This window comes from Mustela nigripes, chromosome 7 (genome assembly GCF_022355385.1).
Source record: "Mustela nigripes isolate SB6536 chromosome 7, MUSNIG.SB6536, whole genome shotgun sequence".
In the NCBI taxonomy this organism is placed as follows: domain Eukaryota; kingdom Metazoa; phylum Chordata; class Mammalia; order Carnivora; family Mustelidae; genus Mustela; species Mustela nigripes.
This window is the reverse complement of record NC_081563.1, coordinates 64615866-64687954: the sequence shown is the minus strand read 5'-3', so window position 1 is coordinate 64687954 and position 72089 is coordinate 64615866. Positions and strand designations below refer to the sequence as shown.

Here is a 72089-nt window from a genome sequence, read left to right as displayed (position 1 = left end):
GCATACTGTTGGGGTAATCAATATTTCCTATTACAATTTGTTTATCCATTCTCCAATTGATGGCCACTGTTTCCAGGGGGAACTTTTTTTTTCCCCTTTAAAGCTTCTGTGAATTTTCTAACACATTTTTTTGGACATGCTTCAGTTTATCTTAGAATTGGGTCATGGGGTAGGTATATATTTAACACTATAAAAAATAGCCAAAAAGTTTGGCTAAGTAGTTGGACTAATTTATATTCCTACCAGCAAAGATGGAGTTCTAATTAATCCACGTCCTTGCCAACATTTTGTGTCACAAGTTTTTACATTTTAACTTTTCTACTTGATGTGAAATTATTTCTCATTTTAAAATTTAATTTGTATGTCTATGAAGACTAGACATGCTAAGCACCTTTTTGCATGCTTTGGGACCACAAGTCTTACATTAGTTATATTTGAGTTGTTTGTGTTTCATTATTTATTAAACAAGGAGAAATAGATATATGCATACTTAGTCAAATATAAATATTGCAAATATTTCTCTAGTCTCTAACTTGCTTTTTCATATCCTTAACAAAAAGTCTTCAGATAGAAGGGGTTTTTGCCCTAAATATATATATGTATATATGTAAATATATATATGTAATATATATTATATATAATGTATATATGTAATATATATGTGCATATATGGCATGTACATATATACATATACATGGCATATACATATACACTATATATATTATATGTAATATATATACATATATATATTACATATATACTTTAAGAAGTACTTTTTGCATTCTAAAAAACCTTGGTCACAAAGATAATCTCCTACGCGTTCTTCCAGGAGTTTTAGATTTAATTTGTGTTTATATCTATAATACATCTACAATTAAATTTTATAATGTGATGATGGATCAAGGTTCATTTTTCTTTCCCCTTACATTTATCTAATTTTTCCATCCACATCTGTTAAAAAGAGAATCCTTTCTCTTTCAATTAGTTTGGCACCTAAGTAGAAAAAAATCAACAGGACATGTGTCGATCCTTTTCTGGGGCCTCTATTCTGTTCCATTCATCATTTTGTCTATCCTTATACCAACAGCACATTGAATAAATTTACCTTTATCGTGTAAGCTCTCCAACATTAAGTTTTCAACTTCTCTTAAAAAATTTTCTGATTTCTCTTTCCTTTTTTCTCTTTTCTCTTTCATATAAATTCCAGAAACAATTTATCAATTTCTATTTTTAAAAAGCCTGTTTGGATTTTTATTAAGATTGTGTTGAATCTATAGATCAGCCTATGGAGACTACCTTCTGTGATTCACAAACATGGCATATCTCTATTTACTTAGGGTGTCTTTAATTTCTCCAGTAATAATTTGTGCAGTTTTCTATGGAGAAATTCTTCTAATACATCACCTTTGCTGAGGAATTCTTCTTTGCCTGGAAAGACAAGTTTGCATCACAACTTGAGATCTCCTCTTGCCAGATATTGGCTCTCCTGTTTTCATTTTCTAGTTATATAAATATACCTTTTGTTCTTCTTCTCCTTCTTCTTTTTTTTTTTTTTTTTTTTTTTAACCTCTTGTTCTTCTAACTCCATCTCAGTGTCGGCATCTTGGAAAGTTAACAGATTGTTAAAATCTGTTGTTAAAAATCTCCCAGTATATCTATGTCTGTTTTTTCTAAATGCATTTTGAATCTCAGTAAGGTCATACACATATGTGGTTATTGTTTCCTAAAGAACTGAAAATGTGTCCCTTTTTATCTCTTGAAGGCACATTTGGAAGCACGTGTTCTTTTTATTAACATAGACATAGCAGTTGTCTTTTATGTGAAGTGCATGTGGTGTATCTTTTTCTATTGCTTTATTATTCAATCCATCTTTGTTTTTTTTGTTTTGTTTTGTTTTGTTTTAAAGATTTTATTTATTTACTTGACAGAGACAGAGAGATCACCAGTAGTCAGAGAGGCAGGCAGAGAGGAGGAAGCAGGCTCCCTGCTGAGCAGAGAGCCCAATGCGGGGCTCGATCCCAGGACCCTGAGATTATGACCTGAGCCAAAGGCAAAGGCTTTAACCCACCGAGCCACCCAGGTGCCCCTCTATCTTTGGTTTTATATTAAAGTATGTGCTTTTCAGAGGTGGAGTTGGGTGTCTCTTATCTAGTCCAATAATCCCTACTTTTTAATTGGAATGTTTGGCATATTTATACTACTTATTTACTTACTGATATATGAGTCTGTTGGCCTATCATTTAGCTATTTATTTCTGTCTGTCTCTCTGATTTTTGTTCTTATCTTCCTCTTTCCTTGACTTCTTTCTGGAGGATTGAATATTAACATTCATTTAGTATTTCATGTTATTTCATGAATTTATCTTTTAGCTACACTCATTCATTGCTGTTTTTCTTAGTGGTTGGTCGAGACATTACAATATTAATCCTTAACCCATCATAGCCTTTTTATAGTTTAATATTTTAATATTAACTTTTAATATTTTACCATAGTATATAAAATCTAAAAGTCTTAAATCATTATAACTCCGCTTATTCCTCATTTTTGGTTCTGTTTTGGTACATACTTTGCAGTGGAAAGCTAGTTGTCTTTTAAACATTTTTAGAGGATACTGAAAATTTTTGAATATCATTTCTTATGTGCAGATCTGGTAGTAGTAGTTTTTACCTTTCATTTATCTGAAAGTGTCTTTATTTGGGCTTTCAATTTTGTAAGGGTATGTTCACTGGGTAAAAATTCTTCTTTGACAGGTTTTTATCCCTTTCATCCCTTTTAAAGATGTCATTCCATTGTCTTCCAGCTCCTATTGCTACTAATGAGAAGCCAGCCATCATTTTTACCCTGTTGAGTGAAGTGTTTTTTTATGGTGGTAGGTTTCAATTTCTCTCTCTTTCTCTTTCTCGCTCCCAGCTTTCAGCAATTTTCCTGTGATATGTTGAAGTGTTATGTTTTTATTTATACTGATAAGGATTTCTGGGGTACCTTGGATTCTTATGTTTATATTTTTTACCAAATTTGAGAAAGTGTTAGGCATTCTTTTATTTCTTAAAATATTTCTTTGGACTCGATTTTTTCTCTACCTTTTTTTAATGGATTCCAAGTATAAGTATGTTTCCTAATTGACATCATCCCAGGAGTCACAGAAGCTCTGTTTATTTTTTCCTTCTTTTTTTTTGCACATTGCACAATTTTTTCATCTGCTTTAAGCTCACTGACCCTTTCTTTTGTCCATTTTATTAATTTTATTTAATGTACTAGCCTTTCAATTCTGTCATCTCTATGGTGATCTCTTTTACAATGTTCCTTTCTCTCTCCTTTGACAGTTTATGCACCTTTTCCTGGTGAGGTCCTTCTCTCTTCTTTAACTCCAGGAAAGCTTATTTTGCATTTCTCAAAATATTTTTCCCATGAATTTTTAAAATTATTTTCACTTGCTGGGAAATTTTTAATCTTTTCACTTGGATTTTACAATATTCTTTTACTTCCTTGTTTTCTTCTGGAACAATTCTTCAATCTAGTCTTATTATTATAAATAAAAGTGTATGCATCCTTCTATTCCTGAATCTACTTTATTATCACTCCCACATTCCAATATTTCCACCTGATCACATTTTTGTTTCATATTGTCAATGTTTTTCTATCTCCTGTAATATAACTATTTGCCTGTTTATTATACTTATTTTTAATTCTTGATCTATATATTCTGATGTTTCTGCTTCCAACATATCCCCTTTCTTCAAAGTGTTAGAGAGATTCAGGATCTGAGAAAAGAAAAGTTCTTAGATTGAACTTTACCAACCCTCACTGTTGGGGCAGAGTGAGGGACGCTCAGTCCTAAGTGTTTACCCAAACTCTGTACTACAGCAAAATTTTTCCAACAATGTTGGCTACTGAGCAAATTTCTGCAATGAAGTGGAAGAGGAAGAATGTCTCATGGCATATTGGAGAAGAATGACAACTGAACATAAGCAGCTTTCCCGCAGTTTAGTTCTCCTTATCTTCTGATCAACCTCTACACGTGACTGGATCATTCAACCTCTAGTCTGAAAGAGATTTCTCTCCCTGGGAAAGCTTCTGTTGGTGGTGATGCTATTTTCTGAGTTCTGTTACCTTTTAAAATTTCTCTAGGGTTAATTTTGGGGGGAAAATAGCCACTTATTCTGATTTTTATTCCTGGTCAAGTATCAGATCACCATCTTCCCATATCTTTACCTTAAAACTAGCATGTTTCCTGGAATATAATAGATATGTAAGTGCTTTTGAGTGAGTAAATCAAGTCATATCCCCTTTTCATCGTGCTTCTCAGGGGATTTGGCTTCTTGGAGGTTTTCTTTTTTCTGACTGTTCTACTCTCCCTAAGTCAATCCAAGCTGCCCTCAAGTTTAAAACACAGTTTCTAAGCTAGGTTCCATAAATTTTACACATATTTTATCTGCCTCACCGATTTTATAACACAAGATTTACTATGGTTACTCCCTTGGGCTTATACAGGAGAACAGACCATTTTAGCTAGAGAAAATATGATTTTGATCAATTAGGTCAGTTGATTGCTTATGTTGAGACCCACAACAGAGTAAAATTTATATGTATTGTTGATTGTTAAAAATTGCATTTAGTACCAGGGACTAAACGCAGGTTTGGTGTGCTTGTGCGTGTGTGTATGTGGAAGAGGCAGTGAGGAAGATAAGGCTCACGTGTCTGTTGTTACTCACAACTAATCTGTGAAAAGAACGTTGCCCTTAATGTATTCAGCATAGATGATCAGGAACTATTTTAATTTCTTCACATGAAATATCCACAAAAAGACCATAAACACTATACAAATAATTTTAAGAACACCCACCGATTCCTTTACAAGTGAAAACATAGAAAATCATATTCTTTATATGCTCCCTATATTCTTCCAGATCTCCTCCCCTTACCTACCCACTCTGTGTTAAGCAGTATCCTCACCTCAGTGTCAGTTATTTCCTTACTTTATTTTACAGTTTTCCACCTGTATATGCACCCTAATCAATATTTTGCTTAATTTGTAATGCCTTTAAAATTTAAATTAATGAAATCATACTGTAAATATTCTTGTATGAGTAACATCTTTAGCTCAACATTTTTTAAAGTAATCTCTACACCCAATGTGGGGCTTGAATAACATATTTTTCTAATTCATATTAATACAATAGTTGTAGTTTTTTTTTTCATTTTTATTGAAATGGGTTATTTTCTTACATGAATATATTATTTACTTATCTACTCTGCTGTTTATGGACATTTAGTTACTAAACTTATGCTAATGCAAACATACTATTAAAATCATTCCTCTATGTGTTTTCTAAACAAACACAAGAGTTTTTCTAGGGTGAACTCCTAGGTTGTAAGTTATCTGCATGCTCCAATTTACTAAAAAGTGCCAACACTGAAACAATGATTTCATGATTTTCTGTCTCACCTCCTAATCTCCCAAGCCAGCTCCTCTGTCTTTATTCTTAGTCTAGAGGGCATAAATAAATCACTAAAACAGAACTCATTCCTTATCACTCTTTATCACTTATGCTATTCCCAAATCAAAATTCTATTAGGGAGAAGTACTGCATAATTAGACATGATTCTAAAAATCAATGCATGGTTAATTTGATCATTATGGCATTCTTTTACAACTATGCTTCACTGACCAAGTTATCCAGTTATAGCAATTGATTCTGATAACATAGACAGCTAAATTAGATTTCCAAGTATGTCTCGATGCTTCAATCACATTTATTTTCCATGGACATGTAGACATCTGGTCTCTATAAAGCAGAACAGAATGAATTTTTTATATTTCTAAAAGACCATAATTTTGTTTATGGATTTTCACACTGAAGGAAGATCCCCACCAGCAAAGAGGTTTTTCACATTGACATCTGTCATTTGCAGGGAGAGATTATGGAAGAGCAGAACTTTTCCTCACAGATTCTTTCAGAGATCTATGAATTTGGTTTTTTGTCTCTTCTTATATTACATGCTCAAATTATGTTTCTCTGAATATTACTTGTATATATCAACAGTATGGTTACTTCATCACAAAACTCTTAATTTGAAAGTTCACTGTCAGATTAATAATATCTTCAAGAGGGAGTGCAAAAAATGATGTACACACGTATTTGCTACCTCGAAATTTCATTTTTTATCCACAAACTTACATATTACTCTTTTCTTCAGTAATGCCATTAAAGCTCCAGTGTAGGCCTTGTTCACATTCAGAGCCTAAAGATTCCACTGGTCTCTGTTTGGCCATTAGCGGATATCTCATTTGTCAAAATATATGTAGACATATGAATTCTTTTTGCAGAGCTCAGCAAATACTGCCTGTGGACAGTTTGTTTTTGTAAATAAAGTTTTATAGGCACACAGCCACACCCATTCATTAACGTTATCTATGGCTGATATTGCATTTTAATGCAGAGTTGAGAGCTAAGAAAGAAGCCATAAGGCACTCAAAGCCTAAAATATTTACTATCTGGTCCTATGCAGAAAAAGTTTGATGATGCCTACACTAGTCTATCAAGATTGAGTATAATTTAAAACAATATAGGAAGAAAAAAAATGGTTTCTGAATTTCCTCCTTAATCTTGTTTCCTTTCCTTGTTCCTTTCACTTTTTTCTTAATTCAGTTATGTGTTTCTTTTTTTTTTTTTTTTTAAGATTTTATTTTTATTTTATTTGACAGAGAGAGAGAGATCACAAGTAGGCAGAGAGGCAGGCAGAGACAGAGGGGGAAGCAGGCTCCCTGCTGAGCAGAGAGCCTGATGCGGGGATCCCAGGACACTGAGATCATGACCTGAGCCGAAGGCAGCGGCTTAATCCACTGAGCCACCCAGGCACCCCAGTTATGTGTTTCTTGATGTTAAATTGCCCTTTTTAAAACTTTTTGACTGATGCTTAAAATCTGACTAAGAATTAGTTTCACCATTGTAGTAGTCATTTGAGCTATTCACCAAATATTCTGATTCTTTGCCTTTTGGGCACATGGTAAGATTCTACTTTGTCACTGACTTGAAATAAAGTAGAGTAATGTAACTTGGGTTGTCCAAGTCAAGATGAACAGAAATAAGACTTTTTTTTTTTCTGGACAAAAGCACAGAATTTCCAACTTAATTTTTTCCCACTTTGGGGGGCACCCCACAGGACCAGAAGGATCAGAGTCCCTTTTGCTGATATGTAAAGATAACAAGTGAAAAATAAACTGTTATTTTAAGCTCCTGCGATTTGGCAACTAACTACTCATTCATTACCAGAAATTTAACTGAACCTATCTTGATTGATATGCAACGGGTTCAAGAGGTGGGGTGTTGCCATTACAACCAGCAAAACAACAGTTTCTTTTGGAGTGGAAGGACAGTCATTACTGATAGGCAGTTACAAAAGACTTGATAAAACTCTCACCTATAATAACTTGAGAGGCAGATAACGTTCCAATGAGCTTATAGCTTTAGGTACTCCTGGAAAACAGCATGCTAATATTATAAATTAATGCTTATAGGATTCTTTTGACAAGATGATTACAGATATGAGTAAATTCAGATAACAAATGGTCAGTATTCAAACAGTATTGAAAGAGAATATAAAAATATCCAAGATTTTGACCAGTGTCAAAATTATAAAATGATTATTAGAAATTATGTAAATTTTAAACATTTAAACAATGTTTGCAGTGTGAATAGTCCCACTCTATATTTTTAAAAACTTTTAAAAAAATATTTTATTTATTCAAGAGACAGAGAGCACAAGCAGGGGAGCAGCAGAGGAAGAGGGAGAAGCAGGCTCCCCACTGAGCGGGGAGCCAGTCATGGGGCTTGTTCCTAGGACCCTTGATCCCAGGATTCTGAGAGCATAACCAACTGAGCCATCCAGGTGCCTCTACTTTTTAGGACGTTTTGACAGTATATCTGTTTCAACGTTAAAGTCTTCACACTCACATTTGTTTTCTCTTTCCCTGAAATTTCATTTAGAGGATAATAAAGGGGGGCACCTGGGAGGCTCAGTCAGTGGAACATCCAACTCTTGATGGCTCAGGTCCCGAAACTGAGCCCCACCAAGGTTTTCTGAGTGTGGAGCCTGGTTAAAGATTGTCTCTCCTTCTCCCTCTGTCTCTCCCTGCTCGTGCTCTCTCTCTCTAAATAGATAAATACATACATACATACATACATAGGATAAAAATAAAACATAAACCTACAAAAATAGAGGCAATCTGAAGATAGCTTTTGGTGGACACTTCAATACATTTTGTAAAAAGTAAGTTGAAGAAAGGAAACTGAAATATCTCCAGGGTGAGAGGAAGGGTTGCCAGGTAAAACACAAGATGCCTAGTTAAATTTAATTGCAGATAAAAAACAAGTTTTATTAGGATAAATATGTCCCATGCAATACAGGGTATTCTATATTTTTAAAAAAATTTCTTCATTTATTATTGTATTTTTTTAATCAATCTGACAATCTTAGCCACAAGAAAGCTGCTATTCTTAGAGATATTTGTTAAGACAGACAATTCATAAATCCCAAAAAGATGGCACTGAAAAAGTAAATAAACCATCACAGAATAAGAAAGTCATCTTGAAAATGTAATTGAAATTGGAAATAAAAAGTTGAATAAAAGGCAAATGAATATGAAAAAAAAAATTCTTCCAGAACAGGACAACGAATTGTAAATATGAGGAAGAAAATAAGCGTTTAGTGCAGGGGCTGGCACACTACGGTACATGGGTCAAATCTGGTTTGCTATTATTTCCTGTTTGCCTGTGAACACTGCTCAAGAATGTCAGCACTGTAAGTCCCAGAAACCAAGTTGGAGCATCTCCCTCTGTCCCATTCCTGCTTCACTCCTAGCTCCTGCCTGCCTCCTTCACTGCCGAAACAGCAGTGCTCAAGCTTTGGACTGGTCACCCCCTGCATGTGGGCATCTCTGTAGTTAGCAATTACCAGACATACAAGGTGGAATACCACACAGCTTTCAGAGACTGAGAAAATTTCATCATTTCCAGCTAGGTGTCCAAACTGAAACCACTGGCCTCTCATGAGGGAGAGAGTGGCACAACTTGATCAGGTATCACCAAGGCAGTGAATGAAACTGATGAAGGTGCCATCCTGTCCCACCCCTCACCTAACTCATCCTCAACATTCCTCTGCTGGGTGGTAGTTCTTTGTCTTTCATCCCCAGAGTGTCTCTAGCAGAAAGCAACTGGGTGCAAAGCATGCCTGTTATTTCATGGGGTCCATCACAGGAAAATGGGTGTAGAGCAGGATTTTTTTCTCTTATTCGGTAAGCACCACTCAATATCTTTGATTCTGCCACTTCCCTAATAAAATCGAAAATATGCGCAATCTGGTACTTTACCTGATTTAGTGATCCAGCAAGAGAGTAAAAAATGTGACTGAAAATAGTTTCATGAAGAATGGGAAAGCAGAGAAAGATGGAATAATTAAAGAAATAATAGAAGAAAATCTCACAACCGAAAAAGAGAATATATCTTCAGTTTGAAAGGATTCTTCAACTGTATTGAGAAATGAGCAGGGGGAGAAAATCCACATTATAAGGAGAAAAGCCTACATGTTTCCTACGTAAGGGAAAATGGAAAGAGAAAAACAAGAATCAACTGCCTCAGAATTTTTATTAACAACATCCGATGTTGAAAGCTATAAGCTTGAATGCCTCCCAGTTGCTGAATTAAATTATTGTCATCCTAAAGTTTCAACTCATCTTCATATTCTTTAAAAATCACAACCAGTACAATGATAAAATGGTAATATTTTCAGACATGCAAAGGCACCTCTTTTATATTAATAAATTACTTAAGGATGCAAATCAAAGAAAGAATAATAGAAAAGAAGCAGAGTTTACATCTTTGAAGAACAGTGTGGTGGGAGTTATCCAGGGATCATAACTCTACCACAGGTTTAGGTTACATGAGCTGAGATTTGACAGAGGGTTGATGATTCAAAAAGAGAGATCTCTGCATAGGAAAAATAATATTCCACAGAAAAATTAGTGCAGTTGAGAGGTTGAGAAAAAAATGAGAATATGGTAGAATATAATAAGGTAATATAAAAGAAGAATTTATTTCCACTTGATGCTTAGTTCATTTTACACTGAATCAGAGTATTTAAAATGTAGATAAATCAATGTAATTCCAGCACACTGCTTGCATGGCAAGGAAAAATACAGTATCAATATACTTGACATTGTTTATTTCTTTGGTAACTTTCATAATCATGCATTAATAAATCATAGAAGAATGAATTATAGCTATAAAACAAATAAATAAGAATACTTTACATTATAAACCTCTCTGTGGAGAGATTAATGAAATGAGTTAAATATAGACCAGATGACTAGAAACCAAAAAAAAAAACAAAACAAAACAGAATTAGGAAGACATAGGAGTTTTACTCAAATTTCTCAAAGAAAGAAAAGGTTGTTTCATTTCTCACATCTGAGTGGGTCAGAGAAGAGATATTAGGAAATGTATTTAAGGCTACTTTATCAGTATGCATAAACTTTGTCAAAACTTTAGAGACAATAACCTGTTTTCAAGTACAGCAACTTGGAAAGAAGAATCTTCTCATTAAAGCTACTCAAAATGAACTTTAGAAGGACATACTAACATGATAACAGTAACAAGAGCTTTTTTTTTTTTTAAAGATTTTATTTATTTGTCACAGAGAGAGAGGGGGGGAGAGAGGGAGCACAGGCAGACAGTATGGCAGGCAGAGGCAGAGGGAGAAGCAGGCTCCCTGCTGAGCAAGGAGCCCGATGTGGGACTCGATCCCAGGACGCTGGGATCATGACCTGAGCCGAAGGCAGCTGCTTAACCAACTGAGCCACCCAGGCGTCCCAAGAGCTTTTTTTTTTTTGAGATCATAAGCTATTTTATATATTGGAGAGATAAAATAGTACATTAACAAAATCTTCTTTGATAGAAAAATAACACCAGAACTCTTACGAATGTGATTATCAGCTAAACCACCAGAGATACTGGTCCAGCTGAGTTCTTCCATAACTATGTAACTCAAAGGCTAAGAGATTGACTGAAGTCAAGATATGAATCACTGGACATTTTTTTCTGGAAAGACAGAATGAATCATAAGGCGCTTTAATAAGGAAGTTTCAAGAAACCTTATCGTTTGGAGAAAGAGTACCCTGTCGTTCCTGTAGTCAAGCCCCAGGCCCAACCAAAAGGAAGCAGGTTGTGACAATGATCCAATGAGACTCAACCCAGAGCTCCCTTCTTGTCTTTTGCTTGGCTTTGGAGTGTGAACTGACTGGGCATGATTTTAGAGGCTGGAGCCTTTTTTAACAACAAGAACCAGAACTTTTACCGGTGGAATGACTGTTATGTTCAAAGCATACAAGTGATTTATTTTTAAATTTCATTTTGCCCTCACAATGCCTGATAAAGTAAGTATTCTGGTTTTAATGACTGCCAGCTTCCCTACTCTCCCCATTCCCATCTGTGTCCAAATCTGACCAACCACAGAAAGCCAATATGCTCCCAAGCCAATCACATAGGCTATCCCACTTTCACTTAGTCCACCTTCAGCTTCCCTTTGACAACAGCCTCCAATCAGAGTATTCCTGAAGCATTTCCTTTTTTACTATAAAGCTTCCCCACTTCCCTGCCTGACTTTGAGTCTCTGCCAAATACAAGTGATGGTAGCTGAATCCTTTGCTATAGCAAGAGATGAATAAGTATCCTCTCTTCTCATTTGGGTGAGTTTTATTTCCATGTACCAGATGTAATTTCAACCACTATCCAGTAAGGCTTAGAATTCCAATGAAGTAATTAATTGCTACTTTTCTTAAAACCAGCTTTTGGAAAGCAAAGTTTTCTAGACAAAAAGAAGAAAGAAAAACATTTAGAAGTGTTCCATCACCTCAGATAACTTGGGGTGGCAAATAATGGTAAAATAAAACTGCAAATCATTGCTCTAATCCTTAAATTGATTTGTGTTCTGGATTCATAGTTGAAGGAAAAGATCCAGAGCCAAATGACCTTTTATATTGTATTTCTTGGTTCCATTCTACAGCTGGTATTATTACAGATTAAAAGAACCAGCAGTGCCCAGATTTAACTGCAGATGTATGTTAAAGCAAAGTGTTTTCCAGCTCTCTAATGGCTCTCCCTCTGTTAATGGAATGAGACACAGAGGAAATTAAAAGCAAGCACCTAAATATTTCTAGTAAAAACAAGGTGCATAGGCAAATACATAAATTTAGAAAAAGTGTTTAAAAAGTATCAGTGCATTGAGGTCTGATTCTGACAGAGTGGGAGTCGTTTTCCAGCCTTTCCCAGTACTTTGACTTCATATTAGGCTACTGTGGGCCACTCAGCATCTGATCTATTTCCAGAAGCTAGTGTTTATTTCTCAACTGATGTTTCTGGGGAAATCAGTTTCTCCAGCGTTTATGAGGTGTCCTCCAAAAAATAGAGGGTAGCCTCTTTTCAAATGAAATGTGAGCAACTGGGTTTTGCACAACATTGTACAAGCTTTTAATATACAGGAAGATGTGACCTGAAAATGTTTCTGAACATTTTCACAGTCCATTTCATAGGATTAGAGCTCAAAGAAACATAATTGAGCTGATATGTTTTTTTTCTTGGCAGCCATCTTAAAGCCTTAATGTATTTCCAAGTTCCACTGCAGTGAAGATACAGATACAGAATGCCAACTCTGAGAAAGCTCTACGGCGTTATACTTTTGAATTTTTGAGCTCAGATAGGTGAACTGAGGTTGGTTCTTGCATAACAGTGTAAAACAGTGATTAAAGGCTGTAGACATGGGATCAGCCTACTAGGTTCGAAATGCTGGATTTGCTGCTCTGTGGCTTGAGGCAAATTTTTACTCACTCCATTCCTTAGTTTGCTCTTCTACTGAGTTATTGAGAGGTTTAAGTGAGTTAGTATACGTAAAGTGCTAAGAATGTTACCTAGCTCATAATTTTCATTATCTTCAGAATAGTTATTAATTACTATTTTCTGGGAAATTTGAGTGAGAAACCAAACCTAGACTCACTCTTTCCTTCCATTCATTGTAAACACATTTAGTTTTTGATGATGAGAGAAACCTGGGGTCAGAAAATGAAAGAAAAAAATCGTGTAATTGGGGAACAGTATCAAAGAAAGTGGGGGTTCATAGGCAAGTCATACGCTTTGATCCCTTAGCACTCTTACCCCCAGTAAGGAGACAAGTTAAACTCTCTCCCAAATGAATACCCACTGTGTTGTATCTCTCCCCTCAGTCTGTCCCCCACTTGTGTAGAACTATGCTGAGAATTGGAGCAAGGTGCAAATTGCCCTCTGCCTCCTCCCTCAGAAAGCTCTGGAACCATCTCAACCATAAGTCTAAGAGGTTAATCTCCCTACTGCTGTGTTTGCAGTTAGGTCCCTCGCTCAACGGAACAGTGACTCATTCTTCTATTGCTATGTCTTGATTTATAAAGATGCCTAATAAAATGGTTATATTTTAAGTCAGCAAAACTTACTCTAAAATATCATAGTTTAAAATATCATAGTCTCATTGTTTTCCCAAGGGTCTTCCTTCACATTACTACTGCATCAGGATGAATGTCGTTTCCAAAAATTGAGAGTTCTTTGGTCTAGTACTCTACTGAAATCAGCACTAACTTCATAATCTGACTTATTCAGTTTCAATTTTAGGTATAGGATTAGAACTAATGAGCAATATTTGAATTACTTTTTAGAGATACTGTACTATAAAAATTCTCATCCTCCTAACATCTTGTAAGCTATTTTTGTGGCTACCTGGACTTTAAATACTTTCTTCACTGGAAGTTAATCCATTATAGCTATTAGCTTCTTGTTCTGTCAAGGTACAGAAACTAATAAACCTTGAAGGATTTAAAAAGCTACAGATTCTGAAGTTCTTTCATCAAGTTTGTTTGGCAGGTTAAATTACTTATTCTTATTAATATCAGAGAGTAGTTCATCCCAATAGTGAAGGGTCACCTTCAGTGTCTCTGTAAATAATTATGTGATTCTAAAATTGTGCAGTTGAAATTCCTGTTTTTAATCATTCTGCTCCCTTCTAAGGATGTATCAAGGCAATAAAATAATTTCAAAGGTGATATTTTTAACATCTCCAGTTTAATCATTGCTCATGGTAGGAAGAAGGTCAGTAACCATATTCAAAACCATTTTTAAAGCAGCTACTTAATTTACTTAACTGTTACTTCTTTTTCATCCTTTCTTTCTGGTCAACTCCATTTTCTAAAGAAGATGTTTCATACATATTTCTGTGTAAAACTTCAAAATATTTCATAAATACTTCTGTGTAAAAATGTGCATTTGTACTTAAATTTTAACAGTTAAGTTAGCCTTCACTGAAGAATCGACTAAGTATATCCAGCTTCTTCACCTTTCTCTGTTTTATATTTCCTTTTTTATATTTCCTAAGTGTAATAAGCATTTGAAAAAGAGTAAGTCATGCTTCTTTTCATCACAAACATAGGATACTAGCAATTTTTTAACTTCATCCATGACTATAATTTTGTTTTTGTTTCTTTGGCTCTAAGGCCTAAAATCTAAAACAATAATAAGACATGCAAAAGCACCTAACACATTGCAGGAGTGTAAAAATTTACAAAAGAGTATGTATTTACAAACTATAAATACAATAATTCTCTATAATCATATTTACATTATTCAAGCAAAACGTGGTATTTCAAACACTTCAGTCTTCATTAGAAGTTACTCTGAAGGTAGATAAAAAAAATAAAATGGGGTGTTATACATACCCAGTTTAGTTCTTTATAGCAATATGATGAGAAAGGAGATAGGGTTAACAAGCAAATTTATGTTTGTACATTCCCAGTTTCCCCTAATGTACATAGGCTGATCTTCATTACTAGGAAAAAAGCAAGACTATTCTCACTATAAAACCAGAATCCGTGTTCTACTGAGAACCACAACGGATATGATTCTTGCCCTCACCTTCAAAGATCAATTTAAGCATATTCATCTTCTTATGTCTCCTCTTGGAATTTTTTCTTTTTACTATCCCCTTTCTTATAACTTCTACTGAGTCAAGTGGGAGTTATTCTGTCAAATCAGGCAGATTTCTCTAGGTCTAACATTGACTTATTTTTCCTCTCACCCCATGGACATTCTCATCAAGCTGATGCATCTACCTAAAGTTATACAGTGTTGCACCTTTCTTCATTGTAAAAGGGTCTGAGCTCACAATAAAAGTCTTTAAAAGGTTATAAAATTAACAAGTACATTACTAAGTTAATTTTAGAATGTAATATAATGATCTTAGGAATTCAAGACTTATGAGGCATTTGCCCTCAGGTCTACAAAAAGCTAAAAATTTATTTCTAGAATGATAGACTACATGGCTTATAGTTAACAAATAATTTCAAATTATGCCTTTACAGAATGAGAAAAGTATACCGAAACTTATATTCCCAACAGCTTTATAGTACTGAAAAAAATCAATCTATAGAAAAGATTCCTGAAACTTTTATTTAGCAGCTATTTAAACTTCCTTATAGTGGATTTATAACTACTGAATTAACTTGCACGTTTGAGATTCAAACTATACAGTACTAGAGAATAGACAGTTTAAAAAAAAAAACCTTCTATATAATTCAAGCTCAAATGTATTGAATACTCAAATGTGGCCCTTAAATTACAAATACAGTCATAGTGGTATAATATTATTTTAGCACTTCAATCATGATTGTGAAATTTACATTCAGTTTTACCTAGACAAAATTCTGCAGGATTCTATATAAACCTTGATGAAACTACTTACAAATCAGTCAATATCACAGCAGCTTATGTTGGTAACAATTGAAACGAAGCCTAGGATCTCAGACTCATAGCATAGTATAGAAAGGCACTAGAAAACGTGCTAAATAAAAACAAGTAATTCACATTCTCCTCCTGTATGAGATTCCTTGTTCATGCATACCTGAGTGTCACTATCCCTGACCACCCATGGCACAATTTAAAAATAATGACTTGGTGTCATGGCTAGGTCTACAAGGACTAATTCAGTTTTAAGTAATGATGAAATGTGTGATCTAGAATAAACGTCAATGGCATTTTTTCCCAATATTTGCTTTGGTGAGAAAATAAGGCATCTCTTTCTGAAATTCTGAGGCCAAAAAGAAGACCAATGTTAACCAACAATAAATTTATCATTTTTGTAGTCACCTCAGAAAATATTGGCAAAGCAAGTATAAAAGCCTCATGAAAGCTTAAAATAGGGTATAGTAAATGGAAAATCATCTTATATGGATAGACCAAGACTAGAGATATCTGAGCAGGTAGAAAAGTTACTTTGTATTACTATGCTCTAGTGACATACAGTGAAACACTGGGACTGAGATTCAACTGTATTCAAGACCACGCTGAGAATCCATTGGTACTCTTTGTGTTTTGAATTTTACCTCAGAAAGTGGAAAAAAAAAAGAAATTGATAAGTTACCAGATGTAAAGATAACAAAGGACTCAAACCTAAGTAGTTGATTGACTGATAAGTTTCATCTGTCTGTTACTTTTTTATTTCTTCTTTTAGGAACTAAATGTTGTTGTATCATGATTTCTGTAAACTAAAACTATGTACAGATTAAGTAGAAGACTAAAATTTATAGGGACTGGAGAGGTGTACATTTGGAATAACAAGAGACATATTTGCTACATTCTAAGATATATTTTAATGCTTATTCATTTGCTTATTCTCTGAGTGACCATTTATTGAACACCTGTTACATATCTCTTTTAAGTTCTGAAGCTACAGCAGTGAACCAAACACACAAAAGTAGGTGTTCTCTTGGAGCTTACGTTCTGGTTGGGGACTATATCCAACTCTACTTGAATCCAATCTTGGATGTCCACTAGGCTTACCAAACTTGAAAAATCCAAATAATTCTCAATCTTCCTCTCCTTCAAATATATTTCTCCTCCAGTCTTTCCTAGCTCAGTAAGTGTCATCTCTATTTACCCTCTTGCTTATGCCAAAAACTTGAGAGTTACTCCTTTTCCCTCCTTCCTTCACTCTTCCCATACAATCTGTTATCAAATGCTGTTGGCTCTACCTTCCAAATCTTTTCAACACCTGCTACAGACCTGGTCCATTGTTTTTCAACTATACTGATATAATACATTTTCTAACTTTCCTGCTTTGGAAGCAGGGGTGGGGGAGGAGAGAGAGAGAGAATATAAAATAAAACAAATAAAAAACTACTCCTAGTTGGTCACTCAAGAGAATTAGGAATTAAGTTGCTGTTGATAGGGATAGATCTATTTATCTATATCTATATCTATATCTATCTATATATATCACTTGTATATGTCATTTAATAAGTTTGAGTTTATAATTATAAAATATATTAACAATTATAAAATATAATTAAATTGAAATGTAGTCACTAAACGTAAAATTTAGAAAGTGTTTTTCCTATCCACAGTCACTGGAAAATTCTTTTTTTTTCTTTTAATTTTTATTTATTTTTAAAATTTCTTTTCAGTGTTCCACAATTCATTGTTTATGCACTACACCCAGTGCTCCATGCAATATGTGCTTTCCATAATACCCACCCCCAGGCTCACCCAACCTCCCACCCCCAGCCCATCCAAACCCTCAGATTGTTTTTCAGAGTCCATAGTCTCTCGTGGTTCATCTTCCTGTCCAATTTCCCCGAACTCCCTTCTCCTTTCCATCTCCCCATGTCCTCTGTGTTATTTCTTATGCTCCACAAATAAGTGAAACCATACGATAATTGACTCTCTCTGAAAATTCTTAAAACAGTGACAACCTGGTAGCAAAGAACATTCTCATTGCCCACATTGTGGTCTCAATATATAATTTTCATACAAAACAAACCAAGGCTCCTTGAAAGAAATGGAAGGAAACATTCAAAGTCTACATGGAAACATTTTAGCTTAGATAGCAAAAAATATCTCAAATACACTGTGAGAGTCATGTTAAAGGACTTAGTAGTAATTGAAGAGTCTTACACTCAGTGAAGATAAGAAAATTTAAGCATTGAAAGCAAGATAATTTGAACACCTAAGAAACATTTGAATATATGAGTTTATCATGATACTAAAAAATAATAATTACTCATTATTATTTTCAATGCTGGTAAATAGACTCATTATGCTGTGAAACAAATGTAAAAAATTAAACATGTACCCCACTGTTTTCTACAATAACTGTTCTTTTGGATAATCACACAGCAGATGAGAAGTTTACTTTTAAGGGAAAACTTCAAATAACAAAATAATGCAATAGATAGAATTATAATATCATTTTATATACTCAAATATATTAATCTAGCTACTGATCAACAACTATTGTTAAGATCAGAAAACAAGACAAACACACATCATGCACCTCAATTGAGACCTCTATCTATGAAACAGTATTACTAAAAAATTGATAAAAAATTGATAAATGTGAATCCTATCATACCTCCAGTTCTAATCTACAGAAAAATACACAAGAACATTAGCTCACAAACTCTGGAATTTCCCAGGTGAAATTGAAACTGGCCTCATACACAGAGGTCAAGGAGAGACCAAAGAAAGAGGCAAACCATTTCAGATTGGTAGGTGGCAGGTTTATGAGACTGACGGGCTACCTACTGCGCTAACGGGCACCTAGGTGGCAGGTTTAATAAGCAAGAAAACTTACGATATTTGTCTTGGGTGGCCACCAGATGTGTAGATCTCCACACCTGTCCACCAGAATCTTAAAAGTTGTGCAGAGGCCTTAACTGGGCTCAGTCATGTATACCCTCCAGATGATCTCAATAACACATTACTTTCTTTCAAGGCTAAGCCATTGAAAATGGTTCTTACTATTGGAATGGAGGGTAGAACTACATTACAAGGGCAAGGAGCCTCTGAGTGCCCAGGTCCAACTTGAACGTCAACTGGCAGTCATGTTCTCTCCATGATCTCTACTGAAAAAGAGAGAAGAACATGTTAAAAGATGCATGAGGGATGCAATCAGCAAAGAACCAACTGTAGGAAACTACTGGACAAAGGATCTTAATTCTAATTCAATAAATAAGTTGCAAGTAATTAAAAAAAAAAAGAGAGAGAGATGACAGAAGACTTATATACTAAAAGGGAATTAAGGGAAATTTGAGCTAATTACAATGTTTGGTACTAAGATGATTCCTGATTTTTTTAAAAAAATTGTAAAAACAATTGTGGCATTTGTGAGAAAATTGGTAAAATTTAAACAATGATTGGATCTTTTCCAATCTATTCCAATATTAGGAAATTTTCCAATATTAGGAATTTATTATTTGGAATAATTTGTAATAAATTATTATTCCAAAAATTTAGAAATTTTTGGAATAATAATGAAAACATGGTATCTTAAAAAAAGGACTATATATTCAAAGAAACATACTGAGGATTTACAGATGAAATAATACAACATCTTAGATTTCCTCAGAAATGGCTTAAAAAGAGGAGATAGGTAGGAGTGTAAATAACACAAGATGTGCCAGGTGTTGGTAATTGTTGATGATGGATAATGGTGAAGGATTTTATTATGCTTTTCTTTCTATTTCTAGATATAGCTGAGTTTTTCTACAATAAACTAAAAATAAATGTAAGAATATATCAACATGATATAAAATATTCAAGTAAAGTTTTTGAGGCAAGAAAATCCAACTGTGTTCCTTTAGTTGTCAGGTCATTTGCTAAATGTTTTGAGTCATTTTAAATCAGACAAAATGTTATACTGGAGGTTTCATGCTTTTAGCACATATTCTGTTGGTAGAGAGGTTTTCACAGGAGCCAAATTGACTTTGTTGGGGGTAAAAACTTCTATATGTCAGTACTTTTAATGTTGTGTACATCAAATTATAGTAAAAAGACAACTAAGGGGGGGCGCCGGGTGCTCAGCGGGTTAAGGCCTCTGCCTTCGGCTCAGGTCATGATCCCAGGGTCCTGGAATCGAGCCCCCACATCAGGTTCTCTGCTCAGCGGGGAGCCTGCTTCCCCCCCCCCTGCTTATCTCTCTGCCTACTTGTGATCTCTGTCTGTCAAATAAATAAATAAAATCTTAAAAAAAAAAGACAACTATGAATAAGATGCAACTCTTCTATTTTCAGGAATGATACAACTGCATTATAGTAAACCAGGTTTATGTTCTACCATCATGTGGGGTTCTCCCATTCCTTCATTTTGTTATGGGTCATTCAAAATATCTTAAAAAATCAGTCATTTAATCATTACTACTCAAAATATCCAGTGAGAGATCTGAGCTAGGAAAAACTGGAAGATACTGAATATACTGCATTGCCTTGAATCCATTTGTAACTTGTAATTTTCATAAAGCACATATACCCTGGGTGTGCCTTAATGTGGATAAATTCATTTCATTTTGGTTGAGCTGTATTTTTGTCAACTAGGGCTGCCATAACAAAACAGACACCACAGACTGGGTGCCTTAAACAACAGAAATTTATTCTTCCACAGTGCAAAAGCATGTGGAAGTCCAAAATCAAAATATTGGCAGGGTTGGTTTCTCCCAAGGTCTCTGTCCTTGGCTTACAGACAGCTGCCTTCTCTCTGTGTCCTCACATGGCCTTTGCACATGCAAATCTCTGGTGTTTCTTCTGCTTCTTATGAGGACATTGATGAAATTATGGTCCCACCCTTATGACCTCATTTCACATTAATCACCTCAATAAAGGCCCTATCTCCAAATGCTGTCACATTGAGAATTAGGGCTTTAATATATGAATTTAGGGGGTACAATTCAGTACCTAACAAGCTGCAAAGTGTTGTAGCTTTTTCCCCCTGATAATTCAAGAGAATGACTGGGGAAAATTAATTTTTCACATAAGAAAAGTCTTTCCAAAGAAAATCATGACTTTCAAAAGGTCCACTCATTGTAAGTTTAGTAACTGGAATACTGTCATTTAGCTGGGATCCAAGCCCTCTGGTATCTGTCTCAGCCTGTTCCACACACAGCCCCTCAGCCCTCAGACATCAGCCACCACTCACTTCTAATTCTAGAGGTTGACCCCTCCCACATCTGCTGGTAAATGTTTTAAAATGTGCATAGATTTGTGGCCCAAATTTTTGAAATTTACAGATGGCAAATACACATATGAAAAGACGCTTCGCACGATATGTCATTAGAGAAATGCAAATTAAAACAACAACAAGATACCACTATACACTTGTCAGAGTGGCTAAACTCCAGAGCAGACAACACCAAATGCTGATGAAGTGTGAAACATCAGGAATTCTCATTCGGTTCTGGTGGGAATGCAAAATGATAGAGTCATTTTGAAACACAGTTTGGAGGTTTCCCACAAAACTAAACATAGCCTCTTACCATATGATCCAGCAATCATGTTCCTTGGTATCTACCCAAAGAGCTGAAAATGTATATCCACACCAAAACCTGCACATGTGTGTTTACAGCAGCTTTGTTCATAATTGCCAAAACATGGAAACAACCACGATGTCCATCAGTAGGCGAATGGATAAACTGTGGTGAATCCCGGTAATGGAGTGTTATTTAGTGATAATAAGAAATGAGCTAGCAAGCTATTAAAAGACATAAAGGTAACTTAAATGCACATTATTCAGTGAAAGAAGCCAGTCAGAAAAGGTTAATTATTGTATGAGTCCAACTATATAACATTCAGGAAAGACAAAACCATGAAACAGTAAAAATATCAGTAGTTGCCACAACTTAGGGGGAAGAGAGGAATGAATAGGTGAAGTACAGAGAATTTTTAAGGCTTTGAAAATACTTGTGTATGATACCATAATAATGGATATTTGTTATTATATACTTGGCAAAACCTACAGAATATAAAACACCAAGAATGAATCCTAATCTAAACTATGGGCTTAGGGCAATTATAAGATGTTAATGTGGGTTCATCAGTTATAAGAAAAGTATCATTCTGCTGAAGCATGCTAACGCGGTAAGCTATGCTTGTGTGGAGACAAGCTATATGGGAATTCTCCATACCGTCTGCTTAATTTTGCTATGAACCTAAATCCGTTCCTAAAAATAAAATCTGTTTTAAAATAACAATAATAAAATTTTTAAAAAATAAAGAAAAATTTTAATCCTATCTTTCACATACTGTGTGATTTTAAGCAAGCTCGTTAATATCTTTGTCCAGGAGTCACTGGCTGGCTCAGTCAGTTAAGCATCTGCCTTTGGCTCAGGTCATGATTTTGGGGTCCTGGAATCAATCCCTGCGTGCCCTGAGTCAGGCTCCTTCCTTCTCCTTCTTCTTTCACCTCTCCCCCTCTGTTCATGCGCTCTTTCTCTTGTTCTCTCTTTCTCTATCTCAAATAAATATGTAACATCTTAAAAAAAAAGAAAAAAACTTTTGTAGTCCACTATACTTACCTATAAAATGCAGCAATAAAGGCACGGCCTGTCGGAATTATTGCACATAAGTAAAAATGAAAAAAAGAATGATTTTACAGAATACTTTCAAATACTGACTTATACTAAATTGGATGAGAGGCTTTCAGCTCAGACACTAATGAAAAACAAAATGAAAAACAAATATTGCAGGACGCCTGGGTGGCTCAGTTGGTTAAGCGACTGCCTTCAGCTCAGGTCATGATCCTGGAGTCGTGGGATCGAGTCCCTCATCAGGCTCCCTGTTCGGCACTTCTCATGCTCTCTCTCTCTCAAATAAATAAATAATATTTAAAAAAAACCCAAACAAATATTGCATATAGGAGGCCATTAATTCCTATATACTGCTTCTCTAAGGGGAATCATAAAAATGCTTATTTCAATTAATTATTTTATAGATTCCTTAGATCTATGTTTATTTAAGTTTGCTGAATTTAAGAAAAAAAATTACTGCTTTGATAAGACAATATATACTCATGATACAAACTTAACTAGAACATCTATGGTGAAAAGAAATTCCTCCTCCCTCCTTCATCTAAGTTCTATCCCTAGTAGTAACTACTGTTACCAGTTTTGTATGTTTATGAAATGTTTTAGTGCTTGATTCTGGGAGTATTATCAGTCAAATTAAAAAATCAGTATTGTACAGATACTAACCAGTTCGAATAGATTTGGCCTTAGCACTGCACTAAGCATCCTGGATTCCCCCAGGTATTACACTGGCCAAAGGTCTGTAGGTAGGTAAGTGATGTCAGAATAGAAACTAAACAGTCATTACCCATACTCTGCACTAGGTGTGTATTCGTTAAAGGGAGAGCAAAAAGGAAGTAGTGAAGGTATATGGTATCTATTTCAGATTTTCCAGAGCAAAATTTTTTGTATTGCAGATATCATACTTAACTATAAGGTACATACATAGAGTACTTAAAGAGCTACCCAGAACCACAGCTAGGATTTTGCCCATATCTATGTAATCATGATTCTAAAATCAAAGGTTTTAAAATTGACTAATTGGGGCGCCTGGGTGGCTCAGTGGGTAAAGCCACTGCCTTTGGCTCAGGTCATGATCTCAGGGTCCTGGGATCGAGCCCCACATCAGGCTCTCTGCTCAGCAGGGAGCCTGCTTCCTCCTCTCTCTCTCTCTGCCTGCCTCTCTGCCTACTTGTGATCTCTCTCTGTCAAATAAATAACTAAATAATCTTTTAGAAAAAATAAATAAATAAAATTGACTAATTAACCTTATTATTGCTGATACCCTGAGTAAAGATTTCATTTATTCTCTTGCCTAAAATTAATATTTTCTAAGCTCTAAGAATTTTTACTTTAATTTTCGTTGTTCTGTATACCTGTCTTCCTCTCTTGCCCCCTCCCTACCTTCCTAAGAACTGTCATTTTCAAGGATATTAGGATGAAACTTGCTGTACAATCACATTTTTCACTTTTTCTAACTTCAGAAATGTAGCAGTCAATGAGAATTTTGGACAGTTTTTCTTTAATTTCGATCATATATATGACTCATTCTGCCTTCTCAGGCCCTTTCAAGAACAGGCTCAGAAGTAAGGCTCTTTAGGTCTGATGTATTTCAAGTCTCATATAATGCAGTGTTCACTTTCAAGTATATTCATTCAAAGTTTTCTCTTTCTATACCTCAAAGTCAAGAGAGGTATTTCTATAAAAGAATTTCCCAAACTACTGCTTCTAATTCCATATGAATGCAATGAGGAGGTGGTAGGGAGAAATGCCCAAAGGAGGCACCTTCTGCACAGGATAAAACAAAATAAAATGTCAAATCACATTTGTCTTCCTCTTTTCCTTTCACCAACTTATTGTTAAGCACAGATATTATTAAGCATAGATATTAAGCACAGATATATTAATTATTATTAAGCACAGTCTTTAAGCAAAGACTCCAGAGTCAGTATATGGTTCCAGAGCTTTCTGTCTTTCAAATAACTTATGTTAAATAGTGTGTCCACAAGACAGTATGTTTGAGTGTTAAGTGGGGTAGCTGGACACACTCCAACTTTCACCGACTAATGGATGATCCCGGGCATCCATTCTCTAAGCTCCAGATCCAACTTCCATAAAATCATCATAATATCTATTTTTAGGGCTATTTAGAAGATTAAGTGATATGTGTAAAACTTAAACACATTAACTGGAAGTAATATTTACTATCACTGACAAATGTATGTTTTTGATAAGAGAGTTTTGCCCCAGAACCTCATTCCCTCTTCACTACACTTAAGAATAAACCAAAGAGGTAAAGGATCTGTACTCTGAAAACTATAAAATACTCATGAACAAAATAGAGGAAGACACAAAGAAATGGAAAAACATTTCATGGTCAGGAATTGGAAGAACAAATATTGTTAAAATGTCTTTGCTATTTAAAGCAATCTGTACATTAAATGGAATCCCCATGAAAACGCTATCAACATTTTTCCCAGAGCTGGAACAAACAATCCTAAATTTTGTGTGGAACCAGAAAAGACCTTGAATAGCCAAGGGAATGTGGAAAAAGGAAACCAAAACTGGTGGCATCACAATGCCCAACTTCAGGGTCTATTACAAAGCTGTAAGCATCAAGACAGTATGGTACTGGCACAATAACAGACATATAGATCAGTGGAATAGAATAGAGAACCCAGAAATGGACTTCAACTCTATGGTCAACTAATTTTCAACAAAGTAGGAGAGAATATCCAATGGAAAAGATAGTCTCTTCAACAAATGGTGTTAGGAAAATTAGACAACCACATGCAGAAGAATGAAACTGGACCGTTTTCTTTTGCCATACACAAAAAATAGACTCAAAATAGATGAAAGACCTAAATGTGAGACAGGAATTCCCCCCAAATCCTAGAGAAGAACAAAGACAACAACATCTGTGACCCTGGCCACAATAGCTTCTTTCTAGACATGTCTCCAAAGGCAAAAATGAGCTATTGAGACTTCAAGATAAAAAGCTTCTGCACAGCAGAGGAAACCAGTCAACAAAACCAAGACAACCAATGGAATGGGAGAAGATATTTGCAAATGACATTTCAGATAAAAGGCTAGTACCCAAGATCTATAAAGAACTTATCAAACTCAACATCCAAAGAACAAATAATCCAATCAAGGAATAGGCAGAAGTCATGAACAGACATTTCTCCAAAGAAGACATCCAGATGGCCAACAGACACATGAAAAAATGCTCCACATCACTCAGCATCAGGGAAATACAGTCAAAACCACAATGAGACACGACCTCTCACTAGTCAGAATGGTTAAAATTAGCCACTCAGGAAACAACAAATGCTGGCAACGATGTGGAGGAAGGGGACCCTCTTACACTGTTGGTGGGAATGCAAATTGGTGCAGCCACTCTGAAAAACAGTATGGAGTTTCCACAAAAAAGTTAAAAAATAGAGCTACCCTACAACCCAGCAATGTACTATTAGGTATATACTCCAAAGTTACAAATATATATATTATGGAATATAACTCTGCCATCAAAAATTAAATCTTGCCATTTTCAAGGACCTGGATGGAACTAGAAGATACTATGTTGAGTGAAATAAGTCAATCAGAGATTGCATGCATATATGGAATTTAAGAAAAAAAACATGAAAATTGGAGAAGGGAGAGACAAATAAAACAAGTTGTAATCAGAGTGGGAAAGAGACCATGAGAGGTTCTTAACCATAGGAAACAAACTGAGGGTTGCTGGGGAGGATGGGAGTGGGGAGATGAGGTAACGGGGTGGTGTGCATTAAGGAGGGCATGGGATAGAATGAGCACTGGGTGTTATATACAACTGATTAATCACTGAACTCTACCTCTGAAACTAATGATACATTATATGCAAATTAATTGAATTTAAATTTTAAAAAAGAATATATACAAATATTTAAAAATGGTTTTAAATTTGGTATATGAATTATATTTGTAGCAAGGAAGGTGGAAAACATCATGATAGAGTCATGATTACTAATTTAAGGGGAAAAAATCAAAATTTGAAGTGGCATCTTCTTTAATACTAGTGATAGAATGATAAAATTGAAGGAACTTTTTCAGGAGGGAAATGAAGAGCAAGAGATATAAAGTGATATGTCTAAGAAAACAAAAATAATTATTGGTAAAACATTCTACAATCCCAGATCCAAGGCTCTCTGATAAGCTTTTCTCCTCTCATCATAGATTTGTATTATCTGTGAAATACTAATGCTGGAGTCCTAGGTTATGGGCAATTTAGCAGTGGAAATATGTGGGAACAGGCAACTGTGACCAGCTTAACTCACCTCATACCACATAAGTAACCCTAAAGAGTAGTTCTGGTGCTTACCAAGCTTCTAAGGTGCTCAGCTTGGAAATAGATGCCCAACGACTTGTATCTATAAATAACATGAATCCAAGTAAGAGGTGATTCCCTCCCCCCTTTTTTTGCTTCCATCATTAACATTTTATGTATTTTTGTTGTTGTTACTTTGCTGGACATGAGAAGAATACCTTTCAAAAAAGAAATTTGGGAAAATTATTATCAGGTCTAAAGATGACATTTATTGACTGAATGTTAAACTGGACAGTTAATGAATAAAGAAATGAGACAGCTTTGTTAATTAAATACTTGTTGTCTCTGTTCTAAAAACAAATACAAATTCTTTAAGTTATAACTGATGTCTTAAAATTAAAGAAAAATGTTTTTGAAATAAATGTGCTTCTAGCCTGTATAACTTACTAATTTATGAATCAAACATTTCTTCCCAAATTAAATAAGGCATCTTGATATTCACATTTCAAAAGTTGAGAACTTTAAAAAATGTAAATAAATATAATTAAATATATCTTGTTTACAAATTTTGAATTTTTCCCCTTAAATTAGTAACATCTGGCAGCTTTATTAATCTTCAGTATAGACAAGCAAGGCTCTCTAAGAGCATATTTGTCCCTGTGTATTTATTCAATGTAATTTATTCAATGTAATGCATACTGACAATATGACAAAAGATATGTAAAAGAATTTTGACATTCATCTCCACATTATGTAAACACTGAGAAAGCTGAAACTTCCTAGAGAAGGTCTAATTCAGACAGGATGCCCAACAGTTACCAACTTCTGAGGAATGAAGCTCCTATTTTTATACAATGGACCACGGGAAAATAATACTGAAAACTTGGCAATGCTTTACGTTCTCATCTTGGCTTTTCCCAAGCTCTGTACTGTAGGTAAGTCCTTTAATATTTTGGAGCCTATAATGTACAAAATGAGGAAGTTGAAGACATCATGGGCCCCCAAGTTTCTACTTCAAAGTCCCTTTTAAAAATTGATTCAAAATCTTTTTAATCTAATTTTAGACTTACATAAGTGTTCAAGAATAGTACAAAGAGTTTCCTTATACCTCTCATGCTTCCTCTAATGTTACTACCTTGCATAACCATAATAAAATTATCAAGAACAGAAAAGTAACACCAGTACAAGACTAATTAAACCACAAATCTTATTTAAATTTTACCAAATTTCCATGCTCTTTTTCTTTTACAAGATTCTACCCAGTGTCCTTCTTTACATTCAGTTGTTATTTGTACCTGTTAAACAATCTAGGGCAGTACCTCAGTCTTTTGTTGCCTTTCATGAAGATGACACGTTTGAAGAATATTGATCAATAATTTTGTAGGATGACCCTGAACTGGGGACTGGATGTTTCCTCATGTTTAGATTGAGATTATGTCTTCTTGTTCAAAGTACCACAAAAAAAAGAAGATGTCCTGAGAAGGAGTTCATGATGTTGATATGTGTTATTCCTGGTGATATTTACCTTGATCACTTGGTTAAGATGGTGTCTTCTGGATTTCCCCACAGGAAAGTCACTCTTTCCTTTAGAAGTTTGTCAGTGTCTTGGAGGACATGTTTGAGACTATGCAAAACTTTTCCTCATCAAAATTTTCTCCTAATTTTCCCTAATTTTAGTATATATCTGGTGATCTTCTCTGCGACAATTATTGCTATATTGACTGACTTATGAATATCCTTTATTTCTCTTATTCCTCCCCATACATATTCTTTAGAATTTTACTGAAAAGAAGATCTGTGATGTCTCCTCCATTTCTTCATTAATCTGATTATTTGTTTCAGTAAGTTTCCACGAGCATTTATTTTATTCTACGAGTTACATTCCAATGTTCTCATTATTTATTCTATTGAAAAGTTGTTCCAGCTTTGACCATTAGGATTCAGGTTGGTTTTGTTCCCTCTTCCTTTCTTCCCCGTCCCTTCCTTCCTTCCTTCCTTTTTTAATCTTCTTACTCTCTGGGACCAGAAGTTTCAGACTACTCATTCTGGAATCAAGCATTCCTTTAAGGAGCTCTAGTTCTTTTATTGGAGAATGGTGTTTATAAACAAAGATCTGGGAGCTAGGTGTGCTCATTGTTACCAGGATGTCATGGCTTCTAGGCCATGTCCACAGATAAAACTAAGAAATAAATGTTTGTGTACTAACCCCATATGAGCTTACGTGTATGTATAGCCCACAGCTATTTTTCTATTTATCCATCAAAAACCATGAGTTTATATAGATGCCTCCAATTCAACTCTGACACCACCTGGCTCCTTCTAGTCTTCTTCCTTTCCTTATTTGTAATTTCCCTCAAATGAGAAATCTGGCTCTCATTGTGTTCACGCTATATTTTCTAATTTGCTCAGTGTTAACATACACATAAAATAGTTTCAGAATTTCTAATCATACCCCCATGAAAAACATTTAAGGACAAGAGTTCATTTTTTATCTCTAGCCTGACATTATCCAGTCATGATACTGTTTTCCACAGGTACTTATATCAGTTCTTGATTTCCCCACTCCGTTTAGTTTAGATGTGTTACTCATTTATAATACAGTTAGCTTCATTTGTAATACAGCTAGGTTCATTTGTTAGTATTTATATTCCATTTTGGGTTCTTACCACATCCCTTTTAGTTTTAAGTGTTTGTTTATTTGGGGCACATATGAATAGTAATAGGGTCATTTTTTATTTTTTATTTTTTTATTATAGGTTTACTTTTTTATTATAGGTTTATTTTTTATTTTTTAATTATTCTTGCAAAGTAGTTTTCTTTTTAAATTGTTGACTAATAAAAATTCTACTTATTAAATGGCAAGTTTCCATTTCCCTTTCTATTTTCTGTACTAATTAAAGTCATAGAAAATTGCAAAAAGATATTCCAGCATTCCAGTCATGATCCGTGGGTCCTGGGATGGAGCCCTGCATCAGGCAGCCTGTTCAGTGGGGAATCTGCTTCTCCCTCTCCCTCTGCTCTTCCTGCCCCTGCTCTCGCACTCTCTCTCTCAAATAAAATCTTTAAAAACAAAAATCCATGTGTAAATGGGCCTACAGAGTTCAAATCCATGTTGTCCAAGGGTCAAGTGTATAAGTCTATACATATGAATACATAGATAATCTAAACACAGATATCGATGATACAGATATAGATATCAGGGATATTTATGTTCTGTTTTCATGCAAAGTCCATGAAAAATAGAAGCATACTTTAAAGATAAGCAGTATTTACAGTCAATTGCCATCTTTTATTCAATATGCTAATTATGTGGTTTAGCACGACCTATAAGTAAGAAGAGACATGATGCTTGTTGGGCCTTTTGGGGTTTGAAATGCAGTATTTGCCACATTTGAGTGTGATGCTTTGGCCCATTTACCTGGCTACCCATTTTGAATAAGGTTCAGAGTATAAAATACTCTGCAGCATTTCCCAAGCTCAAATGCAAGGTATTACACATATATATCATTACATTATATCTTCAGGCATTATAATTAAATGACAAAATGGTATTCAAAGTGTCTGCGACAAACTCAGGTGTTATATAGATCCATGGAAAACTATGCTATAAAAATCACAGCACAAGTTTTGGCATGAGGTCATGCCTTCCTATGCTTAAAAACATTTCCTCTATTTGAAAAGCAACTGGGCCCTGGTAGACACTTAACACTGACCATGAAACAGCAAATGTTTATGTGACCCACAATGCCTATTATGACTTGAGCTTTATATGATTCCTCAAATTATAGAAATTGGTAGGCAGAGCAGCCTTACATTGAAAAATAAAAATAGTATATAGAAGCCTGAACAATTCTGGAAGACCCTAGGAAGCTGCATGAAGAGATGGCTGAGACTCCCATGGTTTCTACTGCTTTGCTGCCTCTACCTCCACCAACCTTTAGAGCCCTATGGAAAGTTCTCTGTAATTAGTTAACAGATGAAGTAGTATGGATCTGTTCTTAGATGAGTCCGTTGGTGCAATCGTGCCAGTGAGAAGCAGATTTACAGAATTACAGTCATTCCCAGGGCTATTCTTGATGAAATCCTCCCAGTATTTAGAATAAGGTCAGTTAATACATCTGCTTATCCACATCACATAGGGGAGAAATCCTGAGGCACAAAGCTATATCAATTTATGGGCAGTGCCTAATAATTGGCAGCTCAGAATAGGAAAAAAATGGCATCAGTAGACTTAGAACTAGGAATTTGAAGGGAGAGGTAGATGGACAAAATACCAAAATGACTGCGGGTGAAGATGTTTGTATCCAAATACATGCTTACTCAGATCACATGGAAATAAACATTTGTGTTACTCCATCAGGTCATGATCCCGATCAATCTACTGTGGGAGAGTCTTTCAATAATTAAGTGGAAGAAATTTCCCATTCTTTAGGTATCACTTTCCTAACCACTCTACTGCTCTCCCAATATGCACAGAGGACCAATATCATGAACTTCTTATTCCAAGGCTGATTTACTAAAAGCACTGGCAGGTGAGTGTCCACCTGCCAATAGCAGAAGCCAACGTCCTGCCCGCAATAAGCCACCATCTGATGAGACCAGGACACCACCACCCTGTGGTGACAAGTTCATGGTAGAGGCAGCAGTTTTTCTTCTATGGAAGAGAAATATATTCTAGATAAGAATTGTCTTCTCTGCCTATGCCACCCCAGGCTTTCAGAATGACTTACTCATCACCATATGACACTCAGCATTGCTTCTGATTAAAACAAAACAAACAAATAGATACCCCCCACCCCAATATCATAAAATGATGATAGTATGGCAATCAACTGCCTCTGGCAGGATTCATAAATTTGAGGGTGTATCCCATCACCCAGACACAGATAGCTTGATACAACAGTCTAACGGCTGCTGAAGATGCTGTAATAGTACCCATGAGGAGATAATACGTTGTGAGACTAGAATGCTGTCTTTTGAGATATGCAGCCAATATGTGGTGTCATCTTTCTCAGCATTAGAATGCATGTGTTCAAGAATAAAGAGGCAGGGTAAGAATGGCTCCTCTAACTTTTTCACCCAATAACCTACTTGAGGAATTTCTACTTCCTACCCCTTGCAGCAAACTCAGTAGATTTTAGGTTTTTAATGCCCAAGAAGGAATGTTATATTAAGAAACACAATCAAATTTGGTAATTTGGAAGCTAAAGCTATTTCTCATCCATGATAGTCTCTGATGCTGTGCTGCTGAAGCAAATGACAGATGATGGTGGTATATGGGACAAGGTGATTAGATTACTCCAAGCCAATTGAAGCAGTAAGGTATGTAGTTGGAACCAAAGGAATTCACGAAGATTCTTAATAGTTCTTTACTCAAAAGATCACCAAATACTCAGATTATGTGGAGATAAACATTTGGGTGATCCTTTCAAATAATGAAACTCATTCAGTAAGATGCTGAAAGCAATTGAATAAAAATTGGAATAGGATGTGAAAGAAGAAAGAACTATCAATACAAGCCTAATGTGTTCTAATCCACAGAAGCAGGCCGATATCAGCTAGGCTTTACATTGCTTTTTCTCCATCAATTACTTAATACTAAGAACACTGATAAGGGTTAATAGTTTAAGTTTTAGGTGACAGTATTATGAAACTGAGACACATTATGATTATATAACAACTGATAGGACTTGTATGTCCTCCAAGTTCAGATAAAGCTTTCCATTTGGTTAGAAGGGAAAAGTGGATATGTCAAAGGTATGATAGACTATGCTGGTATACTCTCCGTTTGTCCTTACAAACTCACTCTCCACCCGCTTTGTGCCTCAGAATGCTAATCCCCATGGGCCACATAAACTCGGTTACCTTGTCCTCTGACTTCTGATTGGTGTGGGCCAGTAAGAGGCAGAAGCTCAGAGAGAAATCAGAAGGAATCAAAATCAACTCTATCTCTGCTGGGCAGTCAATTATCCGTACCATAGCCCACAGCTTCTGTTAGCTGTTTCCAGAGCTACTGGTCTAAACAGTTTCTGATAATTACTAGCTCTATTTGCATCTTTGGGTCTAGTGAAGTTAATAACTTCCAATCAACTGTTTCTTTACTCAGGAGTCTTCTTAATTCTGCTCACATATTCATAAGAAGTTATTTTATCAAAATCTCCTCTATCACGCGTCTATGAATATCATCTGTTTCTTACAGAGAAACCCAGCTGATTCTGTAATGTATGTTACAAATATATCTCTAATTGGGAATTTCTTAATATTTTTACTGGTATTTGATGCACTTATAATAAAATGTTCTTAATGTATTTGCATCAAATATCATTTTCCTTGCAATTTCAACTTTTTTTTTAAGATTTTATTTATTTATTTGACAGACAGAGACCACAAGTAGGCAGAGAGGCAGGCAGAGAGTGAGAGGGAAGCAGGCTTCCCGCTGAGCAGAAAGTCCGATGCAGGGCCCGATCCCAGGATCCTGAGATCATGACACAAGCTGAAGGCAGAGGCTTTAACCCACTGAGCCACCAGGCACCCCTCAACTTTTTTTTTTTTTTAAAGATTTTATTTATTTATCAGAGAGAAAGCACACATGCACACAAGCAGGCAGAGTTGGAAAGAGAAGCAGACTCCCCGCTGAGCAAGGAGGCGGATGTGGAACTCAACCCCAGGACCATGGGATCATGACCTGAGCTGAAGGCAGCAGCTTAACTGACTGAGCCACCCAAGCCTCCCTCAATTTCAACTTTTGTATTAATGCTCAGAAAGCCATTTTATCCTGATGTCATTTTTAAAAAGATTTGTTTATTCTTTATGAGAGGGAGAAAGAAAGAACAGGCAGAGGGGCAGAAGAAAGGGAGCGAGAATCTCAAGTAGATTCTTTGCTGAGCACAGAGCCCACATGGGTACTGATCTCACAACCATGAGATTATAACCTGAGACCAAATCAAGAGTCTGTTGCTTAACTGACTGTGTCACCCAGGTGCCCCACTTAATGTTGTTTGAATATTCATCTGTGGGGCACCTGGGTGGGTCAGGTGGCTAAGCATCGGCCTTTGGCTGAGGTCATGATCCCAGAGTCCTGTGATGGAGCCCCATGTTGGGTTTCCTGCTCAGCTAGGAACCTGCTTCTCCCACCCCTACTCATGTTCTTTCAATCTCTCTCTCTCTCCCAAATAAATAAAATCTTTACAAAATAAACAAGTAATCATCTATACTCCTTCTAGTACAGTTATAGTTTTATCTGACAATAAATATTTCATCCAATTGAAAAAACTATATAAAGTAAAAATAGTAAGGCAGAAATCTGATTTTCTTTCTTTTATTTTCCAAATGGATCTGGTTACTTACCAAGTATTTCAGCAGTTACCATTTATCAGATTATTATGTTTTGGGATGTACTCCTTGTTTTCTCATAGGGTTATTGGAAGAATCAAGTACCACAGTAAAGAAATCTTAAAGAAATAAAAAATATTACTCAAAAACGTTTAACTGATTGGCCCCCCAAATGACCCTTTCCCTTTTTAAAGCAAGTGAATATCTAAGTGATCCAACTCAAATTATTATCTATTTATTTAACTTGAGAATTTTGTTCAAATTTCATAAAAGTGGACCCCTCAGTTTTTCACTTTGCATACCAGATTCATGCATCTCTAGAATAACTGAATATTGTTTTATGACCTTGAAAGATAAACATAAGTAGCACATATTCATTGAAGGATTAAATAAAATATATAGTCTGCAGATTAACTTGGTTCAAAATTAAGCTTCAGTTAGACTATAAATCAGAACTAAAATTATAAAGCAGAGTGGGACATGGAATGGAAACTGAAATGCTTACTTACATTTTAAGTGGTAGTTTTATCATACATTCATCAAAAAGATCTTACTCTATATAATAAGAAAGTTTAGGGAGGTGACGGCTGAACTTCCCAACACAATTTCTCTATGCAAAGAAGTATGTGTGAGGCAATCAAAACCTGGTAACCAATCCAGAGGGTGGTTGAGTAAATTTTAGGAATTACTATAAACTAAAATTAAGTGAGGAGAAATTATGGATTGAGTAATAAGAAAATTGTCTGGGGTATATATCGGTGATATATCTATGTAACATAATAATTTCTTTTCTCTATCGGTTGACTCTTTTTTGATTTTGACTTTTGTCTTCTTTTTTGGTTATAAAGTATAGCACTATAAGAAAACTTATTTATCTGTAGAATCTCACTTATTCACTAAAGAACATGTTTTTTTTTTTTCAAATAAAAATGTATTCACACCTCACATTACCTCATATACTAAAAGATGGTTTCACAGAAGCTATCTGCCACCATGCTGATTGTGTTTGATTCTTTAAGAAGACATCAGCATCCTTCAAACTTATCTAGATGGAGGTAGAATACATACAAAAGAATTTTACTTGTAGATTATTGGGGTGATTAAAATTTCATCAGCAAAATAAAATTTGGGGAAAATATTATTTTAAGAAATGATCTGGATTCCAAGGGTGGATGTCTCATGAGAGAAAAAGACTGATGGGAACTGTGTTACATTTCTGAACTAATCTCCGAAGTCACACACCCAGATCTCATTTTAAAATGACATTCTAACCTCACCTACCTGCACTAGACTCCTCATACCCACTCCATATCCCACTATCAAAAAGGGCTAGGCAAATAAAGATGTTTTTTATTTAATAGACAAATGAAGCCAGTGTTTTGATTCCTGGTAATTATAGTTGCCCAAGGCTTATGTTACTCTTTCAATGTCTATAATTTTGCATAGTTAACTTTTTAGTTAATAAATATCTATCATAAAGTAAAACTTAATTGGGCATTTTACTTCACCTAGATTTAATAATTTAGAAAAGGAAGTTGGAAAAGCAAGCTTCAATCCCATTATGAAACAGATACAAGGCACACAATTAACAAGGTTGTATAGAATTTGTCAGGAAATAACAGAAAACTGTACTCTGAATTGTGCCTGGGGATAAAATTTAATATTCAGAACAACCAAATTCACCAAAAACACTAAGGACTTATTTTTGTTTTATTCCAGTTCAACTTGTTAATTGGTTTTCAAATATAAGTAGACTTATTTCAGTTTAGATCACTTATGGATATAATATACTTTCATCATGTTTGAAGTCCTCACTTGCAATTATGTACATGTTTAGATCCCTAGGATCCTGGTTGAGAGAGGGAGTGAAGACTGAAGTTCAGGGTGTGCTGTTTGTCAAGTCCTGTATTTTGGCACTAGGCTGCACAGAATACATATGGGAGGTGATCTCTTAAATTTGCATAAAAATGATGCCATATGGGCTAGTAGAGTCCCTGATGATGAGACATGATGTTAGAGGAATTTCCTTCAAAGAAAATTGTGAAATAGAAAAGTTACTACTAAAAAAAAAAAACAGATGCAGTTTGAACTTTACCTCTGCCACTTAAGGTACTGTGACTTTGAGAAGGTGATGCACCTTCAGTTTCCTCACATAGAAAATGGAAATATCAATTCCTGTCTTGCAGAGCTGCTATGACAAATGGAGCTAATAATCCACAGGAAGCATGAAACACAGTGTCTAATAGAGTAGGGATTACTTAAATAGCCACCATAATACATTCTAAGGGGAATGTTGTCATAAACTTTTAATCCATGGTTCTGTGTTTGGTTTATGATAGATACAGAGCTCTGCAATTCTATTTTTGGTATGTAGTTATATAATTCACTGGTTAAAGCCACAGAAGGAAGAATAAAAGAAAGCAGTATGTTATAATTCAATTCAGGAAAAACACTCCTAAACGAAATACTCCTAGGTATTTGTGTAAGAATCGGTCAGTTTGGATTTTCAAAATTTTCAAATTTTCAAAATTAGTTTTCTAATTTTCTGTGTAGTTCTCAAAATCTAGCCTGGCACAGAAAGAATTGTCTCTGTAAAATCACATCCTGTGATAGCTTCCTATAGGCCTGGGTCTTCACCCGCTAACAGGACCCAGTTAGGGCCTGGCTCTACCCCAGCTCTTGTTGAGCCACATTCTGGTAATCTGAACTGATAAGACTCAGGGTTAAAAATAAAGATGAACTTAAATAACAGCATCTAGAAGATGCATGCTTCCACGATATACAGGTAAACAAACAAACAAACAGAAAACAGACAAACCCAAATATGTGCTTAAAATATAAATCTGACTGAATCACTGCCTCTTTAAATTGTGTACCTCTAATTATCCCTATTGTCTTAAATCTTAATTAATTAGAACTGTTTCACAGTGGAAAATGACATGGCTGCATATTTCTTAATAAACATGAGGTGATTTCAAATATTCCTCTGGCAAATTAGAAATATGTTTCATAGATGACTACAATTTTAATAGCTGCATAATGCAACCCCAGCATTTGAAGACCTTACCAAAGCCTACAAGACGCTTCCTTATCTCTCCCAGCTCATCTTGTATGATTGTTTCCCTTGCTCATTATGCTCTAATTATGCCAATATTTCAGGTCTTCAAAAATGTGTAGCCTTAGGACCTTTGTACAAATTGTTTCTTCTAATGCTCTTCCTCCTACACTTTGCACATATCACGTCTCAGCTTAAATTTCCATTCATGAAGACACCTTTTCTGGCTATCCACTGAATTAACTATCTCATAACTCTCATTGCAAATATAAATCATTTATTTATTCTTCTAATTACCTGTTTTCTTATGACTCTTTCCACTACACTATAAAGCCATATTTGTTACCTTCATTTGTGCCAACCAAACAGGAGTTTCCAATTTGTTTATTAAATGAATACAACACGCTGAAGAGTTTGAATATTTCCGAATTAATACAAATGAGGGTCTGGAGAAAATCTTTACAAATAAATATGCGTTTATGTAGGAAAATATATGAAATAGAGTTAGAAAATAATGAAGCATGATATCATAAAAGGAAACATAAACACTGTGCAACCGATTATGTATATACATGGCTTCCCATTACATTATATTTTTAAATGATAAAAAATAAAAATTTACTTAAATGGCTAATATAATCTGTAAAACCTTTAAAGCAAAGAATCATGCTCTGCCTTTAAGAATAGATGTATATTCAGGTTTATTGCTGAAGAGAATTGTTTAGGTTATACCTATAACTGAAAATCAAGAGGATAACCATTATATACCTCATATAATTTCACAGAAAGGGCCGGAGGCAGGGGTAACAAAAATTTAACAGGAAACATGTTTGAACAATGGAATTACAGGTGATTTTTCATTTTTAATTGATTTTTGCTTGCTTATATGTTCTACAATTTTCTATGAATTTTTGATAAAAGAAAGAGAGAAGAATGATCCTAGCTATGGATGCCTTTGGCACATCCCTCTTTTTTTTTTTTTTTTCCTTCCTACCATGTTTTCCTGTGAGATTCCACCTCTTTAGATGTGTCTTTTCTCACCAGGCATTTTATTTATTTATTTATTTATTTATTTTAGATATTTTATTTATTTATTTGAGAGAAAGAGAAAGTGAGAGAAAGCGAGCCTGAGAGGGGGAAGGTCAGAGGGAGAAGCCGACTCCCCTACTGAGCGGGGAAGCCCGATGTGGGACAAGATCGTGGGACTCCAGGATCATGACTTGAGCTGAAGGCAGTCACTCAACAACTGAGCCTGAGGAGCCCTCACCAGGCATTTCAACAAGTATACCGAGGCACAGTGTTTACCCTCAAGGATCTCACAACAATATATTTTTTAGAGATTTTATTTTTATTTATTTGGGGGAGAGAGAGAGATAACATGAGTTGGGGGAGGGCAAAGGAAAGGGAGAAGCAGACTGACTCTCCGCTGAGTGCAAAGCCCAGCATAGGGCTCCATCCCAGGACCCTGAGATCGTGATCTGAACTGAAGTCATACACTTAAACAACTGAGCCACCCAGATGCCCCATGGATCTCAAAACCATATTAAAAACAAAGGCATATAAAGGAATTTTGATGTACTTTATAAATCCAAGACATGATACAGAGGCAGTGGGAGAATGAAGGCTCTGTGGAGAAGAGTTCTTAATTCTTCAATAACTTCCCCCTTTCTCTGCTTCTCTTCCTCCACGGGTGACTGCATACACAGGGGGAAGGGTGGAGCTTACGTGACTTCTTCAGGGAGAAAAGTAGGTCTTCTAATCGCTGGATGAGGTAGTTTGTACAGCTGTGAGACCACATTCTTAGAAGTGGGCAGCTGGTAGAACTCTCTTTCCCTTTTTCTTACCAATACTTAAATTTACCACTTCATTTGGTAGTCTGGACTCCTCTGTGCTCCTGTTATGGCCCCTCTTGGCTTTGCTCAAGGAGATTTTTCTGTAACCTTCAACCCAGAGTGATCTTACTGTTTAATGGGCCCCCTTAGCAAGTTTTCCATTAAGATACCAGTTACTTCGGGATCATTGTCACTTAGAAACCAAGGGTAGCTGAGAAAGCTGAGCCTCACAGCTCTTCTTTGGAACTAACACATTTGATTTAATGAAACAGAGCCCCTGGGCAGCTTTTCAAGGAAACCACTTCCCAGACTTCCAAATGAGAAGGCAAGAAAACCCTCATTTGTCAGATACACCTCTCCCACTCCAGTCTTTACAATCTATAGCATAAGCTTTAAAATGTAAATATTCTTTTTTTAAATTAAAAGAAATTATAGATCACAACACTGTTTGTTGGAAAGACATTGAAGTGGAAATAATCTTGTTCCTAATATAAACTTTCTTAATACAAGTACTGAGCTAATTATTGTCCTTTCTGTGAGATAGGAAAGAGAAGGTTGCCAGACCACAAAAAGCAGAGTCCAAAAATACGAAGATTCAGAATTGCATTATCTGGAAATTAATGAAATCACTACGGCAAACCTGTTTACGGCTAGTTGACCTGATATTCTGAAGGTTCTTCATAATCCAAATACATCTTTGTTCTAGCTGCTGTTTAGCATGACTCGGTGGCACTTTTTTTTTTTTTTTTTTTAAAGAAAAGTTGGCTGACATCTTTATTGCTTGGGTGTGGGGGTAGGGGTTGCTCAAGATCTCTTGGTGGGTGGCTCACTTCCTTTTCACCAATACAGGCTTCTGGCTGCACAGGATGGCGCTGGCTCTGCCTATGCGACCATGTGCCAATCCGTATTTGTTCTTGCAGATCATCTGTCTGATGCAGCTGGGGGTGGCCTCGGTGTTCTTGTTGATGGCCATGGAGAATTCTGGAGCTCTCTCTTCAACCAGACAGAGCCTGTTTTACTCTCCTTCCTCACATCTTCCTCCCCAAAATAAGAACATTACCCTGTTTCCAACCTTCATTCTCAGAGTTGGCAGGGGACCGAAGCAATGACAATATAGTCTAATCTAAGTTCCTGCTATGAAAGTTACAGCAGAGTTTTACAGTATAAACTACCTGTGATCCCAGAAGCATGGATAACAAAGGTTACTGCTAAAGAAAATACTTTATTTAAAATTGAAGTGAAGCATGCTCCATTTCATTTTATTGTGATTATCGTTCCTTATATATTCCTTCATTGAAAAAGAAAAGGGCAAAGTGTCTTCAAGCCATTTAGCAGTTTAATAGCAAGACATTTTTTTAATCTTCTAAAACGTAATCTTAACTGCAAGACATGTGGTAGCCCCCAAGCCTGCAAATCATATCTATTTCGGAAAACTGAATTTACTCATGCAAACTTGAAATGGGCTCACAAGCCTTGCAGTAATTGAAAGACTACTCACAAGCACCCACTTGCCCACATGCCCAGTATGGCTCCTTTTGTTCTTTAAGAGATATTTAAATCTTTGGTCTAACTTTTTCCTTGAAGACCTACTTATAATAAATTGTGCTTGAAATTTTATCTAGTTCTTATCCACATTACACGAAATGCTAGTCTTCTCATGGGACTTACACTTTTTTTTTTTTTTTAATTAGGATGTTTCCTAAGAATAAGCAAAGGATATCTATGTCATCCCCTGCTTCTCTCTCCTTCCATCTTCCCACAATTCTCAGGAATGGAAATTGGCTTTCCCTTTTAATTTTCCTAAGCTATGATTTCTTTCTATGGGAGAAATAGTCTTGATATCATAGACAAATGGGTATCTTGCCTGCATTGCGCCTCAAACTATGGCATGGACTTTAACTAATTGATCCTGGATATCTTAAAAAGGAGAGGGAAAAAGAAAAAAATTTGGAAAATCTACTCAAGGAGAATAGTGCCACTATTTATATTTTTAAATATTTTTCTATACATTCTTTCCTTAATAAGCTCTATTTCATTCTTTTCTAAATATTCACTTTCTCCAGAAGTAATGGATGTCTCAAGCAGAAAAGGGCCAAGGTTATAAGTTCACAAAGGCAAGTAAGAAAATCACATTAATGATTTTAAAATGTCAGTGCTGTTGTATTATCAAGGAAGAAAAGAATTTTTAAAATATTTAAAAAGCTATATTTTTAAAGCTTTAAGGAGACAATGAACTTCCTCACTGTCAGTAGTACATTCATGGACTGCAAGCTTAACTCCCCATTTCCCCTGCCTTGAACACTCTGTGGACTTAGAAATGTATTCTCAATCTGCCTTTTAGAACTTAACCACTTATAAGTAGAAAGACTTCTGTGTTCAATAAGTAACCATTTTTAAAGCAAACACAATATGTATTATATATCCAAATTAAGGCTACCTTGAGAATTTGTGGCCTTATTCTAATGAAAGAGAATCAAAGTTATAATATACACAAGAGAAAACACTCAGAAAGGAAAAAGATAGATGTAAAAGTTTAACAGTGTTTCACTGAACAGCTGTACCAATTCTGAAACTTCCCTCAATATATTCAAATGAGAACCTCATTAACAAGGCAGAGAATGCTGGGAAGATAAGAAGATCTTAAAACAATTTCGAGAAACAATATACAATTAAGCTGCCATATGTGTTTCTTCTGTATGAGTGATACACAATACATAATGAGGTAAGGGCTGCAAACATTTCACAGATTTTTATTTTTACCATGAAAGTCTTCCAGACATTTTAAGAGATGTTAAAAATTAGTTTGTAAAACTATCTACTTCTTCTCTTAAAAGTTTTAGTTGTTGGCTTTGACAAAGATATTCCTTCATTGCTAGGCATCAAAACATCTACTATCGGTCATGATGAGTTACTATCACATCTGTTGTCGCTTTTTAGGTTCAAGCAAAGGAAAAGAATAACACATTCTAATTGACAATCAGGTGATCAGGTTTAACTCAAGTATTTCAAATTTGTCCCTAGAAGACTTTTGACTACAAGTACACTTTTTCAAGGAGACTCGTGCTGTGTTTTTCCATTCCACAAGTGTTTCCAGGCATTCACTTATTCAATAAATACATATTAAGTGCTACTGTGAGCCAGGAATTTACATTTTACATTATAGAACAATCCACCCTACAGTATCAGAACACACTTTTTTTAAAAACATGTATGGAAGAAACAGCAAACATTCCCTGCTATTTATGGAACTCACAATCCATTACAGGGAACATATAAACTCACAAGTACATAAACTCTCTGGGAAAATCAAGGAAATAAGGGAGATGATGTTGTTGATGGTTGGTAAGGTGGAGGCTGAGTGCAATTTAAAATATGATGGAAAAGAAATGATGCACTGACAAAATGACTTTTTTTTTTTTAATGAAAGTACCATAGACATATATTGTATTAATTTTGGGTGTATAACCTACTGACTCAATATTTATGAGGTGATCACCATGACAAGTTCAGTTACCATCTGTCACCAGGCAAAGACTGGAAGTATGTGAGGGCACAATCCACATAGATACCTGAGGAAGGAACATTTGGGACAGATGACACAGAATGGGCAAAATCAATGAGATGTTGTACATCTGATGTTGGAGAGGAGGTAAAAAAAAAACTGGAATTCTGGTACAATGTGGTTATAAGTATTACAATCACTTTGGAGAACGTCATATATTTCCTTATATAACTGCTCTATAACTTAGCAATTTGAATTCTAGGTGTAGACAGAGAAACAAAAACATATATCCACAAATGAATAAATAAATAAGTACACTGTATAAGAAAGTTCAAAGTCCCTTTATTAGTAATGGTGTAAAACTGGAAAAAATACGTACATCCATCCACTGGTGAATAGATAAAAATAACCTGTGGTATATTCATATAATGAAATATTACACAGCAATAAAAATGAGCAACTACTGACACATGCAAAAACACGAATGAAACTCAAAACTCGTGCCGAGTAAAAGAAGTCTTGTCCAAATGATGCCATTTATTTGAAGTTCCAGAACAAGAAAAGTAACCTACAGGTGTCGAACTATGATTATTATTAGGGAGTGGAGTTAAAGGTTGACTGGGATAAACCTTAGGGAACTTTCTGTAGTGGTGTTAATAATTTATATATCAATAGAGATTTAAGTTACATAATTGTATGCAATTGTCAAAACTCATTGAACAGCATGTTTATAATTTTTGTGTTTCTTTGTAGGAAAATTTTACATCAAAAGAAAAAAAATTTAAAAATGCTAATCAGATACTGACATGAAGTTAGTGATATTCATGCTGAAGTGTTTAGGAGTGAAGAGTCCTGGTATCTGCAGCTTGCTTTGAAATATATGTAAAACAAGATGAATGATGGATGAATGGCTAGATGAACCAAGTATGTGGTATGTATAGAAATGTTAATAGAAGAATCTAGCTAGTGGATGCATGAGTTTTCAAGGCAAAAATACTTTCAACTTTTATGTAAGGCTGATTCTTTCAAAAGAAAACACTTGGGTACCTGTGTAGACCCCAACGGGTCTTCTGGGTCCAATTTGGCTGCAGGTGGCTTTGTAGAGCTTCCCAGCGGCTCTGTTATAAGGGAGTATGCGCGCAGGGGCGGGGAACACAGAAATTGCTTACCCAGACGGGGATGGGACTGAAATTTAGGAGTTTGAGTTCAGAGAAAACCATCTCAAGGCTGCATTCACCCTGCACATTAATTAAGCCACGTAGAGCATGGGATAGGTGGGCTAACATCAGAACCAATAATGCCAGGAGTTGTTGATAACTTCCAGGCTGATACCCTCCAGGTAAAAATGCTTCAAGGAAGACCAACAAAAGTGTTTTAACAAACACTTCTAGACCATTTACTATTGCAAATCATTTTCCCAAGACCTACACATGTGCTAATGCATCTAATCCCTAGGGTCACATCTAATCCCAAGGGTGACTCTATAAGGTAAGTACAGATATTTATGGTAGGGCAGATTGAGGTACAAAGAGCTTAAAGAACTTGCCTTAACTTTTACATACAGCCAGGAAGTAGTAGAGTCAGAAGTAAAACACAAGTGGTCTGGCCCCAGATTCTCAGCCCTTCATTCCAATTCTAAGCTTTTTTTGTGTTTGAGACACTCTTCATTTCTAGTCACTGTTCTGGGCTCGTTTCATGAGGCTTTTCAAGAAATCTTCGCCACAGACACTTTGGGTTGGTATCTTCACCCCATTTGTTGTTGTTGTTGTTGTTTGTTGTTTGTTTGTTTCCCAGGGAGGGAAAGAAATCTGCTCTAAGTTGTCCAACTACAGGAACTAGGAATCCAACACACACCATTGTATCTTCATTTCATTTATTCCTGTTTTTTCTCTGTCATTCAGTTATTCAACAAATATTTATTGTACACATATTCTGAGCGGAGGACACCAGAAAAATACAAGTCAGATATATTCTCTGCTCTTGAAACTAGAGTCCTACAGAGGAAAGAGATAACGTAGAAACAATGGAATAAGAGAATTTTGATAGGTGATCTGTGCTCTAAGCAAATGAAGCGGGATTAGGCAGGAGATAGTGTTCAGAGGATGAACAGCTTTTGCTGGGCAGGGTCAGTACGTCTTCTCAGGAGCAATTACTTTAAAACTGAGACTTGAGAGATGAAAAGAAACTACATGCTGTGAAGAAAAAAGGGGGAAATGTTCCAGGCAGAGGGATCATCAAGGACAAAGTTGTGGAAGCAGGAAAGAGTATGTTCAAATAATGGGAAAATGTGCAGGGTGGCTGGGACGTAGTGAGTGAGAGGATGAGGTCAGAGAAACAGGCAAAAGTCACATCAGGTAGATCTTTTACAGAGAAGCATTTCCGGGTTTTTTTTTTTTTTTGGTCAAGCATTTTGCTAATACTTTAAGGTGGGTCGTTTGCCTCTTTATTATTGAATTATAGAAACGCCTTTAGATTCTGCAAGTTCTTTGTCAAGTATGTAAATTGTGGAAGTTTTCTTCCATTCTGTTTTTTGTCTATTCAGTTTGTTAATGATGTGTTTTGAAGAATAAATACTCTCAGTCTTAAGTCTAATTTATCAGTTTCTTTTCCTCTTAAGTCTAGCATAGTTTGGATCCTGGCCAAAACAAAACAAAATAAAACAAAAAACAAAACACAAACTTACTTAACCCAAAGTTGTAAAAATACATTCTTGTGTTTTATTCCATATCATCTAGAGCTTCAGCTTTTTCTTTTGGTCCATGATCCAATTTTAATTAATTTTTATATAAAGAGAGGTAGAGATCAAAGTTCCTGTTTTATTTTTTGCAAATTGATTATCCAGATATTTCAGCATTCTTTGTTTGAAATATTTCCTACTCTGTCCTTCCTAAAACTCTTATTTCTTTTTTCTAAATGTAGATATTCTAAATGTAGATAAAGATCTTGTAAGCCTTAAGCCCTTTTTTACTACGCTTTTTTCCTACATGGTTTTGCCTTTCCCATGACTTTCAATGATATTGAAATTCTGATAATGCCTACGTACGTGTATATTGGCATTTGGACACTCTCCGCTTGGCCTCCAGATAATTCATTCATTTCAGCTGTCTATTTGACATTGCCCATTGAGTGTTTAAAAGATATCTTAGGGATGCCTGGTGGCTCAGTTGGTTAAGTTTCTTCCTTTGGCTCAAGTCACGATCCTTAGCACCATGGAATCAAATCCTGCATCAGGCTGACCTCTGCCTGCCACTCTCCCTACCTGTGCTTTCTTTCCCTCTCTCTCTCTGACAAATAAATAAATAAATAAATAAAATCTTTAAAATAAATAAATAAAAGACATCTTAAACTTAACATAGCTAAAATCAGTCTTAATGTCCCCAATTACAGAACTGCTCCATCCATATGAATTTTCCTCATCTCCAGAAATATCACTCTGCTTTCAGAAACCTAAGAATTATGCTTAATTCATTTTTTTTCTTTATCCTTCTCAGCCAATATTGGTAAAACTTGCAAACTCTTTCCCACAAATCATCTGAAATCCAACCACTTTTTGAGATCTGCTCTGCCATCACTTCCATACCCACCCACAATTCTGTCTCACCCAGCCCACTGCAGCAGCCTGTGAACTGTTTCCTCCTTCACTTTTGTCCCTCACCCATTCATTCTCAAGATTGGGAAAGTGATCATTTTCAAATACATTGTATTATGTAACTCTCTTGTCTAAAATTCTTGAACCACTTTTACTCAATACCCTAAATAAATATGTATTAACCATCTATTTTGTATCAAGCATTGTTCACAGCATTGGGGATATAATGGTAATTACAGAAAGACATGGTTCCTAACTTGATTTAATTTATACTTACCCAGTATTCTCACACACACACACACACACACACACACACACACCTACCTATAATCTATTAACTGTGGCAAATATACAGAAGAGTAATGAACAGTGCTATGAATATCTTCAAATAGGAATTTTAGATAGCTGGAAACAAACAAGGAATGTTGAGATACTAATTCTTTAGCATGAATTATCTAAAAAAGAGAGACCCAGGCAGAAAATGAGGCATATAAGTGTGCAGATTTAAAGTATAACAAGACATAACAGGGGCACAGAGATGGAAGGACAAAGGATAACAAAGCAAAACAGGACACGATATTTTTTGGGAAAAAGCCCTGAGCCAAACTTGCAGGTCTTCTTTAAAACAAACAAGATCACTGTGGCTACAATGTGGAGAATATATTGAGAAGTGCATAGAGTAAATGCGGACAAAGCATTGGAAGATTTTAGCAGGGATGTAGACATAGAAGGATGGTAGGGCTTTCCTGCTTCAGGACTCCTATGTTCTGCCTGAATGACCACCTCCTCTTCTCCTGGATTAAACGTCCCAGGTCCACTTGTCAGCTCCCAAATGAAATGTATCCGCTTACATGGAGACCTTCCCTGACCACTAAGAAGATAAAATGTTTCTTGCTCACATACGCATTATTTTCTCTCTTCATCATGTTTGCCTCCTTCTCAGCACTTTCGTATTTTATAATTATCACTTCTTGTTTGTTTATTTCCACATCCAGCTATTAGAATGTATGCACCAGCACAGCAGGGATCATGTCTGTCAATTTTTGCCAGTTTGTAAATCATCAGCACGTGTTACAGCTTTGGTTATACTCAAAAATGTTAATGAAATAAAATAATTGGTGTCAACATGATATTAACTCTCCTCTTTCCATAGTACATATGCTACCTTAGCTCAGGCATGCTCATTCACACTGTTCAACAACTGTTCCATGTCCACGTGTCATGTGCTGGGCAAGATGTTAGGGGCAGGATAATGGCTTGTGTCATACTTAGAGCAAGGGTTCTGGAACCAAGCTGCTTGGATTTGAACTTGAATGTTTTTACTTCCCAGCTGTGTGATGTTGGGAAATTTACTTAGCATCCCTGGATCTCGGTTTCTTCATCTCAAGTGGTGATGTTAAGAGCTACTTATAACATTGTGTGACTACAAAAGGCCACCATGCTTTGTGGCCATTATTCATCTTTAATGGGACAGCAAAAATTTAAACAAAATGAATAATTTATTACCAATGTGATATATGTCAAGAAGGGGATTTACAGGATATTTGAGAGAATACAATAGACTGTATACAACAGACCTTATTATTACATAACAAGAACTCCTGTTACTTAGAGGAAAGTAAACAAAAACTTGACTTTATTTCATATCTGGTTTCATAGTGTCAATATGTCTTAAGTAGTTGAGTTGAAAAATCTTTACCTCAAGTAAAAAGTCTTTACCTCAAGTAAAAACCCTGCTGACATGAAAACACGGTAGTTGCTGAGTATATGTAGATGTGTGTGGGGTCATCTCCCATATCAGATCTCAAATATATCTGCTGCACCATTTAATCTACTGGCAAAAACCACTGTGTAAAAAACTACTTGAAAGTTAGTGACTTAAAAGAGAAGTTATTAATTCTCACTTATCTTGGGTTCCCTGGGATTGGCTGATCTAGGTTGGCCTTGGCTGGGGTAGCTCTGTACCTCATGTTTCTCTTTGTCCTTCTGGAGTCAAAGGTCTAATGAATATTTTTCTCACGGCAAAGCCAGAAGCCCACATGAACTCTAGAGGCTCTGAGCTCTGTGACGGCACACTGTTACTTCATTTTATTGAAAAGAGAGTCTGAGGGCTAAACTCAACATTAATGGGTAGGGAACTAAACTTCACCACTTTTAGGGTCAGGGCTGCAAAGTATATGGCAAAGGACTTGCATACAGGAGGGATAAAACATTGAGGTATGGGTATAGGAAGTATGAAGAGTAATTCAATTAGCCAAATCTGCTCAGTTGGTTCTTCATTTTCCTGTGTAGAGATAGGGGTGCTGAATGTCAATTTGACAAAGAAATATGGGACAACATATACCACTCTATTGTGTGAGGGTTTACATGTAGTCATCAGTAGACTTGTAGCTGAAATAGACGACTAGGAGAAATGACAAAGAATGATAAGGCAATATTTTTTTCTTTGAAGCATTAGGATAAAGGCCACTTCTTACAACTATTTCATAGGTATATGATAGAATAAAGAAATGAAGTGTCTGAGGTAATTTGTGATTACAGCTGTGATTCCTTTTTACAAAATGTTCCCTTATTGTACAGGGCATTTTAGTAAGATAATGCTATTTTTCAATTTTTTTTTTCCTTATCCCAATTCAAGTTCTATTTCTTTTGGGATTACTTTGGGCGGCCAACTATCTTACAGTTTGATGGTGCCCTTTCAGACCTTTCCTTACATAAAAGACATTTTTTTTTTAAGGAATAGTTTTATTCTGTATTCTATAATTGCCTCGATTTGAGGCTCGTTTTTCTCAGGCTGTGTAAAGAAATCTAATCAAGTTTAGAAACTGAATTGTGTGCTCTAGCTTCAATCTTAAAATAGCCATTTTCCTGTTCTTTTCATTAGAGAAGTCCTATTTTTGGTCACTAATTTTTCCTGGTTTCTATATTTCTTTTAACTTTTTTAAGACCATGACATAAGAGGGTACTTAACATGTGAATAAACATTTAGGATAAACATGTACCAAAGTAGGGTATAATATCCTCCTTCCCCTAAGAACAATTGCTTTCTGCCAAAAGGAAAATGAAACTTCTATATGAGATTTTAATTCTGTTGCAATGCCCAGTTGTTCAAAAATAAAAGAGAAATGTCCATCCTGAAAAATAGCTTGCTTTAGGATGTCGTAGTAAATTTTAAATGTTCAAGATTTTCTCTTTTATTCATCTCTTGTTTTATAAAACCCTTTATTCTGAGGCACTCGGCACTTGGTATAACCAAATTCTATGGAGACGAATAGAATTATAGTCAAAAAGGGAGTTAAGTGTTCATATAAGCTACTTTTTTTCCCCTTAAATTAAGATGGAATTGAGTTGATGGGAGAGGAAAGCAAGTTTATCAAGAAAAGACAGAGCTGTGGCCTTAAGACAGTCATAGGTAGAAATACTATCTTTGCCACTTGGAGATTACATGACTTGGAACAAATAAGCCTTAGTTTCCTTATTTGTAAAATGGGGATTATAACATCTCCCTTGAAGTGTAATTGTGGGAATGAAATGAGAAAAAATATTCAGAAAGTCTTGACTATAGTCAATAGTCCTTAAGGTTATAGAGCTAATTAGTTTCTGATATGAGAAATCAGAAGTTACTTACTTCTAGTCCACTACCTTTCACCATGTTGTTTATGCTCTCCCTGTTCAAGGAATGTACAGTTTACTGATAATATAAGAGTCATACATAGATCTTTTAAACCATCATTTACACAGACTGTACAGAATAAGAGATTAACAGAGATTTGCCAATGCATGTGAAAATGAGCTGAGACACCAGTGCCAACAACACAGACATTCTCGGTATCTGAAAAAGACTGGAAGTGAACATATTCAGACCTCTTTCTCTCTCTTTCTCCATCTCCTTCTCTCTCTCTCTCATAATAAGATATGTTATCACAGTGTGTTATATTTCATGTTAGGATTGGATGAAAAGAAATTGAATGAAAGCCCCCAGAAAATGAAAAATACACAAGATTTTTTTTCCTGCATTCACTTACAGATCTAGAGTTTTTCCAATTCAGAGTGTTCTGACATCCCAGTAATAACTGTAATATCCTGTTAAAGCAAATACCTTTCAGACTTGATTCTGTTGAAGGCCTAACTAAAATGAGGTGCTCCTTAGTGATAAGTGAATTTCTACTGAGGAGCATTTGAAAGAGAGGTTCACTGCTATCTTTCACTAGTTTCAATGCAACAAAAACCATACCCTAAAATTCATTCATATATATCACTGTCAGTCTTTTCTGGCTTGATACATTTTCTCAGATATTGGAAAGTGCTTTTCACCACAATATCACTGTACCACCACTCAGTATTGTGAGATTCTATTTATAGGAGTATTTATTAACACTTACTCTAATACCAAGCACTCTACTAGGAACTGTTCTCTTATTGAATCCTCACAAATAGAAGGGCTAAGCATCATGAGGAAATGGAAGTTTTTTCCATTCCAGAAATGGGAGAGGTTTTGTTTGTTTGTTTGTTCTTATTTTTTTAAAGATTTTATTTATTCATTTGACAGAGAGAGAGATCACAAGTAGGCAGAGAGGCAGGCAGAGAGAAAGGGGGAAGCAGGCTCTCTCCTCAGCAGAGATGCAGGGCTTGATCCCAGGACCCTGAGATCACAACCTGAGCCAAAGGCAGAGGCTTTAATGCACTGAGCCACCCAGGTGCTCCGAAATGGAAGTTTTAAAGAGTTCTAATATCTTACTCTAGTTGATAGAGGTGTAAGGAGCTAAATAAACTAGGAGGATGTGAACTGAATTTTATCAGATGCCAAAATCCATGCTCAGAGATTAAGTTCCTAAAAAAAAATACTATCATTTACTACATGCCTATAAACTGCCAAACATTGGGATAGCAATTCAACAGACCATTTCATTCATATATGAGCTTCATTTAATGGGAAGGTCTATATTCCTTGGCACTTTGCAAGCTGAAATATCCCCTAGTGATTATACAAATCATGGTCCTTATTGCCTACCAATATTTGTTTCCTTAAAGTCTATTCACAAAGAGAACTTAATTGCAAATCAATGTGATATAGCTGTTTTCTAATCTGTAATCATTTTAAGAATTTATTTTAAAATATTTATGCATATATACATATAAAATTTTTATAAATGCATAAAAATAACATATCTTGGATATTTTGTAGTTTTAAAATAATTTTCTACTTGTTTACACTTTTTCCCTTCTTTCCTCATCCTACATCAGCTTACCAATCCACTTCAACCCCATACCTCTAAGCCAATATATCCCATTTTCCCCAAAAGCATATATACTTATAATATCTATGTATATATACACACAGACATACTCTGAAACTGTTTCTCTCGCACATACGCACAAAATATTTAATCAGTATAATCAGCCATATACACATATGTATATACATATACATTTTGTTGTCATTTTTTGTTGATAAGAAATGATATCACACTATGTGCATTTTTCTGCATCTTGATTTTCACTCATAAATATTTTTAGAAAATTCCTCTAGTAAGTGACCATACCTGTAACTCATTCTTTTTATCATTGATTTAATAGTCTATCAGGTAGCTATACCATAATGTATTCAAGAATTTCTGTATTTGATGACCACTTTGTTGCCACATTTTTGTCATTTGAAAGTATCATTGGAAATGTTCAAATAATCATCACTGTGCCTATGACCTTAAATATTAGTAGTTTTCTTTCCAGACGTTGGGCTCTCAAAGGGATATTAATAGATTAAAAGATATATATATATATTTGAATTTTAATAAATCTATATATATGTTCAAATTTAAATTTGAATAAATCACCCTAAAAATGTACAATTTGCAATTCTGTCAGTTAAATGAAAGAACATATATTTCTCCACATCCTCCAATGAATATTTGCTACCAAGAGTACTCTTTTTTCTTTATTTTCATCAACACGTTTGTTGATGGATATAAAGTGTCATGTCATGATAACATTTGTTTGCATTTTTCAGACAATTGGCTAGATGATCTTTCCATTTGGATGTTGGTCATTTGCTCTTTCCCAAATTGTCTCAATGCCCTCCCCCTCCATCATTCTATTGGGTTATTTCTTCCTGTCTTTATAATTTATCAAATGCTTTTGTATCAGACATGATTTAATGAAACTGGAATTTGTTTTTGAAATTGTTTTCTTTCCAAGAAATGCCCCCCCCATCACGTTACTACTATTTATTAAATAAACTGTACATTCCTCCACTGAAAAAAGAAATCAAAATGGTTCTTACATATATATTCTGGCATCCATTTCTGAACACGGCTGGACTCCACTGAACAACATATCTATTGCTAATCTACACCAACACCATATTGCTTTTTTAATGTAACTTTATATTATAAGCTAACATACAATGTTCTTCAAATACATTGTTACTTTTTTCCATCCCATCAAATATTAGGTATTTATTTTTTCTCCTAAATTTTAAAATAAGCGGTGCCTGGTGGCTCAGTGGATTAAAGCCTCTGCCTTCAGCTCAGGTCATGGTCCCAGGGTCCTGGGATTGAGCCCCACATTGGGCTCTTGGCTCAATGGGGAGCCTGCCCCCCCCGACCCCTGCCTGCTTCTCTGCCTACTTGTGATCTCCATCAAATAAATAAATAAAATCTTTAAAAAAATGTTTTTAAGTAAGTTTTTCAGTTAGGGATATTATTTTATTTTTTAAATTCATTCCAATATATGTCAAATAATTGTGATTCTGACATCTTGGCCCAATTTCTCATTTTAATTGAAGTGAATATAGAGTCTTTTTTTATTATAGTATTTGCTTCTATTGTTGGTGAACAGTCTTTCTTACAGATAAATAGGTTCTATTTCTCTATTGCAGTTATTTTCTTAGATAAGAAATCTGCTGCTGAATTTTATCAAATGCACTTTCAACACTGGTATTTTTAATCTTGTGCTTTTTCTTCACTTTTCAGGAATGTCTTCAGGCATCTTATTTTCTTAATGAGTTACCTAATGTGTAGATCAAATACATTTTTCTTTAAGGGGGAAAATAAACCATGGTATTTTTAAGTCATTAAGTAACTTATTATGAAGAGGAATCCTACCCTCTTTTATAATAGAGACAGAGAGCAACTAAGCAATTTTGGAGCAAAACACTTCAATTTTTGGCAAATCATACTGAAAAAAGTTAATAGATAGGATTCTTTTGGCTTCACCCTGCCACAAGGGGAATTAGTCACTCTTCCAAATTTCTTGTTCTTATTTTTATCGTAGCTTTAGGAACAATGTATTTTCTTCTTTTTTAAAGGTTTATTTGAGAGCGTGAACAGTGGAGAGGGACAGAGGGGGAACGAGAGAGAATATCAAGCAGACTCCCCACTGAGCACAGAGCTCCACTTGGGACTCAGTGCCGGGACCATGAGGTCATGATCTGAGTTGAAGTTCAGAGATGGTCACTTAACTAAGTCACCCAGGCACCCTCTATATTTTAAGTATATGTTAGTATATTTGTATCTCACAGAAAAACTTGTTATTTCTTTTTCAATATATCTATGCCTTAGCACAGTGCCAAGCACATTATAGATGCTCAGTAAATCGCTGTTGGCTAACAGAACTTTTAATTTATTTATTCCTTGCCTTTAGATTGGCAGAATGAGAAGGAAATGTTGAAAGCTTAGGTGCATCTTTTGATGACCACCTTCTTCAAAGTTAGGTCTTTTCTAAGAGACTTCAAAAGTTAGCTCACTCTCTAAGGAATTAAGCATGTTGTTCTGGTGACAAGGAAAAATTCGCTGTAATTCTGGCTGAGCCATAATGAATTCTGTACCGTCTGTTAAGGATTAAAAAGAAATAGAAAAGCAAGGGATGGTAAGTGTACTTAGATCATAGATCTAATCAATTGCATGTTCAATTTACTTAAAATGTCTCTAAATGTGAAGACTTAACTGTTGTTTTATATTTAGTATTGTGGAAAATTAATCAAAACCTCAGCAACCTCTCCTGGTAAGTAGTATTCAATATCACCTACTCAAAGAAGGCAGGGTTAGGACAAATTCCTGTAGGAAGTTAAGACTGGGGTGAACCAAGTCACAAAATAGCCATTGTATAAACGGGATCTAAATAGTCATTCTGGTGGTTTGATACCAATCACTGGAATCTTTTCATTGCTGGAAGGTTATATTTTGTGTATAAATGAAATGAGGACCTGAACAATTTAGATGTTTCTTAGAAATTTACTCCCATCATTTTGGTTCCTTTTTTAAACTATAAGTTCCACCACTATAATTCAAAATAAATTAATTTGGAATATACTTCCAAAGTCATCTATGAAACTCACAAATTTAAATATTAATAAAATCATAAAATTTTTTCTACAACTCAAGGCTGAATATTTTATCCAGTTTGTCCATTGCATCCTACACACATACCAAAGTCTTTGTCCTTCAGAAGCTTAAAATCGTTGAAGAAACACACACACACACAAAAACAGGTTTTTTAAATTCTAAGGACAAAGTCTTTTTCTCCTGCTTTTGATATCTTTTTGAGATAGGGTAAAGGCAATTTAAGTATTCCTAGACTTGCTGCAGAGAACCCAAACAAAAAGTTTAATTCCCTGAACAGATACCTGTATTCCTAAGTCACATACTTTTTTTAAACACCCACAATATTACAGCTATCTTCACTCCAACTTAACAGAAATCATCCAGCCATCCATTTATTCATTCATTCATACATGTATAAATTGATTTATTCAATAATTATTTTTGAGCACCTATTCCATCCGAGGAACTATTTGAAATGCTGGAGATACAAGGATAAATAAAATAAATCCCAATATCAAAGAATTTACATTCTATAGGAGGAAAAGCTGTTTGAATATTTTAAATTAAATATTTAGGGCCATGCTCGACACCAAGGTAGAAGGTCATGTGCATAGGAGCATTTACCTACCGAGGTGACTAGTGACAGAGCAGACATCGATGGTACCACAGCGCCAGAGACAACCAGTGGGCAAAGGACCAAAAGCACTTTGCAAGAAGAACTGAAGAACAAAGAAAATCCATTTATTTTGAAGACTGAGTACTTGTTGAGCTCTCATTGCAGCTGCTGTTATGAATCCCTAAAATCTTCCTAGACATGAGACAACTAAGGAGGGGTGATCTTTTGCAAGGTTGGCATCCAGTTAGTGCTTGATCTCAGAACAAATAAAAAGTCCTGCGGATGATGATTTATTTCAAATCAAGGAAAGAAAAAGAGAAATCTAATCTAGGCATTTCTCCAACTAACCTTTTCTACACTTCAGGTGTCTTTAATTTATTCAGAGTGAACAAGTTTCCTGCCTTTTCAAAAGTCTGGTATGTATTATATTATTTTTCTGTTAACAGGAGAATTAAGATGTGCTTGGTGTATGTGATTTTTCTGCTATTGGTGGACAGTTCAGATACAAATGTCTCCCATCATATCACAGATAAATGCTTGATATATTTTCTTGCTAGAGAAAAGATCATTTGCTAACAGCATTAGGTAAGAAACCTAGATGTGTAGTGACAGACCTGCCATAAACCAGCGAGACGAGTGCAGCAAAGAAATTGATCAGAATCCTATCCAGCAGTGGTGGAGGGGATGACTGAGATCTAGTTCCACTATTTGACTTTTAATGACTTTGTATTCTATCTTAAAACTCATGGAAAATAAAACACATTATAGATTTGGCATAATTAAATTCTTTCATCAGTGTATTATAACTATGTTCTCAGGCAGCTGGATCAGGGCCATAGCATTTATTTAAAATATCCCTTAAAATGACGTCTCCTGATTTTAGCTTAATAGTCAAATTTAGCAAATCATGTGGTTCCTCTTTACAAAAACACTATTGCATTCTAACCGTAGGAAGGGACCAATTTTACATGAAGTTTGGTATCAGATATACTGACAACTCGATTGCATGCCTTAAAGAAAAACAAAAACCAAAACGGGTGTTATAATTACATAAATGAATGTTGTAGTGTACATTCTATTTATGCCAAAAATCTAATTAACATGTATCTATTGAGAATATGCTACTTGAAAGGCCAGATGCTGTAGGTGGACACATAGATGGATCAGACACACCCTACCTTGAAGTTGATTGTGAGCTAGTGATGGGAATTTGATAGAAGCATATGAAAAGCTGAATTACAACTTAGTAGACTCCATATTGCAGACTAGTTCTTAACTGGTTACTGAAAACCCAAACTATCAATTCCTTTTTAGAGGCTTCCTAGCATTACAGCAGTTTTATTGAACTTCCTCAATATGCCTCCTTATAGAGACATGTTGGTAAAATTTCCAAAGGAAAGCTCTGCTAATTCTATGAGACAGCCTAAGAGAATGTCATTTGTGTAACTGTCTCCAAGCACTGAACACAGATAGAAGATGACAGATTTCCATTACCAACAGCTGTTGAAGCTCTGCCTGCAGTCCCTGGTTGGGCATCTCCTCCCAGCTGCAATTATATTATATCTTCTTTTACTGTAGCAGGTGCGGCAGCATGTGGGGCAATTTGGTATTGTGGACAGATCTGATCCCATTTGCTGGCAAGGTAAGTTTGTTCTCCCAATTCTTTGAGTCAGCTAACTCATTAGGGGCCTCCTCTAAGCAGCTAAAGATGAAATGATCCTCTTGAAAATGTCTCTTATGCTGAGTGCTCACTGGAGACCAGAAACTAGCTTACAAAAATCTATCTATGAACAGCCTTCCATATGGAAGAATGGGAAGTGGAAGAGAAGACCATCCCCATTAATACCTACAGAAAATGTGTTATACAGGAGGTTTGGGCTCCCTGTTAGGTGAACTTTGATGCAGAAGAACATGCCCTGAATGCATCCTCTTGGAGCTAAAGAGGTTCTGATACAATTCCTTATATAAAATAGTAACAGGATCACTCGTAAATTACATTTCTCTGAATTTCTCTGTATGCTTTAGCACTCTCCACATTTTCACATTAGTGATATTGCAGGCATCAGAAGATAATTACTTTCTGCTTTAGCAGTAATGGGCTTAAAGCTGCTTTTAATAATTGCTGAATTCTTACCTTTGAATTTACACTTTGTCCATAGCTAACATTTTCTTTAAATTGTTAAATATCTCACCAGGAAGATGTCTCTGAGATACTGGTTAAAGTCATAAATACCAAAATAGAAAAACCGCTAGAGTTTACCTACCGATCCATTGCACTTCCGATCATTTAGTAGATATTTTGTGTGTATTCCAGAAGCCTATGTTCAGCACTGAACTTAGTACAACTGACCCACTACCTGCCCTTAGAGAACTTAAATTTTGAGGGAGATTTTTAGACGGTGATGCAGAATAAGTAATTACAACAAAAGCACAAAATTCTGACAGTGGTGAAGAAGTACGGAAGGGAAGAGAAGCATTGAGCATGGGGATTTACTACAGATTAAAGGCTAGATATAGCTGCAATTTTGGAGTTTCAGAGTTGGGTTCACATTTGCCAAATTCAAAGAACTCAGCAAAAAAAAAAAAAAAAAAAAATCAGTACCTGTAGGACTCTGGGGACCCGGGCAACAAACGTGTGTTTTCCCAAAGAAGAGGTTGTTAATTATGAAGAACACTGCTATTACATTTAGTGAATGAAGAATCTTATGAAAATAGAAGTAAAAGTATTGAGCAGATTGTTAAAGCTATCATGAAAAAGTTCTCCCTAATACAAATGCATTTCAAAAAGATGGCACTGAACTTTTCTGACAGTTCATAATATTATTATTTCTGACTATTCATAATATTATTATGAATAGCTTGTTTACTTGATTTCCAATTTCAGTTACACTTCCCAATCATGTGAATAAGTAAATAAAATTTTATAGTATTTGTTTGAGACTCTGTTTTTAAAAGAAGAATAGTAATCTACAAAATAAAAAAGTTTGGAAAATAAGAAGCAGTGACTTAAACCCAGGACAATAATGAAAAAATGTACCAAGTCAACATCTGTACATCAACCTAGAAAGCAATATATCCAATTTAAAACAGAGTGTTCTGTGGGAAAGAAACTTTAGAAAGAGCTTGCACACAATAAATTACATTTTTCAATATACTAGAATATCTTAGAGTCACGAAGAGGGCAGATGTGTTTTCTATAAACAAAAAAAGAGAGTGTAATTAGAAATACAGGGGAGACAACAAAGCTATAATAGGAATTCCAGACACAAATATAAGAAAACTAATATCTGACATGTTTTTCATTTTAGAAACCTTCGTTAAACTTCAATTATGTGGTTATAATTCTAGATAAGTGATTATATCAATGAAGAAGATAGACAAGGTTCCTACTTGATTAAAGTATATATTCTAGAGGAGGAAAAAAATACATAAACACCTACAAAATAAGTGCAGTAAATTCAATAGTAATAAACACTATGAATACACAACAAGAGTAATGGGACAGAAAGGATGAATGGCACCTTAATTGTCATGGTCAGGAAGGCTTCTCCAGGGAGATGGAATGATGAGAAGAAACCAGCCATGCTATGATGTAAAGAAAGAGTAATGCAGGAGGATAGAGAAGCTGAAGCAAAGCCTTCAAGGCAGTAGTCAGGTTGACATATGCTAAAAATAGAACAGAGGTTCCTGGCTGGCTCAGTTAGTAGAGCATGTGACTCTTGATCTCAGGGTCATGAGTTCAAGACCCATGTTCGGTGCAGAGCTTACTTAAAGAAATGGAAAGAGCAATCAGTAAGGCTGGAATGTAAAGAAGAAGGGGAGAATTGTAGGAGTTCAGGTCCTAAAGGAGGACAGGTGCTGGTGTAGGGAGTACATTTCAGACTATGGTCAGAACTTTGTAGGTTGTTCCAAGGTGAACCTCAAGCACCTGAAAAGGTATTATATCTGGGAGTAATATAATCTGATAAGTAAATTCAAAGCACCACTCTCATTCCCGTAGGGACAATAGACTGTGGGGGGAAGAGAGGAAGCATAAGATTAGCTAGAAGTCAGCTGCAATTGACTATGTAATCTGTACCAGGATGGCAAAGAGTAAGTGGAAAATAGCAATGACATTGAGGACATATTTTTGAGGCAGAATTGTCTATTTTGTCTATTAAAATTATGACCCAGTAATTTATTACAAAGCAATATGAAATTTTTATGTGCTAAATTAAGACAGATTCTGTACAAAATGTAAAATATCTCATTTAAATATTGCTTCCTTTTGGTATTTTCACATCTGCTGCCTCTTGCTCTTCCCACATAACACTCTTTTTCTAATTTTAAAGACATATTCATTCATAACTCTGTTAATTAGTGTCATGCAAGTTGCAAAAATAGAGATATACCCAGGTTATTTAAGGTCACATAAAAATACAGAAGGATTAAAAAAAAATATATGCACCAAGCTAGTCAAGCAGCTTCACACAGGTTTTGTAAAGACCTAGAATAACAACTGCTTCTTTCCTTGTTAAAACTGCAACTTTCCTGACCCAAGTGCAGATCTGGAGATGTGGTTATTACATCGTCCAATGAGATGTGCCTATTTGATGCTTTCTGAATTATGGCTAAGACTGCTCATATATCTTGCTTTCCAATTCCTCTCTTTGAAGTTTTGCTTCTCCTGTTGTATTCTGCTTTTCTGGTCACTGAGCTAGATTCAACTTTCTGCCTCTGTGTATTTGTATATATGTATGTGTTCTTTTAAGTTTACCTTCATATTTCCTGAAGAGAGATTTCTCTTCTTGGGAGTTCTCAAATTAGACTACTTCTCTTGGGCACCTGGTTTTAGTGATATAGATGTTAGATGATCCCCTTAGCTACTGGACCAATCTCTGTATTCAGAGAAGTAGTTACATTTGACCCAACATGGTTTCTCACCTGTGTCCACTTTCCTCAATAGAGGAGTTGAACCTGATGGACTCGTGCAACAGAGGCTTCCATCTCGGGATGCACATTGGTCAAAAACCGTAAACTTTAAAAACTACATATGCCTCAGTAGCACATCTACAGAGTCTGATACACACACGCGCGCGTGCACACACACACACACACACACTCTCTCTCACACACACATATTTGTAGATTCCTGATATAAAACCAGGGTTGAGAAGCACTGACTTAGAATACAAATTTTTTTTCAAGTGCATTAAAAAAGCTTGAACTGAATTATCTTACCCTGCAAGAAATACCAATCACTTGACCCATTTTGCTTATGAAGTATTTATGATCTTTGGGAAATGGATCCATCTTTATTTACACAAGTCTTCATAGAATTTGCCCACATATGCTTTTTGTTCTATTTTAAGAAATGATTGAATTCTAATAAAATGTAATACAAGATAAATCTATGCCCCCAATTCAGTAAAATCATATTATAGCATAATTACTTGTGACACTTTGCCCCAACACCTTGGTTGTACACACACACACACGACATAACACAACTGAACATTTCGCTTACTTATTGTAAGTATATAATGTTATTTATATCTTGTTTAAAAGGGCTATGAAAACTTACGCTTACTAGTTTTCCTTGTGATTGAAGGTAGCTAGTGAAAACATTGAAAGATGAACAGATACACACCCCATCATAAGCAAAAAGAAGTGATGTATTTGCTACCCATAAATTAAAAACACTTATTTCAAAAAAAAAAAAAACAAAAACCACTTATTTCAAAATATATCTGTATACTGATAATTAAATATTTCCATTTCAGGCAGCATAAATTATTAAGTGAAATCTGTTTATTTATTTATAATATGACCACATATTTTTTTAAGCCATACTGGGATAATTTTTAGAATAAAAAAGCTCAATATTAATAATTATTCTCTGACTCAACTGGCTCTGCTATGGAGATTGTTCCATTAGTCATATTTCAAAATCCTTATGGATAGGATTTCATTATAAAAATATAAGTGACTTATTTTAAAAATTTCAAAACAATCTAGGACTTTAGGAATTCTGTATATTCTGGAGATTCTTGTGACTAGCTAAATGACCTTTCTAATCCAATTTTCCAAAGCTTTCAAAAATCAAGGGTCCTGCTTCAGACAGTCATAGATTAGCTTCTTATCTGCTATGAAGGTCCAATCTTCCCACTGAAAAAAACTAGAAAAGATAGACAATTTTTTTACAAATAAAATAAAGTAAAAATGTGTTTCTGAAGATATCAAATATAATTTTCAGGGACATGATCCCAGAGACAGGAAACCTAGAGAGATGGGTCCTGTGTGTTTTGGGTTTTTTGTTTCACAAATTATCACAATGGCCGCTGAAGAGGGTGAGAAATTAAGCACTTTCAGGCCTCTTGGGGCTAGAGACACAAAAACTGCAGTTCCAGGGCTGCTAAAAACAAAAATAGATCACTCACAAATATTTTAGGCTTTTAGTGGGACCCCCGAAGTTCTTCTCCCTACCTGCAAGGAAATAGAATAAACCTCATAAAACCCTAATTATTATCTCGATCCTTGATTGGATTTGTCCCTCGTTTAGGTGCCTGCCATAAGAAAAGCAAGGAGAGTTAAAATCCTCAATGAATAAATATAGCAGTCTAGGATTCAAATTATATTAACACATTTTATATACAATCTAGAATTCAATTTTTTAGGGAAACAGGTTTTGATAGAGATCAAGAGGAAAAAAAAGATAGTGGAGAAAGACTACAGGAGCCATACATAATGATTCATTAGACTCAGGGCCCCTGGGTGGCACAGTCAGTTAAGGGTCCAACTCTTAATTTCTGCCGAGGTCATGATCCCAGGGTTGTGAGATCGAGCCCTTTGTCAGGCTCTGTGCTCAATAGGGAGTCTGCTTGAGATTCTCTCTCTCCCTCTCTCTCTACCCCTTCCCATCACATTCTCTCTCTCTCCCTCTCTAAAATGGGTAAATAAATCTTTTTTAAAAAATGACTCGTGAGACTCTGACACTAAAATAATTACAGTAAATAGATATAAGAAATTAAAAAAAATTTTGGTAAGAGATTTTAAAACAATTATAATTGGACAGAGAGTTGACTTTGCAGAACATCAGCAAAATGGTGAACCAGGAAGCTCCAAGTTCTTGTTGCACCACAGAAACAACAAGAAGTTGGCTGAATTAACTGCACAGAAGCTCCAGGAAACAATCAAAGGCTTATAGCAATAAAGCAAATGGCAAATCAAGGAAAAGCCACCTTCAGAAAGGTATGAATATGCAGTCATTTTTCTTGCCCTTGCTGCACACTCTTGTTAGTGTGCCAAGGTCTTGGTCTGGAGGAAGTAGCAACCCAGATCCCAGTTTTCTCTCTCAAATCTGAGAGAACAAAGCAAACCTCATTTGTGGTATTCTTCCCTGGCTGGGCTGCCTGAAGGACAAAAGGCAAAAATGGAGAGGCTAATACAAATGAGGATTTGTTGACACTCTATTTAATGAACAAATTCTTGTATCTTCTTCTCCCCTCTGCAAGCTATTACCCAAATGTTGCAAGAAGGATGTTTTATTTGCTGAAATAGGTAAGACAGAGATTTTCTGGGCTGGGAGATGAACAGACCAAATTGAGAGTGGGTGTAGTGTACTTAAAACACAGGAATTAAAAAAAAAAAAAAAACATGTGCATAATGGTTGCTGAGGTTCTCAGCCCTGTTTTTTCACTTTGTTACAAGAATATTGGCAACTAACCAAAATGGAGATTCAGGGTCTTAGAGAACATGGCTCAAATGGAATGACTTCACGATGGAGGTGTTGAGGTTTTCTAAATAAATAGAAGAGGATATTTTTCTTGAGTGATAAACATGCTCAGAACTATTAACCACAATGTTTAGCCCCATACATCTAAAACATAGGTAGCCAGCCAAGGAGTAGTGGATTTCTGAAGAAATATGAAGATCAAAAAATGAAATAGAAAAAGAAAATAAAGGCAGCTTTGTGAAAAGAGAACCTCTTCAGAAAGAACACTTGGGAAAAAAGAAATTTTTAAAAATTAAAAATTGAAACTTATCATTAATATCACCAAAGGGAAGAGATAATTAATTGCAACCACAAACTTAGAACAGGATAATACTGAGGGGGTAAAAAGCTCTTGAAAATATCATTTTAAATATGATGGCATAATAACAAAATAGCAGGGTTGGCAGGTAAGTGTTAAGAAATCTCACAGAAAGTAGGCCAAAAGGAAAACTGAAAAAAATAAAAATAAAAATAAAAAATAGAAGGGAAATGATAAAAAAAAAAATTAGAGAGATCAACCAAGAGATCCAATATTTGAAAAATAAGAGTTCATAAAAGAGAGAATAGGAAAATATGGAGGAAGGGAAATTATCAAGGAGATAAGTTTTTAAAAATCTCCAGAAATTGAAAATCTAAAGTGTCATCCTAGCCTAATTGTTGAAAATAGATTCAGTTCAAACACATCATGATGAAGTTATAGAAGTCCTTAAAAGGGGGAGCCTGAGTGGTTCAGTGGGTTAAACATCCAACTCTTGGTTTCAGCTCAGATCATGATCTCATGGGTGGTGAGATCAAGTCTAGCGTCAGGCTCTGTGCTCAGCAGAGAATCTGCTTGAAGACTCTCTCTTTGCCCTTCCATCCTCCTAAGAGAAATGAATAAAAATCTTTTTCTCCTACATTTTTAAATTAACATATAATGTACTATTTCCTTCAGTGGTACAGGTCTGTGATTTATCAGTCTTATACAATTCACAGCACTCATCATAGCACATACCGTTCCCAATGTCCATCACCGAGCCCCGCCATACCTTCCACCCACCCTCCCCTCCAGCAACCCTCAGTTTGAGTACTGAGATTCAGTCTCTTATGGTTTGTCTCCCTCTCTGGTTTCATCTTGTTTCATAATAAAACTTTTTTTTTAAAAGTTCTTAAAGGTACAGAGCTAAAAACAAAAAAAATAAAATAAAATAAAAAAATAAATAAAAAGCAAGGAGGAGTCAAGATGGTGGAGAAGTAGCAGGCTGAGACTACATCAGGTAGCAGGAGATGAGTTAGATAGTTTATCAAACCATTGCAAACACCTATAAATCCAACGGGAGATTGAAGAGAAGAACAGCAATTCTAGAAACAGAAAATCGATCACTTTCTGAAAGGTAGGGCCAGCGGAGAAGTGAATCCAAAGCGATGAGAAGATAGACTGTGGGGGAGGGGCTGGCTCCCTGCAAACAGCGGAGCAATGGAGCACAAAATCAGGACTTTTAAAAGTCTGCTCCACTGAGGGACATAGCTCCAGAGGCTAAACTGGGGTGAAGCCCACGTGGGGCCAGCATGGCCCTAGGTCCAGCAGGGTCACAGAAAAATTGGGGTGTCTGAGTGTTGCAGAGCTTGCAGGTATCAGACTGGGGAAGCCAGCTAGAGAAACAGAGCCAAGGAGTGAGCTCTCAGCTCAGGGTTATCTGGAACCAGTCAGAACCAGTCGCAGGCTGGGTGAGCTCAGAGTGCAGCCAGAGGCCAGGGAGATGGGAGTGATTGGGCTCTTTTCTCTGAAGGTGCACTGAGGAATGGGGCCCCAAGCTCTCGGCTCCTCCGGGCCAGAGACTGGGAGGCCGCCATTTGCATTCCCGTCTTCTGGAACTCTACAGAAAGCGGAAAGTGTTAGGGGACAAAAGCTCCCGAAAGTGAACCCAAGCAGATTACTTGCCTGGAAACTGGTAAGGGCAGTGCAATTCCGCCTTGGGCAAAATCACTTGAGAATCACTACAACAGGTGCCTCCCCCAGAAGATCAACAAGAAATCCAGCTGAGACAAAGTTCACCTACCAAGGAGAGCAGCAGAATACTAGTGGAGGAGAAAGCAAAGCATGGGAACTCATGGCTTTCTCCCCATGATTCTTGCAGTTAATTTAAATTTTTTTTAATTTTATTTTTTTCGTCTGCTAAATTTTTTTTTAACTTTTACCCTTTTCTTTTTTAACATTTTTTAACTAGTTTATCTAATATGTATATATATTTCTTTTTTATATTCTTTCTTTATTTGTTTTCTTTTTTTGAATTTTTTTTTCTTTTTTCTAAACTTATTTTTATTCCCTTTCTCTGCCCCACAATTTGGGGTCTCTTCTGATTTGGTTAAAGTGCATTTTCCTGGGGTCTTTGCCGCATTACAGTATTTTATTTGCCCCTTCATATACTCTCATCAGGACAAAATGACAAGGCAGAAAAACTCACCACAGAAAAAAGAACAAGAGACAGTACCGAAGGCTAGGGACCTAATCAATACAGACATTGGTAATATGTCAGATCTAGAGTTCAGAATGACGATTCCCAAGGTTCTAGCCAGGCTCGAAAAAGGCATGGAAGATATTAGAGAAACCCTCTCTGGAGAGATAAAAGCCCTTTCTGGAGAACTAAAAGAACTAAAATCTAACCAAGTTGAAAACAAAAAATCCATCAATGAGGTGCAATTAAAAATGGAGGCTCTTACTGCTAGGATAAATGAGGCAGAAGAAAGAATTAGTGATATAGAAGACCAAATGACAGAGAAAGACCAAATGACAGAGAATAAAGAAGCTGAGCAAAAGAGGGACAAACAGCTACTGGACCACGAGGGGAGAATTCGAGAGATAAGTGACACCATAAGACAAAACAACATTAGAATAATTGAGATTCCAGAAGAAGAAAGAGAAAGGGGAGCAGAAGGTATATTGGAGAGAATTATTGGAGAGAAATTCCCTAATATGGCCAAGGGAACAAGCATCAAAATCCAGGAGGTACAGAGAACCCCCCTCAAAATCAACAAGAAAAGGTACACACCCTGTCACCTAATAGTAAAATTTACAAGTCTTAGCGACAAAGAGAAAATCCTGAAAGCAGCCCGGGGGAAGAAGTCTGTAACATACAATGGTAAAAATATTACATTGGCAGCAGACTTATCCACAGAGACCTGGAAGGCCAGAAAGAACTGGCATGATACATTCAGAGCACTAAATGAGAAAAACATGCAGCCAAGAATACTATATCCAGCTAGGCTATCATTGAAAATAGGAGAAATTAAAAGCTTCCAGGAGGGGGCACCTGGGTGGCTCAGTGGGTTAAAGCCTCTGCCTTCGGCTCAGGTCATGATCCCAGGGTCCTGGGATCGAGCCCCACATCGGGCTCTCTGTTCAGAGGGGAGCCTGCTTCCTCCTTTCTCTCTGCCTGCCTCTCTGCTTACTTGTGATCTCTGTCTGTCAAATAAATAAATAAAATCTTTAAAAAAAAAAAAAAAAAAGCTCCCAGGAAAACTGAGAAGAATTTTCAAACACCAAACCAGAACTACAGGAAATATTGAAAAGGGTCCTCTAAGCAAAGAGAGAGCCTAAAAGTAGTAGATTAGAAAGGAACGGAGAAAATGTACAGTAACAGTCACCTTACAGGCAATACAATGGCACTAAATTCATATCTCTCAATAGATACCCTGGATATTAATGGTCTAAATGCCCCAATCAAAAGACACAGGTTATCAGAATGGATAAAAAAACAATACCTAGCAATATGTTGACTACAAGAAACTCATTTTAGACCTGAAGACACCTCCAGATTTAAAGTGAGCGGGTGGAAAACAATGTACCATGCTAATGGACATCAGAAGAAAGCTGGGGTGGCAATCCTTATATCAGATCAATTAGATTTTAAGCCAAAGACTATAATAAGAGATGAGGAAGGACACTATATCATACTCAAAGGGTTGTCCAACAAGAAGATCTAACAATTTTAAATATCTATGCCCCTAATGTAGGAGAAGCCAACTAAATGAACCAATTAATAACAAAATCAAAGAAACACATTGACTATCATACAAAAATAGGGGACTTTAACACTCCCCTCACTGAAATGGACAGAACATCCAAGCAAAAGACCAAGAAGGAAATAAAGGCTTTAAATGGCACACTGGACCAGACGGACATCACAGATATATTCAGAACATTTCATCCCAAAGCAACAAGATACACATTCTTCTCTGGTGCACATGGAACATTCTCCAGAATAGATCACATTCTGGGTCCTAAATCAGGTCTCAACTGGTATCAAAAGATTGGGATCATTCCCTGAATATTTTCAGACCACAATGCCCTGAAGCTAGAACTCAATCACAAGAGGAAATTTGGAAAGAACACAAACACATGGATATTAAACAGAATCCTTCTAAAGAATGAATGGGTCAATCAGGAAATTAAAGAAGAATTAAAAAAAATTCATGGAAACAAATTATAATGAAAACACAATGGTTAAAAATCTATGGTAACAGCAAAGGCAGTCCTGAGAGGAAAATATATAGCGGTACAAGCCTTTCTCAAGAAACAAGAAAGGTCTCAGGTACACAACCTAACCCTACACCTAAAGGAGCTGGAGAAAGAACAAGAAAGAAACCCTAAGCCCAGCAGGAGAAGAGAAATCATAAAGATCAGAGCAGAAATCAATGAAATAGAAACCAAAAAAACAATAGAACAAATCAACGAAACTAGGAGCTTGTTCTTAGAAAGAATTAATAAGATTGATAAACCCCTGGCTGGACTTATCAAAAAGAAAAGAGAAAGGACCCAAATAAATAAAATCATGAATGAAAGAGGATAGATCACAACCAACACCAAAGAAATACAGACAATTATAAGAACATACTATGAGAAACACTACGCCAACAAATTTGACAATCTGGAAGAAATTGATGCATTCCTAGAGACATATAAACTACCACAACTGAACAAGGAAGAAATAGAAAACCTGAAAAGACCCATAACCAGTAAGGAGATTGAAACAGTCATCAAAAATCTCCAAACAAACAAAAGCCCAGGGCCAGATGGCTTCCCAGTGGAATTCTACCAAACATTTAAAGAAGAACTAATTCCTACTCTCCTGAAAGTGTTCCAAAAAATAGAAATGGAAGGAAAACTTCCAAACTCATTTTATGAGGCCAGCATCACCCTGATCCCAAAACCAGACAAGGATCCCATCAAAAAAGAGCATTACAGACCAATATCCTTAATGAACAGAGATGCGAAAATTCTCACCAAAATACTAGCCAATAGGATTCAACAGTACATTAAAAGGATTATTCACCACGACCAAGTGGGATTTATTCCAGGGCTGCAAGGTTGGTTCAACATCCGCAAATCAATGAATGTGATACAACACATTAATAAAAGAAACAACAAGAATCATATGATACTCTCAATACATGCTGAAAAAGCATTTGACAAAGTACAGCATCCCTTCCTGATCAAAACTCTTCAAAGTGTAGGGATAGAGGGCACATACCTCAATATTGTCAAAGCCATCTATGAAAAACCCACCGCAAGTATCATTCTCAATGGAGAAAAACTGAAAGCTTTTCTGCTAAGGTCAGGAACACGTCAGGGATGTCCATTATCACCACTGCTATTCAACATAGTACTAGAAGTCCTAGCCTCAGCAATCAGACAACAAAAAGAAATTAAAGGCATCCAAATCGGCAAAGAAGAAGTCAAACTGTCACTCTTCGCAGATGATATGAATACTATATGTGGAAAACCCAAAAGACTCCACTCCAAAACTGCTAGATCTTGTATAGGAATTCAGTAAAAAGTGTCAGGATATAAAATCAATGCACAGAAATTAGTTGCATTTTTCTACACCAACAACGAGACAGAAGAAAGAGAAATTAAGGAGTCAATCCCATTTACAATTGCACCCAAAACTATAAGATACCTAAGAATACCTAACCAAAGAGGCTAAGGATCTATACTCAGAAAACAATAAAGAACTCATGAAAGAAATTGAGGAAGACACAAAGAAATGGAAAAATGTTCCATGCTCATGGATTGGAAGAACAAATATTGTGAAAATGTCTATGCTACCTAAAGCAATCTACACATTTAATGCAATCCCTTTCAAAATCCCACCCATTTTTTTCAAAGAAATTGAACAAATAATCCTAAAACTTATATGGAACCAGAAAAGACCTCGAATAGCCAAAGGAATATTGAAAAAGAAAGCCAAAGTTGGTGGCATCACAATTCTGGACTTCAAATTCTATTACAAAGCTGTCATCATCAAGACAGCATGGTACTGGCACAAAAACAGACACATAGATCAATGGAACAGAATAGAGAGCCCAGAAATAGACCCTCAACTCTATGGTCAACTAATCTTCGACAAAGCAGGAAAGAATGTCCAATGGAAAAAAGACAGTCTCTTCAATAAATGGTGTTGGGAAAATTGGACAGCCATATGCAGAAAAATGAAATTGGACCATTTCCTTACACCACACATGAAAATAGACTCAAAATGGATAAAGGACCTCAATGTGAGAAAGGAATCCATCAAAATCCTTGAGGACAACACAGGCAGCAACCTCTTCGACCTCAGCCGCAGCAACGCCTTCCTAGGAACATCACCAAAGGCAAGGGAAGCAAGGGCAAAAATGAACTACTGGGATTTCATCAAGATCAAAAGCTTTTTCACAGCAAAGGAAACAGTTAACAAAACCAAAAGACAACTGACAGAATGGGAGAAGATATTTGCCAACGGCATATCAGATAAAGGGCTAGTGTCCAAAATCTATAAAGAACTTAGCAAACTCAACACCCAAAGAACAAATAATCCAATCATGAAATAGGCAGAAGACATGGACAGACATTTCTGCAAAGAAGACATCCAGATGGCCAACAGACACATGAGAAAGTGGTCCACATCACTCGGCATCAGGGAAATACAAATCAAAACCACAATGACATACCACCTCACACCAGTCAGAATGGCTAAAATTAACAAGTCAGGAAATGACAGATGCTGGCAAGGATGTGCAGAAAGGGGAACCCTCCTACACCGTTGGTGGGAATGCAAGCTGGTGCAACCACTCTGGAAAACAGCATGGAGGTTCCTCAAAAAGTTGAAAATAGACCTACCCTATGACCCAGCAAATGCACTAATGGGTATTTACCCTAAAGATACAAACGTAGTGATCCGAAGGGGCACGTGCACCCGAATGTTTATAGCAGCAATGTCTACAATAGCCAAACTATGGAAAGAACCTAGATGTCCATCAACAGATGAATGGATAAAGAGGAAGTTATATATATATACACAATAGAATACTATGCAGCCATCAAAAGAAATGAAATCTCACCATTTGCGATGATGTGGATGAAACTAGAGGGTATCATGCTTAGTGAAATAAGTCAATCAGAGAGAGACAACTGTCATATGATCTCCCTGATATGAGGAAGTGGAGATGCAACGAGAGGGTGGTGGGGGGTAGCAGAAGAATAAATGAAACAAAATGGGATTGGGAGGGAGACAAACCATAAGTAACTCTTAATCTCACAAAACAAACTGAGGGTTGCTGGGGGGAGGGGGGTTGGAAGAAGGGGGGTGGGGTTAGGGACATTGGAGAGGGTATGTGCTTTGGTGAGTGCTGTGAAGTGTGCAAACCTGGCAATTCACAGGTTGTCTCTGGAGTGGGAGCAGGGAAAGAGGCAGAAAACTTTGGCCTCAGTAAGTGAAGCATTTTGCTCTTTACATTCATGCATAACTCAGTTAAAGAAAAAAAAAATGAGAATAGTATGCACAGAAGTATAGCATGCTTGAAAGAAACGGCAAGTAGCTATGTACTACTCCTATTGTAACTAGATGGAAGAATGTAGTGATAGTTAAAAAAATAGAAAAGAGAAAAAGAAAAAAGGGGAAAAAAGAGGAAAGTAGGTTTTCAGAAAGGTCAAGCTAAGGAATTTTGCCTTTATTCAAGAAACTATAAGGAGTCATTCAAATTAATGAGGCAAGAAAATTGTAAAATCAGATTTGTGTATGAAAATGATGCTAACATTAGTGTAGATGGTGTCTTGGAGGGTATAGAACTAGAGGTATGGGAATGAGCCAGAATAAGGCAAATTTTTAGTAGAAAGACAATGGGTCTTTCAGACTATTTTTATCTGTTCCACTCTCATCTGTTTTACATTTTCCTGTTTCTCTTTTCTTCTCTTTCTGCCCCGTTTTTTTTATCTAGGGTCAATATTTATAGCAATGAAGTATGGGTATATGGGTGTGTGTGTGTGTGTGTGTGTGTGTGTGTGTGTGTGTGTGCATGTGCATGCTTCTATCTGCATGTGCATTGCATATATCTTTTTCTGAAAATGAAAACATGGCTATGGTATCTACTTATTTGAAGGTTATATTTGCAGAAAATTCCATAGTTTTATAGCGAAAAATAATTAAATTTTCTTTTGCAATTTTTGTTGCTATTTATATTTCCCTCTGGGTCAGTCTTTGATATAAAATATATTATCTAAAAACATTCTTTAGGGCCTATAATGCAGTTTTAGGGAAAAATGGAAAGATCTAAGAGTATTGCTTTAAAGCATCCCTGATACTGTAAGCCAACCCTAATATACTTTAGCGGGGCCTAAAATGAGGGTTAGTACCCAGTCTTATGCTCCAGCATAACATCCAAACAAAAGGACCCAGGCATCTCAGTCTGATCAGCTATGGGTAGGAGACCTTGATGCTATTTATCTTTCCTTTAGTGATGTTTCAGTCCTTCCCTTAGAAATTCTTTCATTAACTGTTCATTTTAGCTCTCTCTATTTCTGACATGATCATTTTTCTTCCCTGTGTTGTTGCTTTTCTATTTCCTAGTTTCTCTCTCTCTCTCATTTCATTTTTTTTCTATCTAGAATGCATGTGAATTTCCTGTTTCTATAGCTCACTAATAGGTCTGTTTTCAATCACATCTTCTGCCCTCTATGGATAAGGGTCCGTACAACTATTGAGTAAGCCTCCATTTATCTCGTTTTAGTTTTTCTGCATTTCTTTCAATTTCAAAGAAGAAAAGCTTCCTTTTCTGTCTTCTTTTAGTAATCAGTGAAGCAAAGCAGACAGGTGAACTGAACAGTAATGAGAAGCTAAAAAAATACTGTGATTATATTTCCAGAAATTATTTGCTTTTTGGATTAAGCTGAAGTATTTTTCATCCAGCAAATACTTCAGAGGCTTCTATTATGTGAAAAATCAAGCAGTCTTATGAGACCACATCTTAAAACAGTGATAAATATAAATCATGACCAGGTCAATGTAACTGCTGGGACCCCCTCTGACACATAGAGAGGCTGTCCGCTGAGGATATAAAGACAGCCACAGTGGAGGTGGAACATGATATA

The 72089-nt window shown here is 35.8% G+C and overlaps 1 pseudogene; it reads right to left on the bottom strand.

Moving 5' to 3' along the window:
* Positions 1-20153: 20153 nt before the first annotated feature.
* Positions 20154-39896, bottom strand: LOC132022363 (proteasome maturation protein-like; annotated as a pseudogene).
* Positions 39897-72089: the final 32193 nt, after the last annotated feature.